The sequence below is a fragment of the Chaetura pelagica genome, unplaced genomic scaffold, assembly GCF_000747805.2.
Source record: "Chaetura pelagica isolate M959 unplaced genomic scaffold, ChaPel_1.0 scaffold100, whole genome shotgun sequence".
Taxonomy (NCBI): domain Eukaryota; kingdom Metazoa; phylum Chordata; class Aves; order Apodiformes; family Apodidae; genus Chaetura; species Chaetura pelagica.
Genome location: NW_009951789.1, coordinates 265,551 through 337,639, shown reverse-complemented (window position 1 = coordinate 337,639; position 72,089 = coordinate 265,551). Strand labels below are relative to the sequence as shown.

The 72,089-nt window shown below is 40.4% G+C and overlaps 1 protein-coding gene across 1 annotated transcript; it reads left to right on the top strand.

The window, feature by feature from the left end:
* The first annotated feature begins 25,972 nt into the window (after window positions 1–25,972).
* Window positions 25,973–65,191, top strand: CEP295 (centrosomal protein 295kDa). The gene is made up of 28 exons (XM_010000083.1): window positions 25,973–26,080; window positions 26,215–26,415; window positions 27,578–27,702; window positions 28,347–28,440; window positions 33,540–33,650; window positions 35,887–36,027; window positions 37,128–37,311; window positions 37,894–38,085; window positions 38,787–39,011; window positions 40,030–40,136; window positions 41,657–41,866; window positions 44,190–44,293; window positions 44,419–45,502; window positions 46,385–46,556; window positions 46,722–46,874; window positions 48,747–48,971; window positions 51,573–51,679; window positions 53,411–53,549; window positions 55,036–55,269; window positions 56,570–56,724; window positions 56,975–57,137; window positions 59,929–60,572; window positions 61,298–61,471; window positions 62,087–62,204; window positions 62,931–63,131; window positions 63,654–63,762; window positions 64,279–64,378; window positions 65,144–65,191. The coding sequence occupies exons 1-28, from the start codon at window positions 25,973–25,975 to the stop codon at window positions 65,189–65,191; spliced, it is 5,628 nt and encodes a 1,875-aa protein (XP_009998385.1).
* The last annotated feature ends 6,898 nt before the right edge of the window (window positions 65,192–72,089 follow it).

Sequence of the window (72,089 nt, the reverse complement as noted above, 5' to 3'; positions counted from 1 at the left end):
TCTGTTGCTGTTGATGTTATCTTCAGTGTTAGAGGAAAAATGTTTTAAAGAAGCTTAAGTGTAAAAAGCTTTTACTTTTAAAAACTAATGTGCAGTTCCATGACTTCCAGCAGGTAGATTGCCTCCTTTGTGTATATAAACATACTATTTCTGTGAGCTCTTTTATATTTTTCCTCAGCCCCAGCAGCCAGATAGCCAAATGGTTGATTCAGATGATGACTTTTTCTCTAAGCAATCAGCCTAATTTCAGGACAGAGCTGTTGACTGCTCAATGATCTGTTGAAAGATCTAGTAGCGTTTGGCACACAGGTATTGTTTACAGCATGTCCTTTATTCTTTCTGGCACAAAACGGAGCCTTCTGCTTCCTCCTGCTTCTCTCTTTCACCTTATAGTGCCTGGGGAAGTAGACTAAGATAATTAAGGGGAGTGTAGGTATCCCCAGAGAACAAGAGAAAAATCAAATAGCAGTATTACCCAGCTTTCTGCTTTGTGTGTTTAGCAGAAAGATGGGTCCTGTGCTTTTTTGACATAGATGTCACTGTAATTCTTGGTGATTGGACTTCACATTCGAAGACACTGCAAATGACAAAAGCTTTAAGTCAGAATGGGATAGGTTCAACCTTGAAATAAGGCAATCTGTGAGAATAATTAAACAGTAGGGTGTTTTAACAAGGAAGTGGTAGATCATTATATCTTTATTTTTTAAAATTAGGAGTTGATAGCTTTTTTACAAAATATGCATTATTCCTCTAGAAGAAATTTTCAGCCCGTGTGTTGAGGTTGTGGCCTGGAGACGTTGCAGTTCCTTTTGGTCTCAGGATCTGTAAGTCTGTGGAGCATCTGCCTTCTTCATGGGTCATGACATAGTGAACAGAATTGTGTCCATAGTTTTTGCTTTGCTCATAGAACTTTCTGAAGTTCATAGCTCATTCTGTTATTGGGCCAGTGTCTGTAATTAACATCCCATCTCTCAGAACTTCAAGTGATTTCCTAAAGTGATTAGGAAGTTTTCTTTTCCTTGCTCCCTCACTTGCCTGGGCAGAACTGGACAGAAGTACTTTTATTAATCTTTTCCTTCATCAAAACCATCAGAATTGACATGCTGGATTGTATGGACTGGTGGCTGGAGAGGGTGAACATTTCAGACTGACTGCCTGGATGTTTGTTCACAAACCAGCATTGGTCCTAGGAAGAGAGATCAGTCATGCTTGGACTGCAAGGTGGATGTGTGTTTATGTCAGAAGGGAGGGTTTGGGGATCATGTTTACACAATGGGTGGAGGAGTGGAATAGAAGAGATTCTGGTTGTAGATTGGCTTGTTCCAGTGGTATCACTACTGATGTCACTATAAGACATTTTCATATATAACATGATAAAAAGACAATGTTTGGTTCCCACTTACCTCCTACTGAAAATAAGTTTGTGACTTGTCTGTAAAGAACTTCCAAACTACTACATTTCTCAAAAGCTTGGGCTGAATCTGAGGGTTATATTGTCATGCAAAGTGAACTACACAGTAAAGACCTATCCCTCATAAAACTATGCAAGTTTAATTCCAGCCTGAAAACCTTATTATTTATTAATATCAGACTTTGTGATTTTAAGAGAAGCATAAGGAACTCAATCTTATATCAGCAGTTCTTTCTGGGCTCAGTTCCAAAGTCTTTCTCCACCTTGTATCCATGGATATAATATCTAATATTGTATCTATGGATGTTCATATCAATTCAGTCCTGTGGATCCCAGAGGCCAAGTTAATAATCCTTTTTTTTCCCTTTTCTTTTCTTTTTTTCCCAGCGTTGGTTTTTTTTTTTTGTTTTGTTTTGTTTTAATATAATGCAAAGATATATTTTGCACTTTTTTTTTGCAGTACTGTGAGAAGTGAAGAGGGGAGATGCTCTTCAGTCTAACAACTTGCATGAGCAGGTGCTACTCAGCTTGAGCAGGGACTGCAGGAGCAATCTCACAGAGGTGAGGTGGGCACGAAACACTTTTTTTGAAACTAGACCCACATGGAAGCTCAGAGTGGGGGTATTTGAAACAGTATGTTTCTAGTGGCTTCAGGTTTGCAGTACTCATTTTGGATCTTTTTCCACTGGACATTCATGCACCTTAGCAGTTCGAATAACCTCTAGTTACATTTGGATTTACTGCTATGTAGGTTTCATAATTCCTCTCCTGTAAAAGATTAGTGATTAGCTCTCTTTACCTCCATCTATGTAGTTATGTTTGGGGTTTTTTTCTATAAAATTCAGTAACAAGAAAAAAAAAAATCTAATGCATTTATACTCCCAGAAAACCAGCCATGCAAAGTATTCATTTATGAAAGAGAGATGGTTACACTGAGTCAATACTAATACAATTACTTACTTGAACAAGCTCAGCTACAATATGCATTATCTAACCTTTTCCTCTAAGGTTCTTTTTCTTTATTCCCTTATTCTTGTGTTTTCAAGAACCACCATTAGCTAGAAATATGGAAGTATACACTGTTGTCATGGAAAACCTGACTTATCTATACAGATATTTCACCATCATTGACAACAAAAAACAAATGCAAGATCTGTAAATTGTATTTACAGTTCTAAGGCACAGAAGATTATCTGGTAGAGTTGGCTGGGAATTTTTTCTGAAGTCTGTGAAGCTCTCGAAATCAGCTCTTCTTACTCCCAACAGAAGTTTTGCTTATTCCATGTGGATCAAAAGTTTTTTGTTGGTTTTTTTTTTTTGTGGTTTTTTTTTTTTTTTTGAGAGGCAGGGGGATGAGTGGGATAAGAACTGCCTCTGTAAAATTGTTACATAAAAATACATTAATTTTAGATGAGTTCTGGTATTCTACCTTAATCTTTTTCAAATATTTTGTTTCCATTTAAACTCTCTTTATGTGAGCTTTGTCACTAAATGACAGAGTATTGAATTTTAAAATCAAGATTTCTCATTTGGAGAATACTGAAAGAGGATGATTTTCACTATTTCCTGATAGAAACTGTTTTGAAATGGGTAGTTTCACATAAGCCCCTTCCCAGTTCTCTAGAAATGGCACTTCCCAAAGAGAATTGTTTAGATTAAGAAGTCCAACTGGTCTAGTTTACCACTGATTCTCAAAGGTGAAGACTGATGTAACTGCCTGATTCTTCTCCTTCAGTTGTAGTTGAAGTTACTCCACTGCACAATGCCTGTGTGGCTGCATCTGATACTACAAAAACGTGGAATACTCTGGAGTGTCACACTGATCACAGTTCGAAGTCACTTCAGAAGGCACCAGAATCCAGCTGTAATCAACATTGGAGGAGCAAGTGCTAAAAATGCTCCTTTACCAAGCAATTTGTCTCTGAGTAGTGTTACGACCAAATTCAAGGCAATTCAAGGCAAATTCATGCATTGCCTGCCTAGCATTCATCTTAAACTTTCAATCACATATTTAGTAAATTAAACCTCACATACTCACTGGAGAACAGATGAGAAATCCCATCCCCTCTCCAGATGCCTACTTTGCTCACCAAATTACAAGCCATACGCTCTCTGCTCCCTGTGAAAATGAATTATTCTAAGCAGAGTGGAACAGCTTCAGCAAAGGTGGCCAAGAGAGACATTCAGAGTGCTCTACAACTTGGACATTATGGCACTTCTATGGGAAAATAAGCTCAAACCTTTTAGGCAAAAGAAGCAACTGGGGCATTTGTGTCCTGGGCTGCATTCAAACTCAGATCCCTATCAGCAAGCTGTCAGGTGAACACTTATCAGAAGCATCCAGCAGGCACAGCAGGGCTTAGCCTGGAACCTAATCTAAGCAGCCTCCCAGCTGTACACTAGTCACAAGAGTACTGCTGCTATTCATATGCTTCCCTTTGGTGTTAATCATTATTTAGGAATAATCACTGCAGTTTTGGGGTTTCTCATACAGAAAGAATGAGGGTAGAGTGTCCCTGGTGCTTGCTGTGTCATGAGGGGCATGTGAAGCAGTAGCTTTTTAGGAGAGCATACTGCTGGAAATGTGCATCGGCCCAATCACTCTGCAGCTCACAACTGTGAAATGGCCTGTTTTGTTGAGCTTGTCAGCAATGTGCATCATTCAGTTGACAACTCAGAAAGCTGGGGTTGGCTCATGCACAGCAATTTCCAGTTGTTGAGCTGGTACAATCAATACTTTCACTTTGGAAAATAAAATAAGAATATTCTCAGTTTGAGCAAGGCTCCATTGCATTAATATCTTCCTCATCAGAGAGATGATGACTGCCTACAAGAGAAGACATGATTAGCAAGGGGGAGAAGAAACAGAAGCAATATGTCTTTTGGAGGTAATGGTTTCATTCATTTCCCCTTGACCTTTCTGAACAACACTTTGTTTCATTTATTGGTCAGACATATCCCATATGAAGTCCATGAGAATGTACAGTTCTGCCCTTTCCTCTTTTCCCACACACTGCACAGCTATGGGTGCAACTTAATGGTTGTGCACAGACTGTATCTCTTCTCCAAAGAAGAGAGTTTACTTTGTAAATATAGAGTTAAAGACTCAGGAATGAATGATTTTGATAGTCTGGTGCAGCTGGACACAGGAGGAGACTGATCCTTGTAAGGTTACAGGTTACTGAGGGCAAATGTCTCTAAAAGAGCTGCAAAAGAACGGGAGCTACAGACCAGGTACCTAGCAGTAAGCTTCACTCCATTGCTTGGATTCTGGTGCCTTCCGGAGCAAAGCAGGTTGGTTTTTCAAAGTTGTGTGATACAGCACAGGTAAGAGCAGTCCATGGTTCAGCTCCGCTCTTGTAGGCAGTACTTCATCATCTTCTGGAGCAGAGAAAGAAGGAGCTCTTGGCTTTAAAAAAAAATAACCAAAAAAACAGTCATGCACAGGAAGAATTCCTCATGTTTTATGTAATCAGCTGCAGCTATGTTTTTTCTGCCCCTGGCATTCAGTCTTCCTCATTATTGCTACATTTACCACAGGTCTAAGCACATCATAATGATGCAGTTCATGTTAGCAAAAAGATCAGAGTGGCTTCTATTTAACTTGCTGCTGTGGCTGCTGCAAGAACCATTTTCTATTCCTGCTTCTGCTTGAAGGAGAATCTTTCCTGAAAGCCTTTAAATAAATCAAATATTTCCAGTGTGCACTATTTAGTGTCAAATTTTCCTATTTTAAGATTATTTTTCTCCTTCTACTTTGTACGGAGTGTGTGTCATTGGCAGCCTCACAACCCTGCAGTGTTAATCAAACCATGCAAACAATGGGCTGATTTTGTTTCTAGTGTAGATACTGATCCTTAATTACCCCAGTTTTGTTTCAACTACCTTAGCACATCCTTATTTTGCTGCACTTCATTTCATATTACACATTTCCAGTTGGAGACTTGACAGGAGGCAGAAGCAATCAAACCATATTGTCTGGCATAACAGTGGGGAAACTGCCATGTCTCTCATGCAAAAGATTAATAATAGGCTGTGTGCTGCCTTTGTAAAACAAAAACATCTCTCGCTTAAATGGCTTAAAAGTTACCTCCCGTGTGACGCTGTCAGTGTGGGGGCCCAATGTCAGGCATCTAAAGCAGTTTTAATCTTTGAAGAAGAGGTTTTTTGTGGTTTTTTTTTCCTTGTAAATCATGCTGTAAGTTCGTACTGCTGAACTCAGGGCAAGATGCTTACGTCGGACTGTTGCTGCAGATAGGAAAGGACAAACTGTTGCTGGGCAGAAGATGAGTGTGCAAAGCCACAAGTACCTCAGGAGGAGAGGGAACAGCCTGTTACTGCCAGGCGAGGGAGCTGCTCAGGTGCAAGATTGAATCTTAGAGCCAGGCTGTATCTCTGGAATACAAGGTGCCTGATAGCATTACTGCTTCCATAAAATGCCTGTGAGATCCAGGCGCTTAATTGCCAGGTTTGACAACAGCTTGAAGAAAAATACAGAAGTGCTCTCTCCCTTTTTGCTGTGTTTGGTCTGAGGAGGCAGGGTTATGTCCAAAAAATTAACTGGAAAATACAGGAGTAGCAAAATTCAGGAACTGGTAGCAAAAGTTTATTGGGGAGACTTATTTGTAAAAAAGGCTTCAGAAATACATGAAGTCACTCTAAGGACTGATTTTTAATCCAGGAGTAGCTCCTCCCTATTGCATATTCTGAGATCCATCTTGTCCTACAGATCTGAATTAAAGATAATGCAGCACAGAAACACTGGATTCTATTAATCTCACTGGAGTACAGAGAAATGGCTAAACACAACAAAATTTTCAGGTGGTGGGGAGAAGGTGAATAGAAAGTCCTGGTGAAGGGCTTGCAGGGAGTGTATAATCTTCATTAGAAAATTCCAAGCCTGCTCTGCTTGGCACAGATCCTAGCTGGAGAGCCGTCCGTTTAGTGATGACGGAAAGCTCACTCTACATTAATTCCTAATGGATTATTGCAAAATGTTCTGTAATGATGACATGCTTGAGCTGTTAATTGATTATGAAATGACTTCAGAGCTTTATGAAAAGCATAAGATACAATTATTATTGGATCATGCCTCTTATTAACTTTGAAGAAAATAAATGGGCTGTATTTCCAACTGGCCTGTAAATCTTTTTTTGTTTGGAAATAGAGTCATGTCACCCTCCTTTTCTCTGGTAATATCAATGTCTGCTGCTTGTTCAAATGAAAATACATTCAGGGAGATTAAGGGCCTGAACCAATGTGACTGAACTCAACTGAAGTTGTTCCCAAGGACTACAGAAGGAGTTGGAGCAGTCCTTGTTCGGTTTGTTCCAACTCCCAGAAAAAAGGTCCATGACAGAGACAAAGCAACCACAACACTCTGAAGAGAGGGGACACATGAACATTTTTGTTTCTGAATTGTGAGCGTTACTTTATCCTAGGAGCATGTCAGACTTCTAACCATTTTTTGTTGTCAACATACATTTTGCATAACTGGTGAGGTACAGGAGGCCAGGACCACATTTGCAGTGAGAAAGCTGTGCATGCTCGTTTGGCCACGGCTGCAGCAGTTGTGCATACAACTGTCGTACAGCACTTCATGTTGTGTTTTGATAGGAACTCCTAAGGTATAACCTGTAAAGTCCCCTTAGCAGCATGCATTTTGCTCTGTTCCTGCTCCATGCTTTGGAAAACCACAGGGACAACTAAGAGAGTGCAATTCTGAAGGCACCAAAAGCTTGTTCTCTTGGTTAAGCACTGGTCTCATCCTGTCACATCTCAGGTTGACTTGTTGGTTTGTATTATGACAAAGCTGTCCTAGGAAGCAAGCTTAACCAGAGGCTGAGAGGCTCTGTGACCACTGTGGGGGAGAAGGCAGAGAAGGGACAGAGTGGGATGGGAACACATCCCTCCCACATAAGAAAAATATGTAAATAATACATTTTCCTTGGAGAGTGTGTATCTCATTGTCTGTACCTTAGCTTTTAGCAACTAAGCCCTATTGTGTTTTGCTGGTGCAATAATTAAATACAAGGGTGAATAAGCCTTACTTTAAATAAGCAAACATCAGCCAATGAAACAGAATTCACCTTGATGGCTATTTGTTAATACAATTCAAGAACCAGGCAATCCATAGGCTTTCTAATTTATGTGCAGGGAGGTTGTTATTACTCTTTACAAAGGAAAAGTTTTCCACACAAAATCTATTACTTGCCAGCATCTCTCATGCATTCAAGTGCTGCCATGTGAGACAGATAAAAATCCCACCTGATGATAAGCTGTATTAGCACAGAGCCATCTCTGACAGAGAAAGAAAAGCAGCACTCACAGATAATGGAAATAATGAAAGAGTGATAAGTATTTTCTAAACTCTCTTTGCAAACTGAGGGTTTGAAAATTAATTATTAGTGAATATTTTGGCATCTTAACTGTGAGGGTTACTTACACACAACTATAATCAATCCATCCATCCATCCATCCATCCATCCATCCATCCATTACACACAACTATAATCAATCCATCCATCCATCCATCCATCCATCCATCCATCCATCCATCCATCCATCCATCCATCCATCCATCCATCCATCCATCCATCCATCCATCCATCCATCCATCCATCCATCCATCCATCCATCCATCCATCCATCCATCCTTTTTAAAATGCTTCCTTTGATTTTTGAGATTATCAGGGTTTTCTCAGCTTCTGATTTTTATCTCTGCAAACTTTTGGACTACAATGTCTAGAGCTTTGCTAAAATCTGAATGGGTTTCATTTTCTGGCTCAAAGTTGGTCTTGCAAACACTTATATAATTGGTGTTCTTATATGCTTACATTTGGAAGGAGTTTCACATGAAAAACAATTTTGGAATAAATGCTTTATTTCCTTTGTAGACTTTAAGTTTTAAACTATTTCAATGTTTTACATTTTCAGAATACAGTTTCAGAATTCCCCATTGGAATATCAGCAGACCAAATTCCATATGAATTTGCACCTGTATAAAGGGTCAGTGATATCACTGAACTGGTTCCTGAAGTTTGGCCTCCCTGTTGGTTTCTGACCCAGCAAGCAGTTTTTCTATCTGCAGATCTGATATTATTTCATCTGGAATACTCAGGACTTAGTTGCAGTTACCTTCTAACCTGATTTCAAGAAGAAATCTGAATTCTCAGGGTACCACTCAGCCATGGTAAGGGATTACTGGCCAGTGTGGTCAGTGCCCATTCAACCCACAAGGGGCATTCAGAGCAAGGAGATTAATGAAGGGACTTTAAACTTGTTTTGACGAGGATTCCACAGGAAGCTTGGTAATGATCCTCTGTGTAAGGCTGAATTACAGCTCTAGTTCTCAGACTTTCAGTAAGAGTATCACAACTGACATCTAAGTGTTTTTTTTAATGGATGCAATAGAAATAATTTAACAAGAAGCCATGATAGTTGTATTCATGTTTTCAAGTCATATTGCTTCAGAAATAATGCTGTTGCCACCACTTACTTGGGAATAAACACATATTTTGTAAAAATTTTATATTTTTGCAGGAATATTCTAGACACCTAATAGCAACCTGGTCTAGTAGGAGGTGTCCCTGCCCATGGCAGGAGGGTTAGAATCATAGAATATGCTGAGTTGGAAGGGACCCATCAGGATCATAGAGTCCAACTCCTGTCCCTGTGTAGGGCACCCCAAGAATCACACCATGTGTCTGAGAGCATCATCCAAACCCTTCTTGAACTCAGGCAAACTTGGTGCTCTGACCACTTCTCTGGGGAGCTTGTTCCAGTGCTTAATCACCCTCTGGGTGAAAATCCTTTTCCTGATATCCAACCTAAACCTCCCGATTCAGATTCCTGTCATTTCCCTGAGTCCTGGGACTGGTCACAATGGTTGGAACTCGATGATCTTTAAGGACTCTTCCAACTCAAACTATTCTTTAATTCTATGAATTTCTGCAGTGCTCTGTCTAGAGAAGTTCACAAAATATAATGTATTTGTGTTCATTTATTTCCATAGGATGTGGACCTTTCTGGATACAAGGCAATTATTTCTAGACACAAGTGGGAGAACAACGTAAGATTATATGGTGGTGTGGGTTTTTTTTTATTATTATCCAAGATAAAGGTTTATAGATGCTACGTCAGTAGAAAGTCTTGTAGCAGCAAAGGAAACACGGATGTCTTCAATTTCTAATCCTAAGTGTACAGCTTTGTGACTAGATAACCATGAGCAAATGGCTTATTCTTTTGAGGACTAACATTAGTCTTGTTTGTCTGGGTGTAAATGTGGAATAACTCCCCAGAAGTCAATGGAGTTACAATGCTAATCCGATGTTGTTTCCTCATCTGTAAAAAAGGTTAATGACATTCTCCTCTCTCAGGGGATATGACAAGGGTATTTAGCTAATGTTGACTCTTCACTGTTAAAAATGCTAATACATTGTCTTTGTTAGTGCAAAACTTGTGCTGTACAGGTGAAAGAAACAGTTAACACACAAGGTACTCATGCTTATACTCACTCTGCTAAAGACAGTTCATAATATATTTGCTTCATTATAGCACCTCAAGCCGTTTTCCCATTACTACTTTCATTAGGGAAGGAAGACTGGTCTGTTCCATTAGGAAAGCGACCAGATGCATGTAAATAAATTAACACAAAAAAATTACTGACTGTAAAATGTGCATATGTCCTCCACTCTGCTGCTTGTTTGTGTACAGGTCATCAGAGAGCACTGTAGGTTTAAAATAAGCAGCTTTGACTCTGTTACGTATTTTGTTTTTATATATACACTGAGAGACAATAAAATATACACAAACAAAATGGTAGACAGATAAATAATTGTTGCCAGAAGTGATCTGCAGCTTCCAGGAAATCCTTTTAACATTTTTCTGGCTTGTTATTTCTGTATATAAACGAGAAACATCATTGTAAGAAGTCACAGGGACACCAGCCATGAAAGCCTTAGTATATGTCTATTAAATGCAAGCAGGACCTTAACTGTTTAATTCTTAATAACTTAGAACTAGCAATCCATGAAGCCATCATGGTCTGAGGCACTATCACAAAGCAAGTAGGGGCAAGTAAAACTGCAATAACAATAATTTCTTCTCCTGTTCTGAGGTTCATGCTGGTAGTCCTCAATACACTTTTTTCAAAAATAAGTGTTTTATTCCCATTTTGCAGCTTTGGAAAGTGTCCCACTAGGACAAGTGTCTTGCTGAAACGGAAAAGCTAGTGAAAAAGGTGGGAGGAAGCCATGCAGCCAAGTGCAGAGAAGAGGCACAGGAGGGACTGGGGCTGCCACTTCCAGCAGTAGCCATCCCACAGAGCTGTTCCCATCCCACAGAGCTTCTCCCATCCCTGCTCTTGCAACAGGAAAGAGAACCTCAGCCTACCAGCTCCCATCATCTACACACTGACATTAGATGAAAGACAGAAGATAGAAGATTACACATAAAATACCATCAGCTTGTTAGAGAACCCTTCCTTGTGCATTACTCTTCAGTGTTTGGATCTCCTTTTTTTTCCCAAATACCACTCTTGTGTTAACACTGACATTTTGCATTGCATCTTCAACTCTCAATATACCAGTCTCCTTTGTTACCCTCTGTGCTAGTGCTGCAGTGACAAGGAGGCCACATCAAGTGCTTCCTCTGTGTTGTTTTCCATGCTCTAATCTTTCCAGGGGTTCAACTACAATCTCAGGAATTAGTTCTGTAGTCTACAGCTTTCCGGTGTGGACCAGCTCATGTTTGTGTAGCTTGCAGGGTCTGGGGAATTCAGACAGGAATGGCTGAAGCTTTCTTCTCTCCTAGCCAACATGATTGTGTCCAGTAAGATACTTTTTTCCAGAAAAACCCCACACATTGTTAAACCAAGAGTATTTTTACACTGAACTCTTGAGCTGGCAGTGAAGCTAGAGTCAGCTGCCAAATATTCATACAGGACTTCAAGCTGGCTTGTTCAGTTCATACTATGACAGCTACATTGCTACTGGTTCCTCAGTCATCATGGTACTTAGCTGTGTTTTATTAATGTGATATAAGAATATGCTACTTACATTTGTTGCAAAAACATGTGCAAGAAAAAAACAGATATTGCAACAATAATTGAGAAGTACACACTGGAAAAGCATTTTATTTCCAAAATTAGGCTTTTGTAAATTCATGTGTTAAAAGGAAAAGAAATAATATATTTTCTAGAATGTTTTAATTTAGGAAATAAATTAATCAAGTAACTTTTTCTGTAGCCTGTATATATTAACAATAGCACTGGTTTGGCCAACTTGTCCTGAAAATGATCCCATTAAATCTAATTAGACACAATGTATAGAAAAGAATCATATGATTAAACTACTAATTTTATGTCCAATTAGAAGAATATTCTGTGCTGTTCACCACTGGTTCCAGTGGTGGATGTCTGCCAAGATTCATTTACCTAAAGTGTATATGTGGTTAGATTAATACATTTTGAGATAGAATTAGCCCTAACAACAGAGAATTCATCTATTAGAGGCAATAACTCAAAGTTCGTATTAAAACTGCTTGTTAAAAGAAATCATAAACTCAGAAAAATATAAATGTGTATAAAAATTTAAATTCTCAGAGTTAAATAGATGGCTTAGTAGAAGAGATGGGATTTTTCTTAAGATGTTATAACTTGGCCATAGTGAATCAAAAGGAATGAACACATGCCTTGCAAGCAGAAAATATGGCTCATATCCTCCCCTACAGTAAAAAACAAAAGGAAAAGACACAACTAAATGATGTGAGGATAAGATCCAGAGAGTCAATTTGTGCAATTTTACGTGGCATCACAAAGTCTGGTCTTAGTAGCGTGAATCAAGGAACTGAAATTAAGTGTGTACGGTTCATATACTCAAGGAAAGTAATTAGACACTTCCCAGGGTAGCCCAGAATGCTACACAAGGGCTTGGTGGCTGGCCAGTATAAAATCTTGAGGATAATGCATGTCTGGGCAGTTCTCTTTTCCTGGGCTTTGTAGCTTCTGCCCCCTCAGGATACACAGCACAGACCCCTTCCCTCACTGTAGTAGCCAGAGTGTGGCTCATTCCTTCTAGAGGAATGCTAAATAAACAGAAGTCTCATTTGAAGCATTGAGAGAACTTCCAAGTCAAGTAGGAGCATGTCATCTTCAAGAGTAGGTTTGTTCAGTATCACAAGATTTTAAAGCTTATTTTCTTAAATTCTTCCCAGCTTCTGGCCTTTAGGCACTGAGCTCCTCCTGACTGCAAAGGCATGGGATATCCTAGCAGCCCAGATTTAATTTTGCACAGAAGCTCAAGAGTGTTGGATAAAAAGAAACAGTGTCTCATGAGATCTTGGCACAGGGCAACACTCACATGGTCCTCAAACAGGACAGCTGGTTGTGGTTGAGATGGAAATGGGAGTTGCCATTGCAAGGGGTCCTTGCAAAGGCTTCTTAACTGGATCATGTGATCCAGCTTCTTAAACCACTGTTTTAATAATCTAGCTGGCCTATGGAGCTACATAACCACTCCATCAGGTATATGATCCGTCTCTACAGACTATCTTAAACTCCATGCAAAACATTTCCTAAGTGCCCTATGTACAAAGGTTCCATGTGACTGGTTTAAAGTTTCTACTGCCTATTTACAAGTATCTATGTAAAGTTTGGTCAATGTTGCAGCAATAACCATGTAAGGGAACATCTTGACCAGATTCTACACATAGAACATTAATTAACACACTAAAGCATATAAATTAACATTGGGACAGCAGAAGCTGTCTGGGGAAATCTCTAGAACTGTCAAAAATTCCTACCTGAAGAGCTTCTGTAAAAGTAAAATTTGTAATTGTGAGGGTGGCTGGAAGTCCAGTAATTGAACTTGTTTCAAGTCAGTCCATTGTTTCAAATCAGTCTAAATCATTGATGTAGGTGACCAGCTGGGGACCTCCTAGACTGCCCAGGGAACTCATAACTTCAGGGCTCTGGGGATGCATACAGGCATAACTCTCAAACCCAGCTATAGCAGGTTGCCACTAAAGGACAAACTTGAATTTCACCTCCCATCACTACAGTATCTGGATGAGTTATTGCCTTTAGATATAATTAGTATTAAACTAATGTTATATTTGAGTAACTGAGGCTCAGGTCTTTTGAGTCCCAGCCCATGGTCTTCCATTAGTCAGACATTCTCTTCTTACTTGACTTTTTCACTAATGTTGATGTTACAGATAAGAAAAGAGAAGTGAAAAAGAACAATCAGAACATAAAGGTTGTCTAATTCTCCTTCATTCTGAAACCATTTTTCATTTACATGGAATGAAATTTAGCTTTTATCAGAATACTGAGTGCACTGGCAAGCACTAATTGGCCTCGTGTGCATAGAATTTAACCTTGGTCCATCTTTTTTCATCTGAACAACATCACTGCCTGGCACTGATTCGTGCCGAGCTGTTCCTTGCCACCTGCAGTGGAATGAGATGCCTGACCAGCCAACCCAGTCTGTGTGAGAGGAAGCTGACACATCAAGTGCAATAGAGCTTTATTTTTTTCCCAGTATGTGTTTACTCTGCATCACAGAAAATCCATTTGTCAAATATTAATTGAATTCTCCACCATTTGGCATATTTGCATAACTATTATGAAATGGAGTATTATCTCCCTCGGCATTATAACCATTTCCCTTAGATGGTGTCTCTTTGATCCATTAATCATGTTTCCTGTATCCTCCCACAGAAGCTTAATTGCTCCCATCCAGCAGAACCTGCTCACAAAGAAAGAAATTAGCTCTATGTAAATCTAAGGTTATCACCTTGCCTCTATAAATGTAAAACAATCACATTATCCTCTAAAAAGGACAGTGATAAAATTCCAGATGAGCACTGATCACCCAAGGAAGCAGATTGAGGCAATTTTATTGGGCCAGTGGGAAAAAAACCCACACAAGTGTTTTGCTTTACCAAGGGCGTTACTGGGGCAAATGATAGTGCTGTCCATGTCTTTCTCCCCTACCACTGCTGTCCCCTTTACTGACTTCAATATTATTTTAATAGCTGAAACAAAGGGCCAGATTCAACTGACAACTCCAATTTTAGGGCTAATGTAGGCTCCTACAGCTAGGCATTGCTAGAACCTTGAGGTATGATCTGAGGATATGAGCACACCAATAGAGAACCACTTAAAATCAAAGGTGCAGCCATCTAGCTCTAGCTTATAGGAAAAACTAAGAAAAGGAATATATCCTAAATTCCACCTCTCAGACCCATAGGGATATATTTTTCAGAAAATACATCTTGAGCCTCAAGCCTCTACTACGTATAGGAACCCACATTTTCAAAAAAAAGCTGGGCAAAGCTTCTTTATTTTCCCCCCAACAGGAGAAGTGGTAGGGACTGCATTGACTTAGCAGCAGTTTGGTGGTCACAACATTTGTGGAGGAAGTGGGAAAGATTCAATGTTTTTTCATACAAGTGAGAGCCAACTCCCACAGAGATGTTCTAGACACCAGGCACAGCTCTTTCTAGGAAGATGGGATCATCTGACTGTTCCTGTGAAGCCATGTCATTGTGCAAAATGTAATTCAGTATATTTTTGGCCATAGAGAGTGAGGAGATGATTCTGATCAGGCTTTTCAGTCAAAACTACGAAAAACAGAAGGCCTGGTCTCCAGTTACCTCTTCTCTCCAATCACAAAGGAAACTAGTTTTGTGCAGAACCCTGTGTAGTTGTTGTGCTGTGTGTATTTTGAGTATGATATGTGTTGATTCATATATATATATGTAAAAGTAATTCCTGAATCTTGCTCAGGTTTAGATTCTGAGCCATTCACTCCTCTCAGCATTAGAACAGCTTGAGCATGGAAAGGCCAGCAAATCTAGAAGCTCAGGGATCTTTAGGATTAAAAAATGCTAACTTCTGCTAGACTGTAGTAGCTTAGCAAGGCTTTTCAGGATCAGCATTCTGGGACTTAGTTTCATCTATCAGCTCAGTCACTAAGAGACTAAGCCAAGATCACACACACTAAAATCTATAGCCTTGCAGAAAACTGAAATTCAGACACCAGTTACCAAAGTAGCATCTAAGTCATTAATCAGCTTCTCTTCCACATTGTCTTCTCTCAGCCTTGACTCTAAATGTACCTCTTTCCAATCACTAAAGACCCTTTGTTCTTTCATCACTCATTTTCTATGATATTATGACACAAAATGTCTCCTTGTCTGCAGAGAGATTGGTTTCTCTTAAAAAGAGTAAAATGCCAGCAATAAGAACCAGTGTATCACAGCTCTGTGTTCACTGCTTTCTTCTCAACACAGGTTTGTTCACTCTGAAGCTTTTTCTAAGTTCCTCCTCTCTGTGCAAATTCATTCTCGCTCCCCGTAGATTTTTCTTCACCATCCATTCCTTTTGTAAGGTTCTCTTTGCAATATATTTCTTCCATAAAGCCTTTTAATGACTATCTATATAATCAATTTCTTTCTACTAAAGAAAAGATCATAGATAATTTGCGGTAGAAGTGTAACCTGGTATATCACAGGTCAGTCTGACCATATAGTCTGTTTGATTTAGACTGTGAAGGTTTTGATTAAACCAGGATCCACTCTTACACTGTGAATATTTTGCTGGTATCACATAGACAACAATAAGATATAATAACAGATATCCAAGGATAATGACGTGCTTCCTGAGAGGAGATCTGCAGTTTATCTTATCCTGCATGTCACCCACTGTAGAAGTTGTCAGAGATGGCAGAAACCAACAGTAAGGAAAGGGAGTATCTAGCACACATTTAGTTGTGGTACATATAAATAATTATTAAGATATAAAAAGAGATTCTGACTCAATCAGTCATTAAGGTGGCAGGATCTGACCATTTACTTGCCCTTTATGATTTTGTTCAGAACCTTTAACCTCTTCTTTGGCAATATGTAGGCTTAAAGCTCTAAGCTATTCTTCAAGATGTTCTTCCATTAATTTTATTGCTTACAGCACAACATCTAGATGCACATCTGAGGGAAACAAACTCATGAAGACTGCAACACCAACGGTATACAATGTAATAAAAAACAGCAAAACGAGGAGGCAAACAATACAAAACAAGGGAATTTAGGTTAGAGAAAAAGTAACAATTTTAAAATTAGAAAAAAAAAAATTCTCCCAGTTTCATCTGTACTACATGCTGAAAATATCATGCTTACTGCTAATGAAGGACTAAACTAAAAAAACATTTTTAATGACACAATGAAGTCTTTTTCTACATGGTAAAATGTTAAGCCATTTAAGAGATCTTGGTGGAGTAGAATCCATTATTTAAAGGAAATAACAGAAAATTCAGCACCATTCAATTTTCTGTTTGAAACTACCTGCAATAATGTTCAGTACAGTTTCTGAAATTGAATAAAAGTAGGCATTTCAAGATGAAACAAAGGAAGGTTAGCCAAACAAGAGATGGCACAGGAGCTGAGAAAAGCTAGCAAAGACCAGTCATTGAACTGAGCATAATTGGCCTATTTGTGCATATATTTATTATGCATATTATAACAATTAGAGGAAATCCTATGGGTGGCTCAAATACATTTTAAAAAGCTGAACAAAGATGACAAGAATTTTAGTAAATGGATGTGCACACACCAAGTCTGTGTTGTAGAATTCTGCATACACTGGCATCACTGAGCAGCTGGGGAGACCAGTTCTGAAGACACACAGCAGTGGAGTAGCTACACAAGGCTCCTTTTTGCCTGTGAAGACCTGAATCCAGCTCAGTTCCATTGGCTTTGAGCTTTGGAAGAGTCCATATGTTTGAGAGCCCACTTTAAAATAACTTTACGGAGCACCACATTTCATCTATGAATAATAAGTTCTTAAGTACTTGGTGCTGCTCTCACAGTCCCAAGGCTGGTAGTTTTCCAGAGACCTCAACCATAATGCTGGGCTAAGAATGCTGGGTGGGGTTGCAGGGACAGTCATGACAGACAAAGGGCATTGCTCAAGGCTGCTGTTGGCTCCCTAATAAGAGCTGCTGGACCATAAGACACCATTTACATCCAAAACCAGAATCCACAGGCATTTCTTTGTCTTTATGTGACAATAATTTTAGGATGTACATTATATTTAATGTAATTACATGTCATTATCCTTTTACCAGCTACTTAGCTTTTTATTTTACCACTTTTTTTTTTAACTGTAGCATCTTTTTTATTAATAGAATCAGCATGTTGAGAATTTATACAGGCACAGCTCTGGATACAGCTGCTTTAGTACTGGAAAGCACAGTTTTGAAGTCTTCTATTACATGACATGAAGTATAATAAAAAAAGCTCCCCTTCAATATCCATCAAGAAAATTTATCTCCAAATCAGTCTCAGGCAGAGACTATTAGAGGCTCTGCTTGCATGGGCTGACCACAGTAGATTAGTCAGTCTCAAAAATAAAGATTAGCCCTTTTTCCTTGTCAGGAAACTCCATCTATCTTTGCTAAGCTTACACATAATTACCACACTTAATGCAAACTATTCAACAAAAGCACTTTGCAGTTCTGTGACTGGATGAAGTGGAGGATTACAAACCTTTGTAAAAAGCCACATCCTCGTAGTTCCTGATGGTCGTGATAATCGGGTGTCCAGTGTCAGGTGCTAAAAGAGAGAAAACAGCATGGGAGAAGCAATCACAGATCAAAACAAAATGAACCATAGGGAAACATTTAAGACCATATGATAATGTTGTATGTGACACTGAGGAAAACTGGATGCAGAGCACAGCCAAGTCAGACTGACAGAAATTCTTCTTTCATTCAGATACTTCAGTAATCAGCAAGAAGGAGACAAAAAAACAGAAAATTGCATTACTGTCTAATGAGGTGTTGGATGACTCAGGATGGAGGGTTTGGTGCCTGAATATGACACTTTCTTTAAAGCTCTTCTTTCAGAGGTTCTCAGGGAGAATACTTAATTTTCTCAGGGTGCCAACTCCTGCACAAGGGTGAGCTGTCAGGTGGTTGTACTTTTCCATTACTAGATCTCAGAAAACCTATAAAATCAGTGCTTCCCTGCTGAAGATGTAGAAAAACCTGTGAGGTCATCCTTCTCCTGTGAGAGCAAGAGAAAGAAGTGGCCAGTTAAGAATTTCTAACACAGAACAGAGCAAGTACTCCTGCATGGCGCTAAGAGGTATATGTTGTGTATGCTGCTCTACTTGACCTAAAAGACAAGGAACCTGTTCTCTCAGGGAACACAAAAGCAACTCCAGTCTCACTAATTTTATATCCAGACTTAACAGAGCACACCAGGGCAACGTGCCTGTGCCAAGATCTCTTGCAGCAACTCATCCACTGATGGAATAAACATCTGCTGTCACAGGCAAGTATGGACTGTCCCACTCTCAGAAGCCATTTTCTGGGAAAGCAGAAGGTCTATACTGTGATTTGAGCTCCTGACCATGTGCGGCAGGACACCTCAGCAGCAGATCTCTCAGTCATGCAACCCCTCTTCAAACACATGAAACAAAAATCATGCATTTCAAGTCTGTGTTCTCACGTAGATTCACACCGCAAGACTTTTTTAATGTATGGAAAGCATTCTGTTCCTGAAGATAAACTCAGGTTTTCCCTCACCTATCCTGGGATTTTGTAGGTAACTCCTCCAAGTTATCATTCTTTCCACCCAGGAGAAATGTGACCAGTACTTGAAGAACAGAGTGGCTATTTTTTCCAGCTTTATAGATTCCTGGCTAGATACACTGATACTCCTACATCACTATTCACCTTCTCTAAAGGAACACTGTCTGCATTGTAAGAGGAAAGAATTAATGCCAATCTGTAATGCTGTGTTTCTAACAGGTGTAGTAAAAAGTAGAACACATTGCAATATTAAACTTAGTTTGCTAATCCTTGTTTTTCAGCATATGTATGCAAACTAACGGGTAGCAAAAAGAATGTTGCAATACGTTGTCTAGAAAACATCCTTGAAATGAGTTCTTACCCAGCACACATAGGGTTCATAATATCCCTTTCTTCCAGTAGTATAATTGAGGAGCATACATTTGACCTCTTTCACATTTTATAAGTAGAAGACTCTGAAATCTATAATCTCAATTACTCTCTTAATAGACTGTCTTGAATTTTATTTCTTTTCTTACCTGTTGACCTGCAGGATAAAGCTCTTTAGAAGAGATGTTCTTGTGGAGAGCACTGCTATAATGAAAATGCTGAAGAACAAAAAAATCCAATAAAAAGACTGAAAAACACATTTGGAAGTACACTGCTCACATTTAATTTATTCAATATGCATACTCTGAAACATCTGGGTGTCTTTAATGCACAATCAGGTATTAACTTGGTACCAGCTATGACAGTCAGCAGTTTACAGTAAGTTGCAAACACTTAACAGAAAGCAAATTATCTCCCTAACTGATCTCATAACACAGAAGTCTGAGAATATGAATACAGTTCAGCAATAAAATGCAGAAGGCAGGGAAGAAAGCACATTTGTCTGCTATCTTACCTTCTTCCTATACAGATGTATTCTGTTTCGCATTTTTTTTGGTGTGTATGTCCTGTGCGATCACGCATCAGCATGCCCTGAATGGCTAACTTTTACTAAGCAGTATCAGCCCTCCTGTTTGCAATCCTCTAGGGCACAATGGTGGGTTACTAAGACAGTTAGCTCCTAGCAAAAAACTGCTTTTTTCCTTTTTCTAGAAGAAATTCCCATAGCAAATAACTATATTTTACATTCATGTTTCAGTTCAAGACATTCAATTACCTCCTTTGTACCTGGTTGGCTGATTGTAAATCACAAGCATTTCTTCCATTTTGGCAGCAGCGAGGCAGAGCCTGGGAACAGGCAGAGCCTGGGAACAGGCAGAGCCTGGGAACAGGCAGAGCCTGGGAACAGGCAGAGCCTGGGAACAGGCAGAGCCTGGGAACAGGCAGAGCCTGGGAACAGGCAGAGCCTGGGAACAGGCAGAGCCTGGGAACAGGCAGAGCCTGGGAACAGGCAGAGCCTGGGAACAGGCAGAGCCTGGGAACAGGCAGAGCCTGGGAACAGGCAGAGCCTGGGAACAGGCAGAGCCTGGGAACAGGCAGAGCCTGGGAACAGGCAGAGCCTGGGAACAGGCAGAGCCTGGGAACAGGCAGAGCCTGGGAACAGGCAGAGCCTGGGAACAGGCAGAGCCTGGGAACAGGCAGAGCCTGGGAACAGGCAGAGCCTGGGAACAGGCAGAGCCTGGGAACAGGCAGAGCCTGGGAACAGGCAGAGCCTGGGAACAGGCAGAGCCTGGGAACAGGCAGAGCCTGGGAACAGGCAGAGCCTGGGAACAGGCAGAGCCTGGGAACAGGCAGAGCCTGGGAACAGGCAGAGCCTGGGAACAGGCAGAGCCTGGGAACAGGCAGAGCCTGGGAACAGGCAGAGCCTGGGAACAGGCAGAGCCTGGGAACAGGCAGAGCCTGGGAACAGGCAGAGCCTGGGAACAGGCAGAGCCTGGGAACAGGCAGAGCCTGGGAACAGGCAGAGCCTGGGAACAGGCAGAGCCTGGGAACAGGCAGAGCCTGGGAACAGGCAGAGCCTGGGAACAGGCAGAGCCTGGGAACAGGCAGAGCCTGGGAACAGGCAGAGCCTGGGAACAGGCAGAGCCTGGGAACAGGCAGAGCCTGGGAACAGGCAGAGCCTGGGAACAGGCAGAGCCTGGGAACAGGCAGAGCCTGGGAACAGGCAGAGCCTGGGAACAGGCAGAGCCTGGGAACAGGCAGAGCCTGGGAACAGGCAGAGCCTGGGAACAGGCAGAGCCTGGGAACAGGCAGAGCCTGGGAACAGGCAGAGCCTGGGAACAGGCAGAGCCTGGGAACAGGCAGAGCCTGGGAACAGGCAGAGCCTGGGAACAGGCAGAGCCTGGGAACAGGCAGAGCCTGGGAACAGGCAGAGCCTGGGAACAGGCAGAGCCTGGGAACAGGCAGAGCCTGGGAACAGGCAGAGCCTGGGAACAGGCAGAGCCTGGGAACAGGCAGAGCCTGGGAACAGGCAGAGCCTGGGAACAGGCAGAGCCTGGGAACAGGCAGAGCCTGGGAACAGGCAGAGCCTGGGAACAGGCAGAGCCTGGGAACAGGCAGAGCCTGGGAACAGGCAGAGCCTGGGAACAGGCAGAGCCTGGGAACAGGCAGAGCCTGGGAACAGGCAGAGCCTGGGAACAGGCAGAGCCTGGGAACAGGCAGAGCCTGGGAACAGGCAGAGCCTGGGAACAGGCAGAGCCTGGGAACAGGCAGAGCCTGGGAACAGGCAGAGCCTGGGAACAGGCAGAGCCTGGGAACAGGCAGAGCCTGGGAACAGGCAGAGCCTGGGAACAGGCAGAGCCTGGGAACAGGCAGAGCCTGGGAACAGGCAGAGCCTGGGAACAGGCAGAGCCTGGGAACAGGCAGAGCCTGGGAACAGGCAGAGCCTGGGAACAGGCAGAGCCTGGGAACAGGCAGAGCCTGGGAACAGGCAGAGCCTGGGAACAGGCAGAGCCTGGGAACAGGCAGAGCCTGGGAACAGGCAGAGCCTGGGAACAGGCAGAGCCTGGGAACAGGCAGAGCCTGGGAACAGGCAGAGCCTGGGAACAGGCAGAGCCTGGGAACAGGCAGAGCCTGGGAACAGGCAGAGCCTGGGAACAGGCAGAGCCTGGGAACAGGCAGAGCCTGGGAACAGGCAGAGCCTGGGAACAGGCAGAGCCTGGGAACAGGCAGAGCCTGGGAACAGGCAGAGCCTGGGAACAGGCAGAGCCTGGGAACAGGCAGAGCCTGGGAACAGGCAGAGCCTGGGAACAGGCAGAGCCTGGGAACAGGCAGAGCCTGGGAACAGGCAGAGCCTGGGAACAGGCAGAGCCTGGGAACAGGCAGAGCCTGGGAACAGGCAGAGCCTGGGAACAGGCAGAGCCTGGGAACAGGCAGAGCCTGGGAACAGGCAGAGCCTGGGAACAGGCAGAGCCTGGGAACAGGCAGAGCCTGGGAACAGGCAGAGCCTGGGAACAGGCAGAGCCTGGGAACAGGCAGAGCCTGGGAACAGGCAGAGCCTGGGAACAGGCAGAGCCTGGGAACAGGCAGAGCCTGGGAACAGGCAGAGCCTGGGAACAGGCAGAGCCTGGGAACAGGCAGAGCCTGGGAACAGGCAGAGCCTGGGAACAGGCAGAGCCTGGGAACAGGCAGAGCCTGGGAACAGGCAGAGCCTGGGAACAGGCAGAGCCTGGGAACAGGCAGAGCCTGGGAACAGGCAGAGCCTGGGAACAGGCAGAGCCTGGGAACAGGCAGAGCCTGGGAACAGGCAGAGCCTGGGAACAGGCAGAGCCTGGGAACAGGCAGAGCCTGGGAACAGGCAGAGCCTGGGAACAGGCAGAGCCTGGGAACAGGCAGAGCCTGGGAACAGGCAGAGCCTGGGAACAGGCAGAGCCTGGGAACAGGCAGAGCCTGGGAACAGGCAGAGCCTGGGAACAGGCAGAGCCTGGGAACAGGCAGAGCCTGGGAACAGGCAGAGCCTGGGAACAGGCAGAGCCTGGGAACAGGCAGAGCCTGGGAACAGGCAGAGCCTGGGAACAGGCAGAGCCTGGGAACAGGCAGAGCCTGGGAACAGGCAGAGCCTGGGAACAGGCAGAGCCTGGGAACAGGCAGAGCCTGGGAACAGGCAGAGCCTGGGAACAGGCAGAGCCTGGGAACAGGCAGAGCCTGGGAACAGGCAGAGCCTGGGAACAGGCAGAGCCTGGGAACAGGCAGAGCCTGGGAACAGGCAGAGCCTGGGAACAGGCAGAGCCTGGGAACAGGCAGAGCCTGGGAACAGGCAGAGCCTGGGAACAGGCAGAGCCTGGGAACAGGCAGAGCCTGGGAACAGGCAGAGCCTGGGAACAGGCAGAGCCTGGGAACAGGCAGAGCCTGGGAACAGGCAGAGCCTGGGAACAGGCAGAGCCTGGGAACAGGCAGAGCCTGGGAACAGGCAGAGCCTGGGAACAGGCAGAGCCTGGGAACAGGCAGATCTTTGCTTCAACTGTACTTGCAGCAGATTTGTTTCTCTCAGTGGGAATAAGGTTTTGCTCAGTTTCACGTTACTCATAAATCACGGATATCAGATGACTCTACTTTCAAATCCCAACTGCTTTGAGTCTCACACATATGACAAACATTCCGTTTTATAAAGTAATCTCTATCAGGTTCGACGCAAAGGATTCAAGAAGTGCTGCATCCGGCGTCAGTTAAAGACATTTGTGAAAGAGAGATTCAGAGCAGTTACGAGGTTGGGGCAGCAGGGCAGATCCACTCCTTGCAGCAGCACCTTTTACCGTCTAAAACACGTACCTACCTAGAAAGGCTGGCCCAGATGATCCCTGCGGGCACCTTTCCAGCCCGGCACTCTCTGGAGGCCCGTTCCACTGCGGCTCTGAGCACGAGGCACAACAGCAGCGCGGAGCTTCCCTGGGGCCTCCCCCCCCCACGGGCTGCGGCCCCCGGACACCCTGCAGTGCCGCGAGAAAACCTGGGTGACAAACCGCTCCACATACCGACCGAGACCGCCCGAGTGAGCGCGCACGACACGAGCCCTATTTAAAAGACACATTAACTCTCAGGCAGGGACATCACAACGTCTCACCTCCCTGCCCCTCAGCGGCCCATTTATAGCGGCGGGCTCGCCCTCACCTGCCCGTCACGGCGTTCCGCTGTTCTCATTGGTCAGCAGCAGCGGGGGGCGGGGCTCAGGCGGACAGAGGCAGGACACTAAGGCAAGTGAAGAACTGGCTGAGGTGGCTGAGCTTGGAGCACCACCCTGCTGGGCAGTGAGGTTGTCCCTTGGGTGGGTGTCTCCATCCCTGGAGATGTTCAGAACCTGCCTGTTCCTGTGGGGTCTGCTCTTGGGGATCCTGCTCTAGCAGGGGTTGGGACTAGATGATCTCCAGAGATCCCTTCCAGCCCCCACCACACTGATTCTGTGGCTGAGCTCACACTAAAGCAGAAGGTGCTGTTTGATCACTGCGCCGAGCCAAGTCCCACCGCGCGCGCGGGGAGCGTTGGGGTGAGGCGGTTGGGGCGGCGGGTCCTTACGGGGTCTCTTTGGGTCCCTCTCTCCGGATCCTGGTGCCGGACGAGGACGCACCGTTCTTCCCTCCGCACCGTCCGTCCCTGCTGGGCTCGGGCTGGCGCAGCTGCAGCGGCCGCAGCCCCGGTGACTGAGCGGGCCCAGGGCCTCCTGGCCGCGCTCCTGCCCGCCCCGGGGCGCTGCCCCCCGCGCTGCCTCCCAGCGACCCTCTCACCGCTGCTGCTCCTTCCTCCTCTGCAGAGGCGCAGAGCAGCAGGAGGGGGAACGTCGCCACGGGACGGTAAGCGAGGAGGGCTGGCTCCTGTGTGACCGTGTGTTTTCTGGTTGCCGGGCACTGCTGCTGGGTCGGTGCCGATGCTGCTGCGGCGTTTGTGGGACCTGCTTTTCCTCCCGGCCTGAACTTAGGTCTAGGCATTGTCTTGTTCATCTCTCTGATTTTTTTCATTTCTTCAGGGGGAGAGGAGGGAATGTGGCATTTGCTCTTTAGTTATGTGTATTGATTAGCTTCTGTTTTGTTCCTCACCAGCTGAAAAAGGGAAGGCTAGCAAGAACCATGGCATCCTATCCCTGATGATCCCGTCATGAACTTGGGATTCATTGGTTTAATAGCATTGTACCAAAAATTTCCTATATATAATTATTTCCGGTTTACTTCTCCCCTCATTTCTTCAGAATATTGGGCTGTTGGTGGGTTTTTTTAATCTATGACACTGAAAAGAAATCTTTCAAGGTGTAACATGTAGGTTAAATGTTAGTGCTGCATGGATTTTTCATTATTAATAAGCTTTTGATCTTTAAGACTAGACAATGGCCTGCGACAACTAATTATTGGTTTGTTTTGTGGGAGTCTTAGGCAGCATATCAGACTGAAAATGTTTTTTTTGCTATGCAGATGAAAATTTTAATTGTGAGGAAGACAGGAAGCATTCTGTAGAATCATCAGATCCTGGTTGCACAGTAAAACCTGCAGGGATTTGAAATGGTTGGTTGAGAGAACAAAAAAATTAAAATTGTCAGTGAGCAATTTTAGCATTCCAGTGAAATGCTTGGCATGCAGAGTTTTGCAGCTTTTGAAGCAGGAGACCTTGGACTTCAGTCAAAAATGTCAACAAACTCGATATCTGAAGCATTATGAGAATGTGTTAGTGGAAAGCACCTAAGTGAACAGCCTGCTTTACTGTGTGGTTTTCAGTAGGCTGGGGTTTTTTTCATCTTCCCAGGAGTAGTGTTCACTGTTTGCTTTGCAGCTGTGCTTGTCTGGCCCACAGTGTGGGGTTTGAATGTAATACTGTTGCAGAGTTTGCTACATAGCATCATAGTTCAAAAGTGGTTCCTTTTGTGACTGGTAAAGACAGTGCCAGTGTTGTTGAGTACAGTGTGAACAGCTGTAGCTCACGCTCCTAGATACCATGACACGTTTGTAAGGTTATGGCAATATATGTTTGTGATAACTGCTTTAATCTGTATGATTTATGCACAGTTTCTGGTTTTCAGGTTGTTCTCACAGAAACTGATTATTCAGCCTTTCCAAAGATGAAGAGGAAAGTTGCAAAAGTTGGGAAATTAAGGCTTAGTCCTAATGAAGAATCCATGCTGCTGAAAGAAGAGTATGACAGAAGGAGAAAGCTGAGGCTACAGCAAGTACGCCTGTATTTTTGCACATTGGGTGTTTTCACAGATAAAAAGCTGAAGTAGAGTGTGTTGTGGAGAGACAGGCAGCAAAAAATATTGTGCTTTTTAAAGTTGTTGACAAAACATAAATGCTGTTTCCACAGGTTAGAGAGCAACAGAAGTGTATCGCCTTGCAGATAAGGCAGAAGGTCAAGCAGAGGAGAGAAGAGCAACTACATCAGTTAGAGGAAGCCCTGAGAGCTGAATGGCAGAGAGCACAGGATCAGAAGGCAAAAGTCTTAGAAGAATTGTATTTATCAAGCTTAAGAGCAATTGGTGAGGGTCACCGACAAGCCAAGGAGCATGTAAGTGGAACAGGTTCTTGAAGTTCTAGAAACACCAAGATTACTGTTAGGTTTTTTTTTTAATATATATTCTTAATCTTGCATTCCTAATACCCAAACAGTTTTTTTTAAGAGTAGAAACTTAGAAATGTTTATGTACTTTTTTTACAGATACCTTTCCACAAGACCAGTATTAAATGGTGTAGCAGACCCATCTGTTAAGGCTTTGCAAACACTTACTTTGTTTGTTACATTTGTATATGTGCATGTATATACACATATATGATAGTCTATATTTGTTCTTCACTCAATTGCACGTGGTGAATCATTGTCTCAAGCAGCCAGTAATATAGTAACTTTTTTCTCTGTCATGTAACAGTATCTTTTCTATGATTAAGAAAACACACTTTATTTTTCTTCAGTTCTCTAGTGGCATGAAAGGTCTTGGTTAAGGATCCAAAGTCCTTTACATAGACTGCAAACTTCTTAATTCTGCACCTTTAAGCTATTTTCACTTTCTTTAAAATCCTATAACTTGTGTCTTCTCTCTTTGAGGTTGACAGTAGAACTTCTGAACCACGTTTATGGAAATCAGTGGTGCCACAGATTTCTTCCATGAATTTTGCAGACTAGCTTACTTCCTGAATTAGTCAAGGTTTTTAACCCAAGTAAAATAGCATTATACTTTTTCATATCTCAGTGTCTCTAAATCAAAGTCTTTGTAAAGTCCTTTCCAGTGCTGGGATGGATGAGTTTGTGGAAAAGTCTGGTACCAATTCCATAGGAAGAGAGAACTAATCATAACTGTTTCTATTGATATGCAATTTTTGTAATTAAGGACTGAAAGGTAGTAACATGTTTTATCTACAATTTATTCAGCATTTGCTAGAATGTGTGAGTATATTTATATTACTCTTACTGAAGAGATACAAAGGGAAGGTAAGGTTTCCACATCAATATTTGGTTATATTTGCTATATTGCTTCTGTTGATGGTGGAGAAGAGAATAAAGAAGATAGCAAACAAGGAAAAGTGATTATTTAGAGTGTTTTTCCTCGATTGAGTAGAAAGTAATTTTGAGCTTGTGATACTTACCAGAAGTACTCACTTCAGAATGTCACACTGATAGTATGAAAAGTGAGTAAAATTCTGTATTAAAGTGCTCGCAATATTTCATTCATAAGGAACCTGACTTAGAAGCTCTGGCAAAGCAAGCAGAGGAGAGGAAACAAAGAGCAGAGAAGAGACATAAGAAAGCCCTGAAAGAGCAGAAGTATCAAAAAGAAAAATTACTTCGTGAGCAAGCCCGGTATGCTATAGTTACCTAGTTTTATTGAGCACAGAGTGTATTTTACAAAGTCACCAGGTGAAAGGCAAAAATCTTGATGCATCTTGCTCTGAGCTTTTTTAAATCTTGAAGTTTTATGGGCTAGAGAATTAATGTTGTTATTTCTTTTTTTCTGTTTTTTGTTGTTTGTTTTTTTTTAAGCAAAGGAGATTGAACCAAACATGAGCTGGCCTGAAATATGAGCTGTGTGTTCTTGGGGATAGTTGTGCTTGAATAGAGCTGACACCTATTGATCAAATACTTAGTTTTGTCCAGACTTGAGTAATTAAAATATATTGAAATGATGCAGTGCTTTCTAGAAATGTAAGTGAAAAGCAGGGATTTTGCTTTGTTCGTTAGGAGCTTGTGTGTATTAACATTTTTGCATTACTTCAAGAAAGAATTTTCCAGTACTGCCTTCCAGCGTAAGTTCTTTTGATTTTTCAGTATGCTTGTCCATCCCTATCTCCCAAGCATTCATTTAGTTATATCTGAATCTGCTTATTTTTAGGTTTGCCTTTTATTTTGCACGTTGCTGTCATTGTTGCTTGACTAATTTTCTCTCTTTTGTGGATTTTATCTGTGTGTGTGTGGACTGCCTGAATGTTTTTGTTTTTCCCCCCAAGACGAACAAATGCACGTAAACATGCTCTGGAAGTGGAAAGAAAAAGAGCAGCCAAAGTTGCAAGCCTGCCACCTCCTCCACCACATCCTTTTGAGGTACAGATCCATGATGCAACAGTGAGCACAAGCTCAGGGTACCATGTCATATAATTAATTATTTATTGATCTGACTCTTCAAAACAGGATATCAGAAATCGCTCTTTGCATGCTGTGAGGAGAGTAGTTCAGCAAAAATTAAGAAAATTATTTAATTGTGTATTAGTAGACTTCTTGCTCCTGAAGTTTGATATTTGTTCTTTTTTTATGTGTTTATTGTCATGAGGTCTTATTTTTGTGGTTAATGTCTTTTAAACCTTATAATGAATAGTCACAGTGGTATTAAACTATCGCTATCTCAATATGTACACAACACCTCAGCCTGCTGTCATAATGATGTAGTAGTGGCATTTTTTCAGTTCTGCAACATACTTGTGTCTTTTTAGCTGTGAGAAGGTTTTTTTTTGTTTGTTGTTTTTTTTGTTGTTATTTTTTCCTCTGCAGTCTTTATTTCATGTAGGAAATCTGTTAAATTGTGATAAGAAACTGGTGGCTAAGGCTGTTGAGGAGGAATATAGATAAAAACCAAATTTTTTATTCTATGCTGCACGTTTTCTGAGGGGGTGGCTTTGTACCTTAGATTTCAGAGAGATTCTACATAGGTACAGAAGTTACTGCAGGTCTGAACTGCAGGAGGAGCATTATATGCAGTTTTGCTTTGAAGTTAAATTCTAGTAAATTTAATTTAATGGAATGTAATTTTAACTTCCCTTATGTGGTGTTGTAACCTTTCAGACTGTCAAGGTCAGGGATATTCAGACCACTGACAAGAAAAGAAAGGATTAAGGTGTGCCTGTCCCTCTTGGAGCCACTACATCCAGCACATTATGTTTTAGGTTATTGTGTTGGATGATAGGATTTGGTACTGGTATATCTGGAAAAACTGAGTAGGATGTGACCCTCACCATTTTCAGGATATTTGGAAGAGAGAATGCCTATATAGTTTCATTTGTATCCCTTACTAAGAACTTCTCTGTAGGTCACATCACTGGCTGCCCAAGGGTTTTCTTATTGTGGAAGCTGAACATGAGTGCAGATTAAAGCAAGTGTTGTAAGGGAAAGGTAAAGTTTGGGTTTATTTCCAGTGAAGTATATGCAGTATTGGAATTTAAAACAGATGGAATAAGATCCCTGTGTGGTACAGTTCAGGTAAAGGCAAATATTCCTTTATGCTGCTATTCTCTACATTGTTCCACATGACATGTTCCTGGTGTCTGCTGTAGAGCAGATGAAGGCTCTATCAATTAAAACCTTCACTCTTCATTTCCTGGTTTTCAGATGCTTGTGTTACTCATTTTGGCATTGTTGGAAAAGCATGAGATGCTGCAACACTGCCTTCTAGTAACATTTAGCAACTTAGGATGTGTTTTATGTTGCTTTCTATAAGGAAAAACAGACATAACAAAAAACCAACAAAACAAAAAAAAAACCCTACCAAAAAAACAAAACCACTTTTTTAACTGATAACCTAATGTCAGCTGCAGTTAACATGCTTATTTGTAGATGATAAAACAGCTGAAAAAACACAGTACTAAATAACTGTATCAAACAACCTCAGTAGGCATTTCTTTGCAACTTGCAGTGCAGAATTTCCTTCATATTCCTTAGTCTTTTTTCACCAGGGCAAACTTTTTTTTAAACTGCTTTTAGAGCAGGATCACCCAGAGCACATTACTCAAGACTGCATCCAGACAGGTCTCGAACATCTCCAGAGAAGAGGACTCCACAACATCCCTGGGCAGCCTGTCCCAGTTCTCTGTCACCCTTACCATAAAGAATAATAACTTCGTTTCCTGAAATTCTACAGTTCAGTGTATTTCCACCCATGAACAATGTCCTTCACCCACCCTTTTTCAGCAAGCGTGATTTTAGCTGTTTTTAGCAATGTTTGCAAACATCTGGATTTTCTGCAATGCAAACAGAAGTGGTTTTTTTTTCTTTTAAGTTCATGCTCTGATAGCAGCAGATTGAATCAACAATTCTGCAGACATGGTTTTCTATTGAGGAAATAAATTGCTCTGCATTGTTTAAATAGAGCACACCGGGTCAGTTTGATCCATGTAAACACTAACTGACCTTGAGCCTTTTTCCTGATTTTCCTATCTGTATGGATTTTGTTATAAGCCTGGTGCTGGGAGCACAGAGGGTGAAGAATACAGTTATTTTCTTGGACAGTAACTAGGTGCCATGTCCTGCATGGGGTAAATGCTAAGTAATTGAAAGAACAGAGATGATTAGAGCTGTGGCTTATTCTTAGTCCTGGACAGAGGAAGAAAACAAAAGATGTTAACTGTCAGGTTTTTGTGGGGAAATGTGGGGTTTTTGTCTTGCAAATACATGACTGGAAAGGCATTGGATTTTAATGGCTTAAATTTACTCTAAATCATGAGAATTACTGAAAATTGCAAGCCTATCTGCACAAGCATGCTTATTTTCTTGAATCAATTTACATAAATAGCTTATTAAACATAACTATAATCCTAATCTGCTGCTCTGTGGTAATAACAATTGAATGAAATGTCATAAAATGGAAATAGGGCATCTTTGTTCATTGCAGGATTACTTTGAATATATGAAACACTTTCTGAAGATACTCCTATTATTGTTACTTTATGCAATTACAGAAGTGCTTTTACTCTAAATGTATCTATCATAATCAAGCTTAATTCTCAGAAGGATGGCTTTTAGGAGTTAAGTCCTTATTTAGTTAGACCAGCTGTTCAGCTACTTAATTGGAGTTAAACTGTAAACACCATTTTATCGACAAGCTTCCAAGAGATTCTTGTGAACTGAATTTTTAAATATTACCTTCAAGATTTTTATGGAATGGAAATGCAACCTAAAAACGTTGCTAGAACATTCTTGATTATTCATAATATTTGTAGAGTTGGGTTAGGTTTTCTATTTCAAGCTACATTACTGCTGCAGTTTTGCCAGATTTTATATAGAATTATTTACTACTTTTTTTAAATTTTTGTTTTTAAAAAAAGGGAGTTATAAACCTTCTAATGGGAGTATGGATGGATTCCTAACAGCAGTGGTTCTACCATGAGGTGTAACAATGGTATAAGTATTTTTTTTAACTCAATTGCTTTTGACATTACCTGGAAAATTGCAGCCTCCAACATAACTCTCATATCTTCACAGCTTTTTAATTAAATTCTGGAGATGTGATTGATTAAAAGTAATTCTTAATTTGTTAATTTTATTTTAAAAAATGATTAGGAAGACTGAGGTTTAATTATACATTCTGAAAGTAAGACACTATGGGTCAAGCAGTAAACATAATGAGGTTTAGGCCTGGGATTTGTCTGTTTTCAGAGCTGTAATCAGTATCTACAGGCATTTTGGCTAGTGTTGGTCTGTTGCAATTACTATGGTTTATTGATTAAGAAAATTAGCAATTTTTAAACAGCATTATGTACAAATCAAAATGAAACTCTTAATGGCATGCTCTTTTGTGCATATTTTTATTCCTTCCTACTAGAATAACAAGCATTTGCTTAAAAGCTATAAAATAAGTTACAGAAGTTCTTTCAGTAAGGCTTAAAGTGGTTGCATATTACAGGATTTTAATTTAAAGACTTCACTTTCTACAGTCCTTATAAAATAGCGAGAGATAATCCATACTGACATTTTTTTCTATCACCAAATTGGGTGAGAGTCTTGATCTGCTTGATGGTAGAAAGGCTCTACAGAGAGACCTGGACAGGCTGGATCAATGGGCCAAGGCCAACTGTATGATGTTCAATAAGGCCAAGTGCTGGGTGCTGCACTTTGGCCAAAACAACCCCCAGCAGTACTACAGGCTTGGGGAGGAGTGGCTGGAGAGCTGCCCAGCAGAGAGGGACCCGGGAGTGCTGGTTGACAGCCGGATGAACATGAGCCAGCAGTGTGCCCAGGTGGCCAAGAAGTCCAACAGCATCCTGGCCTGTATCAGGAACAGTGTGGCCAGCAGTAGGGACGTGATCCTGCCCCTCTACTCAGCCTTGGTGAGGCTGCACCTCGAGCACTCTGTGCAGTTCTGGGCCCCTCACTGTAGGAATGACATTGAGGTCCTGGAGCATGTCCAAGAGCAGAGTTACCAAGCTGGTGAAGGGTCTGGAGAACAAATAATACAAGGAGCGGCTGAGGGAACTAGGGGTGTTTAGTCTGGGGAAAAGGAGCATGAAGGGAGACCTCATCACTCTGTACACAGGTATAAGTTTTAAGATATTCCTGAGACTTATGCTGCTGTTTGTGTACATGTATTTGTTTACATTTATTTTAAACAGCTTAGGCTATGAAACTTGATGTTTTAGTTACTGTGGATAAGAATCCATTTTCAGGAGAATGTCTAGTGAAGAGGAAACTGAGAGAAAATTAATGAAGGAGATGTTAGAAGTATGAAGGCAGGTCCTACAGAATACTGAGTTACCCAACCTGGCTACCTCACTACTGAAAACATCAAGCTGAGCCAAAGAAGAGGGAGAGTCTGGTTGCTCAGTGTTCAAATTCTTTTGAACAGGAGTTGAACTGTAGCAGTGTACCCAAAACTTTTTGAAAGAATAAATACTTTGTATTATAGGAATGGACACATTTCATTGAAGTTATGGAGAATGCTCTTTTCTCTGGTCAACTAATATATTTGACATAATGGTTCCAAGTTTTGTAAAGGAAATCTATACTTGAGAAATGCTGTTTTGCTGTTGGATATGGTGATACTGTGGATCTTTGGTTGCCCTGCTTTGAGATGAGTGTGACAGCTGTTGTAAGTGGAATTTGTATCAGTATATTAAACTCAGGTGCTTATAAATGAAGGTAATGTGTTTGAAACATGAAGGCAGACCTCTCTGATGGATGTTAATTGGTGTGGAGGAGTTTGCCTTAGGCTGTTAAATGCTCTCAGTTGTTAAGCCCTCTAGGTTTACCTTGTGCTGATGTGATTTATTAATTAATTGTATGTAATGCTTTAAACAACAATATTTTCAGGAGATAATTTGGAGGGGGTGGCTGTCTATTAATACTAATTTAATTGTACAGATAACTTATGTTCTGTTTAGTTGCTTTGCTAGAGATACTGTTCTCTGATACAACTCTACTTGTACTTTTCTTCCTAGAACTTGGATGTGAAAAAGGCTACAGTGAAACCCTATAGTGCTGACAACTTTTCTGTTACACGTTATCATACTTCTGAACCTTATGTGGACAGAGAAATGGATGGAGAGCAGGTGATTAACTCCAAGTGTTTGTGATATATGCTTGCTTAAATCTTTATTTGTATTGTGTGCAGTGTCTGGATATCAGCAGTTCATGTGCAAAAATCAGAGTGGTTTGGGTTGGAAGGGACCTTAAACATCATCTAGTTCCAACCTCCCTGCATAGGCAGGGATACCTCCCACCAGACTTGGTTGTTCTGAGCCCTATCCAACCTGCCCTTGCACACTTCCAGGGAGGGGCCTCCACAACCTCCCTGGGCAACCTGTGGCAGTGTCTCATCACCCTCATGGTAAAGAATTTCTTCCTAATGTCTAACCTAAATCTTGCCTCTTCCAGTTTTTAAAACCATGACCCCTTGTCCTCTCATAAAAAGTCCTTCCCCAGCTTTCCTTCAGGTACTGGAAGGTGCTCTAAGGATCTCCCTGGAGCCTTCTCTTCTTTGGGCTGAGCAGCCCCAAATCTCTCAGCCTGTATTCATAGCAGAGGTGCTCCAGCCCTCTGATCATCTTTGTCATCCTCCTCTGGACTTTTTCCAGCAGGTCCTGTGTTGGCTCCAGAGCTGAACACAGTACTCCTGGTGGGGTCTCACAAGAGTGGAGTAGAGGGGGGGAATCCTCTCCCTTGACTTTCTTTTCATGCAACCCAGGACACAGTTGGCTTTCTGGGCTGCAAGCTCACATTGCAGGCTCATGTTTCGCTTCTCATCAACCAACACCCCTGTCATGCCCCACGAGGTGGGTGCGATTAGAGTTCCCCAGAAGTGGGGACACCGATTAAATGTCACATCCCACAAGGTAGGCACGGATATAGAATTGCCCAGAGGTGGGGGTCAGCCCAGGGAGATTTGGACTGGACCCCCATGCTTTATCAACTCCTCATTGAGGAGCCTGGGTGTGGCTGGATCCAATCCTACTCTCTGAACTAATCTCTTTTAACAACCCATTCAGCCAGCTTAACCTCTGGAATTTTCTGCATGGTACTCTTAGGAGTAAGACCATTACCAAGGAGGCTTATGCAAAATATTAATTAAAATTGAGTAAGATTATAAATCTTGTCAAAAAACACACAATATCACTCTCAAAGTAAAGGATTACAACTAGCAGAACTTAGCAAAGTTGTCCTCTCAAAATACAACTGGAAAAACTTAGCAAAATTAGCATTGTTACCCTTATGTGCTGAGAATAAAGTTAGAAATTGAGAGAGAGAGAGAGAGATATAAAGAAAGAGTGGGTAGGAAAGATCACCACCTGTGGATCCAACAATGATCTCAGCATGACATTGTGGTCCTTGCATGGTGGGCACGTGTACCAAGCATTCCAAGTCTGCCTCTTTTATGGCACCTGGCCCTGCCTCTCCTGGTGACGTTTGGCCTAATTTGTGCAGACTCAGTGTTGGGTTCAGGAAGGTTCTGGAAATGAGTCACTGCGGCACGGAGGTCCAGGTAGTCACTTGGCCACCCCCATCCAGGCTGACCAAGCAGTGACCTTTATTTTCACACATGTGCACTGTCCTTAAACAGGACAGGGGTCTTTTGAAAGATGGCACTGTGCCTCCATGGGGCTCCCCTTGCCAGCCACTGCTCCTTACCAAGTAAGGACAGTGTCCCATTTTTCAGGGCTCCCATTCAGAGGTCTAGACCTAAACAATAAGAGAAGGTATTGTAGTTTGCTCAGTTTTGTTATGGAAAATTCCCAAATGTAATCTTGGTAGCCTTGCTAATGCGCAATGATTATTTTTTTGTTACTTAAGTATTTTTTCATTTTTATCTGTTAGTATTATTTTCTTATTTAAAAAATGTGGATTGCTTCTAGTTTCCCAAATAAAAATTAAAATACATCTGAATTTTTTTTTCCCTTGTTTAGAACAAAACCTTGAGGACAGAAGTAGTCGATCTGTAATATCGAGCCTGTTACTCATTTTACCTTGTATTGTAGGAAAAACAATCACTTTGTTGTAACAAATAAGTTATACAAATTAATCTCCCTAGTACAGCTTGAAACTAGAACACTTTGATACCTGAACTTATGGAGTATGTAAACATCCATTAATTTATTTTTTTCAAAGGTGAAACCTAGTTTGATCCTGCATGCAACCAGGGATTAAAAACCTTCGTGGGTGTTCGTATGGCATTGTATGTCTTTTTTTTTTTAAGTGCTTCTGCTGCAGAATTATTTGTCTATTTATTGTTACATATGCTTTAAACTACTACGTATAACTCCATGGACTAAACTATTGATTGACTGCCAGCCAGATGCTCGGTTAGCTGCTGAGGAAGAAGGGAAACGTTTGGAGGAACTGTACAGGGAGGCAGAGAGGGAGAGAAGAGAGCAGCTTGAAAAGGCACATCTCAGAGGAAGTCATGCCTTGAAGAAGGTCCATTTGGCTCAGGTAGGCAAAGTAGTTGTGCCTGGTTTTAATTTCAAAGTGATCAGTGTTAAGTAAGGTCTGGGTAGGTGATTAGTAAAGGAATTCCAGTTACAGGAGGAAAATTGATGGACTAAATGGAGTTTTCAGAATGTGTTTAAAAAACATCAAACTGTTTGCTTATTTTGGCTACCTAGGAGGGAGAATGAATGAACATCCTTTAGTTTTTCTTATCGTAATGTATAACCATCAGTCAATCAATTGGTAATAAGCTGAACTTTTTTAAAAGGTCATGAGGTCTACTTATCCACATCAGCTTTATTTGGAATGAATTTTTTTGTTTCTTGGGGGAAAAAATAGGTTTTTATTAAGTTTATTTTTATTTTTGGAAAACTTTTCAAGTTTTTATCTCTTAGTGTTTAAGTCTGGAAATACTGAAATTATTTCCTCTAAGAAGTAAAACCTGAACTATTGAGGAAGGCCTTTGTACCTAGAAGTGTGCTCTGAAATTTGTTTTGTTGTCTGCTACCTTCACAAGTATTTTTGGAGCCCAGAAATGGCAAAGCTTCCTGTTTTTCAGCTCAGGTATTACTGGCCCTGAATGAGTTACCCAACTAAAATGGGGACCTGTGGAAATGTTACTGGTGCTCCTTAAGGTAACAGGAATAAAAACCCAAACAAACTTGAAATAAAGCTTTTTTTCAATAGGTTTCATATCTCTGTAGTGTGCCAAGAGTATTTAGGCACATCTTAAACTGTAGCAATTGCTGCAGTTTACACTAACAAAAGTAACTTGCCAAAGGAGGTACACATTTAGCTTATTAAAGAATTGTCAGAGTTCGAGGGGACCTCTAAGATTTAATTTTGTGGAGGAAACTTGGCCTACAGGTTTATAGGCTGATCCTTTATTTAACGTTGGATTTTCTAGGTAGTACTAATGACTCCTGTGTTTAAAGGTCAGCTACTGCCTTCTGTCAGGCACCTCCTCCCTAGAATAAAATGAATTTGAAACAGTAAGGATTAGTCACATCATGATAACCAAATGAAAGTATTTTATCAGTCCTGACATAAGGCTTTTTAAATGTGAGCACTAAATGTTTGTGATCCCTTCTTTGTGCCTGAAGGACAGGGAAAGACTGCTGAAAGAACTCGAGCAAATGCAGAACATGGATCGGATGCGCAGGAAACAGATTGTAGCACAGTTGCCACCTCAGCTTTTTGTGCCTGCATATAAACGCCTGGAAAAGAAGGAAGAATGGCAGAGAGAATTGGAGTTTGCTTTTGAAGATATGTACAGTGAAGACAGGAGTAAGTCACTTGTTGGAGGTTGCTGCCCAGCAGAGGAGAGGCTGCTTCAGCTGCCTGTTCCAGGTCCAGCCAGAAGCAAGGGTGTGTGTGTATCCACAGTGAGCACACACATGAACAGGCTTGAGTGCACAGACACACAGCTGGCCACACACACAGCACTCGTGTTAAACACAAACAGCACAAATGGCCCCATCCTGTTAGCTGCTCTGGCTGATCAGGATGAGGGCCTGTTAGTGGGATATACATCTATATATACAGCATGGATTCCTCCAGCAGTTGGTCTTATTTTGCCTAGTCCCCTGCATCCTGGGTCCCCACCCATCATGCTGTGGATCCCCCCAGTAACAGTTCTTAAACACTCAGTCTATCCAGTAATTCATCCTGGACCCTGTAGCATTCTGGTTACCTGACATGTCCACATATGCATTAGTATGCTCAAATAAGTGCTGTGTATCACTCAGTAAGTGCCTTTAGGCACACACTTCACCTAGCAGCAGGATCTCTATGGTAAGTGTAGTATTGCAATGCTTTTTGCTTTTTATTCCAATTGGTAGTTCTAACTTCCTGTGTTCTTTTAATTAGAAATGGAAGGAGACCTGATTTTGCAGTTTGAGCCACAACCTTTGCCAAGCCCTTCTGACAGATCTCAAGATAATGATCTTGATATCTCTTTGGAGCAAGAATCTGCTTGTGACACTCAACCAGAATCTACTTCTGACGCTAGACAAGATTTGGCACAGATGATAGAAGAGGAGGTCCCCAATGAATCAGAAAGTAAAACTTTTACACCTTATATTTAACTTAAGCTTTTTTGTTTTATAATATAAGAGATTTAGTTTACTGTATCAAATAAATTAGTAATAACTAAAATGTCTTAAGTAGTAAAATTAATGCCTGTGAAGTATTTCAGTATCAAGTAGTTTATCATGGGTGATCATACTCTAATGACCATGAATTTAAAAATTAAAATTTTGCTTCTTTTTCTAGTATACTTCATTAGTATACTGATAATAATTTGTAATGGTTGTAAGAACTGCAGTGTTACATGATGTGAACAAGATGTGTGTTAGTGAACTCTGCTGCTTGGCCAAGTGTTTCTGCCACATCCCTTTGCTGGCACCAGCTGTTTTTCAGTCTGTCATGCATTATTGTGTTACCAGTGCTAATACAAAGGAAAGGGCAAGAACATACAGGCAGGATGTTGCTTATTTCTGCAACAGTACAGTCTAGGAGTAGTCTGACTGAAACACTGCAGCTAGTTTAGCTCTCTTTTTATAGCATGCAGAGACAAATGACTGCTTCTGTCTTGCAGGTAAGAGAAAATATCATTAAGCTTTTAAAACTTGGTTATATACCTAAGCTATTTGTCCAGCTGTGTACACACAAAAAAAAACCCCAAACAAAAAGATGTGTTTTTCTGATATGAAAAAAAAACCACATTACTCAAAAACCTTAACAGTGTATATTCTTTATAGATCATGAAGAAGCAGAAATTCACCAACCTCGGCCAAAACTTTCCTTGAAGAAATTGCTGAAGAAGATTAGAAGCCAGAAAGAGGAGTGTACATCAAAAAGTGAGAGAGAGATTCCAAGTGAAATTGAGACTGTTGAATCGGGCACAATTGCTAGTGAAGAGAGATCCTTAAGTGATTTAGAGCTTAACTGTGAGCAACAGAAAAGTAGACCATGTGAAGCCAAAGGTACATGATACATTCTTGCATCAACATTTGTGGAGGAGGCATGAGCTGATGTGTCTGAAATTGGGGGAGAGGAGTTTCTACCTCCAGGCACCATTCTGAAAACCTTTTTGTAAAACTGGAATTTATAGCAAATGGAGGTTCCATTTTGTTTGATAGCCAAATAATTTTGGAGTTACTTCCCATTTCTTTCCTTTGTGCTTGTGGTGATGCTGTTGCTGAAGTTGGTGAAATTGTATGCCATGTGGGATTTCTAAAGTGCTATTGGTGTGGTGGGTTTTCTTCTCATTATTTTGCTTTCACAGGGTGCTTAGTTTTTTTGAATGAGATTTAAGTGACTTAGTTTGTGGACATGGATATACCAGCGTAATCTAGAATTGTAGAATGGTTGAGCTGGAAGGGACCTTAAAGATCATCTAGTTCCTATTCCTCTGCATGGACAGGAACACATCCCACTTGTTCAGTTTGCTCAGAGCAGACCTGCCTTTGAACCTTTTCAGGGAGGGGCATCTAAAACCTCCCTGGGCCTCCTGTTCCCAGGCTATAATGCCTGGGGATTGGAGAGTGCAACACGGGTGGAAACATGTCTCTGGGGAAAATCTGTTGCTATTTGAAGCTGTTAGTAAAGGATGGAGACTTGCTTTTTGTGCAATAGCCAATTGTTAGCTCATTTGCCCAGGGAGTGCCGCTCTTGTTCTGAGAGGTTCATGTGTGACTTTTTATTCCTCAGGATGATGTTGCTATTAGGCTGCCAAGTAATCTGGTTAGAAGCAAACTTCAGTCCCATTTGAGTTGGGCCATTAATGTACAGTCACGAAAGAGGCATGACAAGGGGCCATTAAAGGCTTAAATAAGAAAAAACCCTGATTTTCCATCTTACAGAGAGAGGCAGAGTAGTGGGATGTATGGAGATAGTCTTTTCAAGAGTAATTTATGTCTTGGGAAACTGTAAAGCAAGATGTAAAGAAAATCCAAGGCTTTTTCTGACTGCAATTACAGTTAAATAACGTGTGTGTTTTAGACCCTGTGAAAATGTTGGAAAATACAGTTGCAGCTGAAAATTCAGTTCTAATCCATCCTCAAGAACAAGCAGCTAAAGCTAGAATGGAAAAGGAGAGACAAAAGTGGGTAAGTGGGTGTGTACTTGTTCCTAGGTTTTAAAAAAAAAAATACTTAGGGAATACTTCACAGTGCTTCAGGTTATACAGCAGATATAGACCCTTATAACACGCATGTAACAGATCAATAAATTTTTATTCTAGCATTTTCTGTACTTAGTCTCTGTGTATTAACTCCTGAAAATTACTAAACGCTAGCTGGAATTTAGAATAAGTGGAAAAACCCAGTTTCTTAAAACCTAACAAATGCTGTAGGCAAGGGATGCCACCGTATGATTAAATGAGAATCACAGTTGTAGATTAACACCTTTTGCTTAAGGGAGGATGCAGTTAACAAGATACAACTCTGAAAACCTTACTAACCCATTGTAGTAACATAAGAGCCTCGGTGGGCATGTGTTTGGAGTGACAGGAAAAGCTTAGAAACCTTGAGTATTATGTTTGGTGGTTTGCTTTTTTAAAATTCACTAGGAGACTAATGCAGGAGGTCTTTTGTGTCTATGGGAATGCTACTTTTATTATATTTAGAAAATAATAACTTTGTGTTATTTCATTACAGGTATTGTGTATATGTTTCATTACATTTTCTTTTTTGATGTATTCTTAGAGACCTACTAGCTCTTATGTGGTGGTTTATTAATTAAAAAAAATTGAAATTCAGATCTTAGTGCAGCCTTAAATTGTAGAGTTAAAATAGAGAAATTCAGGGGAAAAAAATTTACAAAATAGTATTGGTTTATGGAAAATAACCCAAAACCAAACAATACCAGCATATTCTCAGTGAAACAGAGTTGTTACTTTCTTAAACATTAACTTTTTCCACTTTGCACCTGCCCAGGTGTATATATTACTAAGTCCACATTAACTGTTCTCTGGTCTAGCTTTCCTGACATCCCATTCAGGCTGTTGCATTAAAGGCTGTTGTCCCCTTCATCTCTGCCAGTACTTGAAAATTTTTCTTCTATTCCAAAAGTATATATGCAGTTGCTACCTGTGATCTAGGTGCTTTGTAGCCCATAGGTGCATGTAAAGAGAATATAAACAAACAAACCGCTTCAGAGATGTATGGAGTGTTCTTAAAGTGGTTAACCATTAACTATTGTAAAAGTTTTGTAAGGCTTGAAATAACATTTAAAGGTGTTGAACTCTTGATGACAAGCTCCTTAAAATGCAAAGTAGATTTCTGAATTCAGTTTAATAAAAGGACTTTTGCAGTCTCTGGAAAATAATAGTGTATTCTGAATGGTTAGATTCTGATTTTATCTATTCTGTTAATTTGAGAAGAGATAATCATGCAACAGTAAAAGGATTCAGGGACTGTTTGAAGTATCTAGCTAGTAAAACAATTATTCTTGTGAGCTTTGGAACCCTTTCTAAAGGCCTCCTGTGATTTGGATGTCTCTCTCGCAAGCAATAACATTTCTGCTGTAAGCTGGAACAAAGTTTTATGTGTGGTGATGGTGTGTGAGGGGGCTTTGATTTCTTTGTCATTCAGTTCCAGTGATTCACGCTCATTTTTCTTCTCAACAGAACAAGCAGATAGAGCAACAGAAACAAGAACAGCTGGCCTTGCTTAAACAACTTGAAGAAGAGAGAGAGTGTTTGAAAGCTGATTTTCTGAAGCTCCAAATGCAAACCTGTTTGGAGGAGGCAAAGAAGAAAAAAGAGGAAGAGCAAGTTCAGCTGGTACAACGCCAGAGCATCCCTTCTGCAGATCAGCAGAACAAAGTGGAACATGAGGTGAAGAATTATAGAAAATTATGTGTAGTTTTTTAATTATCTTTATTCTAAAAATGAAGAGCACCATTTTTCAATTTTAAATTAAATCAATCAAGAAAATACATTTCTTAGGCTATTAATCATATAAGAAGCTTTATTCTCATTAATGTAGAAGCTTTTATTTCACATTTTATCACCGGATTTTGAATATTGTCTTTGCAAAGTTCCAGGGACAGCATATCTGTTTAAAATACCCGTTCGGAATCTGATTAAGTCATATAATGATTAGGCATTTACACATACCCTTTTTCAAGAGGGGAAAAAAAAATGTTAGGGAAGAAAAAAAGACAAAAAATCCTATCTACATTTTTGTCTTTCTGAATCTCAAACTGCTACTTAAATGGGAGGAATTGATTGAGCATGAAAAGGAAAGTAATCTTTTTTAAAAAATCTTGAATCATTTGCACAACCTGTACTTTTCTGAGAATCTGATTGCCTTGCAAGTACAGCTCTGTTGAATCATTGCTCACAGAATCACAGAATTTTTTGAGTTGGAAGGGACCTTAAAGATCATCGAGTTCCAACTCCCCTGCATGGGCAGGGACACCTCCCACTAGAACAGGCTGCTCAGAGCCCCATCCAACCTGGCCTTGAACACCTCCAGGGATGGAGCCCCCACAACCTCTCTGGGCAGCCTGTTCCAGTGTCTCTCCACCCTTACACTGAAGAATTTACACCTGATCTCTAACCGAAATCTCTCTTCTTTCAGCTTAAAACCATTACCCCTCATCCTCTCACTGCAAGCCCCTGTAAAAAGCCCCTCCCTAGCTTTCCTGTAGGCCCCCTTCAGGTACTGGAAGGCCACTAGGAGGTCCCCCTGGAGCCTTCTCTTTTTCAGATTGAACAATCCCAACTCCCTCAGCCTGTCCTCATAAGAGAGGTGCTCCAGCCCTTGGCTCATTTTCATGGCCCTCCTCTGGACACGTTCCAACAGTTCCACATCTTTCTTATGCTGGGGGCACCAGAGCTGGATGCAGTATTCTAGGTGAGGTCTCACCAGGGCAGAGTAGAGGGGCAGAATCACCTCTCTTGATCTGCTGGCCACACTTCTTGTGGTACAGCCCAGGATGTGCTTGGCCTTCTGGGCTACAACTGCACATTGGTGTCTCATGTCCAGCTTTTGATCCACTAGAACCCCCAGGTCCTTTTCCACAGGGCTGCTCTCCAGCATGTCTTTGCCCAGCCTGTATTCATATCTTGGGTTACCTCAGCCCGGGTGCAGGACCTTGCACTTGACCTTGAACCTCCTGAAGTTCACCTGGGCCCACTTCTCCAGCTTGTCCAGGTCCCTTTGGATGGCATCCCATCCCTCTTGGCATATCAACTGCACCACCTAGCTGCGTGTCATCAGCAAACTTGCTAAAGGTGCTCTCAATGCCACTGTCAATATCATTAATGAAGATATTAACACTGGTCCCAGCACTGACCCCTGAGGGACACCACTTGTCACTGTTTTCCATCTGGACATAAAGCCATTGACCACTACCCTCTGGACATGACCATCTAGCCAGTTCCTTACCCACTGAACACTCCACCCATCAAACCCATATTTCTCCAATTTAGAGAGAAGGATGTTGTGGGGGACCCTGTCAAAGGCCTTGCAGAAGTCCAGATAGATGACATCCACTGCTTTTCCCTGGTTGACTGATGTAGTCACTTCATTATAGAAAGCCACTAGGTTGGTCAGGCAGGATTTGTCCCTGGTAAAGCTGTGCTGGCTGTCCTGGATCACCTCCTTGTCCTCCGTGTGCCTTAGCATGTCTTCTAGGAGGATCTGTTCCATGATCTTCCCAGGCACAGAGGTGAGGCTGATAAGCCGGTAATTCCCAGGGTCCTCCTTTCTACCCTTTTTAAATATGGGCGTAACACGTCCCTTCTTCCAGTCACCAGAGACTTCACCTGACTGCCATGACTTTTCAAATATCATGGACAGTGATTTGGCAGCTACATCCCCCAGTTCCTTCAGGACTCTGGGATGTATCTCATCAGGTCCCCAAGTTTGTTGCTGGGTCTGTTTACCTGTTTGAGCTAAGCTGCTGTAAGCACCATTGACTCTGACCATTTGTGCTCCGCTTGCCAAGAGAGACTGCAGCTGCAGGCTGTCTGTTCCAAAAGTTGCTTTAGCTTTATTGTGTCAGGCTGAAATCTCACAGACTTCAAATGGTGATACTTCAGTGGCTGCTGTAAACTTAGCAGCAAAAGAACGCACAGCTTAAAGTTGTTTTAATAGTTTTATGTGAGTTATTTGTTATATGTGCACTTAAAATGATTTTATTCTAATTAGACTGGAAATAAAACTGTATCAGAAACCAGGACCAGGAGTCCTAGAGAAGACAACTGTTTACAGATGATTCATGATTATCAACAACACCTTCTGCAGCAAAACAGGTAAATTCCTTTATGGAATGAAGTCTGATTTGCCTGTTTCGAAATCATTTGAATTATTTTGGTTATTGAAATTCATGTGAATCCTTGCACCACTCTGGAAAGATTCACATTTTCTTTGTGTTCAGGCTGCACAAACAGACCATTGAAGAAGCTAGGAAATGTCTACAGGAGTATCAGAATAAATTGAAGGAAAAATACTTAGCTACTTCTGCAACACCTTCAAGCTCTGTGGAAGCAAAGTCAATTACATTAAAGTCTGTCTCAGAACCACTTCTGCAGAGGCAAGGAGTGCAACCAACACAATACCAGTCACCTGAACAAGTTCGTGCACAAGAGTGTGCACAGTCGCTACCTGTGTGTTCAGGAACATTGCATGTGTTGCAAAAAACATCTTCATGGAAACAAGACGATCAAATGCACAACGTTTGTCCTTGCAGACATGTGCAGTTTTTAGAAGAATCTAAGCAGAAGCATGCAGAATTTCACTTGTCATGTGGATCTCCTTCTCAGGAACAACTGGCAATGTTTGAAACATCCAGTAATCATGTTGGAGAGCCATCTCGCTTCCAGTTACCGTCAGGGTTAGTCATGAAAGATGTCACTGCAGTAAGAACACAACCGGAAGAACATGTACAACACGTTAGGTTTGTTTTGCCTGCAGAAGATTCCTCTGAGCCTTTAGAAACAGTGCACTTCAAAAAGTTGTCTCAAAAGATGTCTAACCATCAAACAGAGGCAGAAGTTGAAGAAGAGTCTCCACTTAAGATACCCTTTGTGCCAGCAACAACAGGATCTCATATAGTTCAGGCAACCTCAGCTGATTCTTTGTCAAATCAGCAGGGATCTGCAGAGAGCACCATCAAAACAAGCCTGGAACACCCCCTCAGTCTTTCTGAACCTGTGACTTTATCTCGTGAAGAATCTAAAGCCCAGAGTGTTGAGGAATTCTTGATACCAAAAACTGGAGATGCGTCTTTGTTAAATTATTCTGGTATACAAAATTTAAGAAACAGAATGTTGGCCTCATCAGAAAGCATCCAAGCTCAGCAGAGGTATTTGAAAGAATTGCAGGAGCAGCTAGATGCACAAAGAGAAGCTCTTATTTCTAGACAGAAAACACAAGAACAGCTACTTCTACAAAAGCAAGATAAATTGAAGGAGCAGATGCAGAGACAGCAAGAGGTGTTGAAAGAATTTCTGAACAAGCAGGTAAGCTTTATAAATGCTTTGCATGGCATATCATGTTGTAAGTGATTAAGAGTGAATACTACTAATTAGTGAAGTATCCCATGCTGTGTCAATAGTTCTAGGTGATTTACGAAAATGAAGATTTGAATTAGAACTTGGGATTTGTAATCAGTACTTCTTTGCTGTAAGCCCCAAGAGCGCTATTGTGTTCAGTCTGTTGTGCTTGGTCTCTGAACATAATGCCTGTTGAAATAGTTACATTATCTTAAATACCTGGAGGTGTAGTTTTCTTCAGCTCTAGAATTGCAGCTGTATGTACCTCAAAGGATATTGTAAGCATTTTGAATAGATTATTTTTTAAAGTTTGTATTTTTGTGTGTACCTGGTAATTTATTGCGTTGGCGTGTGTACTTTTGACTTCTATTTTTGCTTGTTTTCTGGGTAACAGAAGAAAAATCCAAATTTATTTTTGAGTTTCTAAAGAAGTTTGCTTTTGTGTTGTTTTGTTTGGTTTTTTTTTTAAACAAAAGCTATCCTAGAAAGATACCTGTTGCCTGGAGTCTCTATCTTGCTTTTGCAGTTTCCAAGCAGCTAAAATTCCTGAATTTTGGAGCTGAAAAAATAAAGCAGACTTTTCAGGAATTGTTCTGTTAAAACTGCTGTGTATTCTGATCTGATCTAAAAAAAAGCCTTGAAAGTGTAAATAATTAAGTTTTAGCACATTAGTTTTGTAGAGCTAAAGTACCTATATGTCCAAATGTGTTTGTAAGCTAAACAAGTCTGTCCAGTATCTCGCATACTTGAGCTTCTTTCTCAAAGTGCTCCATATTAGTGTTTTAATAAGTAAGTATAAACATAATCTTACATATATAATTGCTTCACTCCCTGCCTCTCCCTTCTAAGGTGAGACATATCTGCACAAACGAAGAAATGACAGAGGCACAAAAGCCTGACTGGATTAATAGGACCGATGATTTCCAAGTCTCAGAAAATTACCAGCAAGACAATTGTGGCAGGAGTAAATTTCACAGAAATGCAATTATTCCACAGGGCATCAGTCAAGCTAAGCAAACTGGTAACACTTCATAGTATTTTTCATTATATTTTTTCCTAATTTTGCAGCTGAGGTGGAATTATCTTCCATCTCTGTACATCTTTTTTATTTATTTATTACATATATGTATGTATTCATATATATACACACACATATAATTGCAACATGCAAAACTTGGTTTTACAGAACAGTCTGAGAAAATTCTGTGTAGAGAACAGAAGTGGAGACCTTCCAGACCACCAGTGACAAAAGTCAAGTTAGGGCTTAATTTGGAGCAACATGAACTTAGCATCATACCAGAAGTAGACACACCGAAGAGTGGCAACATATCTTTTGCAGGTAAAAAAATATATATATATAAAAATATATATATATACACACACACACATACACACACACACACAGACACGAGGCCTACAAGAAAACTGGGGAGGGCCTTTTTACAAGGCCATGTAGCAATAGGTTGAGGGACAATGGTTTTAAACTGGAAGAGGGTGGATTTAGGTTAGACATTAGGAAGAAATTCTTTAGTGTGAGAGTGATGAGACACTGGAAAAGGTTGCCCAGGGAAGTTGTGGATGCCTCTTCCCTGGAAGTGTTCAAGGCCAGGTTGACGGGGCTTGGAGCAACCCAGTCTTAGTGGGAGGTGTCCCTGTCTATGCCGGGGGTTTGGAACTAGGTGATCTTTAAGGTCCCTTCCAACCCAAGCTATTCTATGATTCTGTAGTTATAAAATATATAATAAATTCTGCTTTTCCTGAGAAATACAGATGGAGGAAATTTTCTGAAGAGTCTTTGAGATTTTTCAGCTGACACTGTTGCCTTGTTTTTTTAAGGTATAATTTATATACTAGCAAAGTGAGTTACAGTTTAGAAAAGCTTATCCTGTCAGTGTCTGTCTACAAAAACATAATCAGAACAAAATTTTACCAATAAAAGAAAATTCACCATAAATCCATGGCTTAAGTTCCCTGTTGAGTTTTCTGCTTGGTAGAGTCTGTGTTAATAGACAATTGTGCAGCAATTGTAAGGAGAACCATGAGAGCTGATGGACAGTGTTTAAAGGTTTAGCTTTTGAGCATACCAAGAAAGTTAGTGTGAAGTAAGGGGATAGGATCAAGTTTCTACTGAAATGTTTAGACCCTTTTATTTTTAATTACAAAACACTCTTTGTAAAAGTTCTGGAGAGCAACAATACAAAGCAGTTATCGCTTTCCAAGTAAGTTGTTACAGTCTGCATACAATGCTTTGTAATTCTCTGTATGAAACATTGAGAGCCACACAAAATCATGTGTTCTAAATGTAAACCTGTTTTGAAAAGTCTCTTCATAGCTAAAATGTAATACATATTTTACAGAAGTTTTAATATTTTGTCAGTATTTTTAAAAGGACTAATCAGAACAATTGGAGTAATTGTAGGCCTGTCAGGCTGGCTTTCATCTCAAGCAAAATACTGAAACAGCTGATATGGGACATTTTTTAATTAAAGGTAATTAATGCTAGTCAGCATCAGTTTGTGCAGAATAATTCTTGTTAGACCAATTTAGTATCTTGATTAGACAGCAAGTTTTGCTGGTGAAGGTTTTGATTTAAGAATATATATTGTCAAAAGCGCTTACTTGGCTTTAATTAACACGTTACACATGTTACTTTAAAAAAAAGAAGTTTTCTGAAATACAATCCAATGAAATTCTAGAGTATGGAATACTTGATTGCTGCGTAACCCCAGTATGATCCACAGGTGAGTTATTCCTGTATTGTTTAACCATTGGTATTGGTAGGTAGTAAGGAGTTGAACTTGAGATTTTTATTGGATTGGGAGGCCAAAAAGGTTTCCTCTGTGGGGTGGATTGTGAAGAAAATAAACCTTTAAACTAGAGCAGTTATATTGCTCTGGGTTTGGAAAAATTACTGAAAGTTTTTGGTGGATTTGCTATATGGAAAAATTGGTTTGAATTTTTTTTTAATAAATACTTTGGTTGAGAATTATTTTTTGAGAAGTCTGTGACCTGTATAATCTTTCAACCTATATAATCCATAGACTGGCTAATGCAAAGGTTTTTACTGACACTGTATTGCTCACTTTGTTGAAATGGAGCATCGTATAAAATCAGCTGGTTCCTTTTGTAGAACAGATTATGCATCCTTGTGTTTTTTCTGAAGAGCAAAACATTTCTATGCCTAAACTGCTTACAAATGTTTTGAATTCAGATAAAACAGGTTCTGTTGGTGGAGAATCTTCTCCCATTTCCACCACTGGGGCGTTTGCATGTTTGAAATACTACAGTCATGCTCTTAATGAAGAAGGCAGGTTACCTTCCAGCCTAACAAACTGTGAGCAACAAATCTCTAATGGAAGTTCAAGACAAACTAAACAGTCAAGTAGATTATTACAGGAGATGCTGAGGATGACTGCTGAAAACTCGTGTGATTCAGGTGAGCAAATCTTCCTTCAAGGAGTTACGAGTGTAGCATATGACCTGACTTAAAGAACAGGCAGTGCTATTATAACACTGTTTATATTTCAGTGTAAAAAAAGAGTGTTTCAATAAGCATATGGCTCAGAATGGCTGAGTTTTTATGGGTTTGGAGGTTTGTGATCCTTACTATTCTAGTAACAAAAGTCCACGTCACAGTAAACTTCATTGCTGGTCAACAGTTTCTTACCCATGGCAAGTGCTTTGGATCTGTAAGTTGTAAAACTGTCAGTAAATAAACTTCTTAGTATTGCAGAATTCCACATATGCATAGGGAGGGAGAAAACTGTTGTAGAACACTGCAGGGGCATATTTCTCCTGAAGGAGGAGTCTTCTATCCAGATTTCAATGTGTCCAGGTTTGCAGCTTCACCAGGTGGCAGCCTGGCTTGAGTGTACTAGTGATGTGCCTGATGCAGTACCCAGGGATTCCTTGTATGGACACAGAGGAAATTAATGTTTAAAAAGAGCTCTGGAGAGTTAACATGCTAATGTAGAGAGGTCACTGAAAGATGAGTGTCACTATCTGACAGTGTTAGTAACAGACTGTGGGGGCCAGGTTAGTCTTATGTGGGGGGAGAGAAGATGGACCATTCCCCACAATGAGTGTATGTAAGAAACTGCTTAAAAATACAGTTGAGCCAAAAAGAAATAGAAGGTTGAGTGTTACCCTTAGCTCAAAGAAACACCTGTGAAAGAATCAGCTCTTAGTTATGACAAAAGTAAAAAGTGCAAAGATTGATTTATTCCCGGTCTTTTATGTTCAGCTGTGAAGAGCCTTTATGTAAACCTTTACAGCTTCAAGTACAGACTGTGTCCATATGTGACAAAGTTAGTCCAAATCCATAAATTTTGAGCCAAGTTGTTTTCAGTATTAAAAAAAAAAAAAAAAAAGTTATTTTTGCATTGAAGTGTTTTGTGAATGTTCAAAATAATTTTTGTTACAAGGTTGTTGAAACTACTAAGTGTGTTGTGGGTAGCTTTGCCTGGCTAATAAAAGGATGCAGAAGACTAGTTTTAGGTAAAAAAAGACAGCAATTTACTAAGAAGTTTTTCAAGAAATTGGACTAATGAGTGGATGTCAATGTTTTTAAGTCCTACTGTTTTTCCCTGCCTATACAAATTTATTTTGTCTCTCCAGTCTTGGAATAATACTGACTCAAAGGCTTCAGTACTTTCAGTTACACTTGCTGGGAACTTTATACAAAGTTTACAAAACATGGACTAAAAGAATTTGAAGCTTTCTACAAGGTGAAAGCATCTCATCCACTAAAACTTTCAGTATCCATCTAAAATAACTATATTACTGGAGCTGCAAAGGAGTTTTCAGCAATTTTGCTACCTTATATGTACATCTTTCCTAGCACTACAGTTGTGTAGCATTCACCTCATGTTTTTGCTAGAAATTTCACTGCTGCCCCAAATCTTAAGATAACTTTTCATTTACTTTTGTTGAGTTATCCTTTTCTATTCAATCAGGATTTTCTAGGAATTGAAGTTGGTTTGAAAAAGTGCATATAAGCTTATTTTCTTACAACTACTTCCTTTGGTTCTCAAAATACTTTTAAAAATATATCTACTTAAACTTCTCACAAATAATCTTGTAGTTTTCAACAATATTTGAAGAAAAGGTTTGTATTTTTCAGAGTAAGTTGTAGAAGCATTGCTACATCAGCCATTACCAAATTAATATGAAATATCTTAGTGTAGTATCTTTATACATTAGTGGGTATTTCATATGCACAGTTTATGTAAGAGGATTAGAAAACTTTGTGTTAACATCTCTATTAAAAAAAAACCAAACAGCAAAACAAAGCTTTCTGTGATTATGATATGTAAGAGGATTGTCCTCTTGAGCAGTTCAGCTACCAAAACTACAGGATCTTTGTAATTTAAAGCACTCTGTGGCACTTTTTAGTAACTACTGCAGTATCTTTAGCAAGACAATGCACAGTCTTCGTTTCTGAAGGGGAAACTTAAGATGCACTTTAAGTTGTTACTTATGATAGTAGCCTTGATTAAGGTTTTAATTTATTTGGGCTTTTAAGAAAAATGTTTGCTACTTTATTTTAATCAGAAAATGTCTAAGTTCTGTGGTAGCAGTCATGCTGTAGTTAAGTCATCCAGTGATTCTGATTTGTCTGATCTAAGTAGAATGTCTCCTCTTTGTAATCATTGTAATGGTAAAGACAAAATTCCACCTGCTGCAATTAAATGATTACATAACACTTGCAAAGCCAGGTCCCATCATGAGAAGTCAAAGCATGAATTTCTAGCTCTTTCTGCACGCTCTGCAGAGAGCAATCATGCTAGTTTGGAAGTTTAGGAAAGCTGTTTAAGGAGATCCAGGGGTTGCCAATTAAATTGGAGGTACAGTGGAGCAGAAAATCTGTTGTCGGGTATGAAGGAAGAGGTAAGAATACAGAGTCAGTGCCCCAACAGCGAGGACGGCAGCAGTGGAGTATTGCTGCCATCTGGTGTTCGAAAAAGAAATAAATTGCTAACTGGGAACTCCAAAGTTGCTTGCTTTTCCTTATCACTTCTGTTACATTTGTGTTAAGCCCAGTCCCAGGATTCTCAAGTGGCTCAAGACTCAGCAGTTCTTGATGCTGAAGTTGGAGAGAGAGTTGCAACACATTCTGGACCATCATTCAGACATGATAATACGGTTAGTCATATAAAAATAACCATGTAACTTTATATTTTGTGGTGAAATCTGTCTACCTTATATTGGAGGTCTAAAACTGGGTGCAGTATTCTAGATGCAGCAGTTTAACAAGCACAGGTTGGACAGCGAAGTCAAAAAAGTGATGGTAAAGGGAGTTAAATCCAGCTGGTCAATTGGTGTTCCCCAGGGCTCGGTTTTGGGGCCAGTTCTCTTTAATGTAATTACCAATGACCTGGATGTGGGGATTGAGAGGACAAGATCATCCAGCTGCTGTATGAGCAGGAGTATGGCCAGTAGATCCACTGTAGTTATTATCTCTCTTTATAGAGTCATAGAATCATTAGGGTTGGAAAGGACCTCTAGAATACTGCACCCAGTCTTAGACCTCCCCTGGCAGGCTCCAGCTTGGACAGATGCATGATGTTCTTTCTGAACTTTGCACTTGCTGAGTTCAGTAACATTCATGTAGAGCCAGCCTCACAAGGTCCTTCTAGGTGTCAGTCCTGCCATTCAGTGTATCAGATGGACCTCCCAACTTAGTGTTAATCTGCAAACTTGGTAGAAGTGTCGTGTTGCCTCCTCTGGATTATTGCTAAAGCTGTTAAAGAGGACAGATCCTAGGACAGAGCCCTGTGGTGTTCCACTTCTCACCTTCAGGTAGGGTGTAATCCTTTAAATGCTGTCCTCTGAGTGATTATCCAACCAGTTTTTTAATCCATCTTGTCAGCCATCAATCCAGGTTGTGATGGCCAAACAGGGATACAAGAATGTGGTGAGAGGCAGTGTCAAAAGCCTTGTCAAAATCAACAACAATGGTATCCCTTGCTTTTACCTCACTTGAAGATCCCAGTGTTTTGTTTTGTCAGGAGATAAAAACAATATTTTAAAAATGCTATGTGTAATGTGTGTATATAAAATTATCTTTAAATGTATGTGTATTTCATGTATATCTTAAATATATTTGTATAAGGTAGTATATAATGAAAAATGTAGGAAGGGTTTCTTAGATTTTTGCCTTTTTATCTTAGTGCACCTCTTAATTCAGGGTTTGAGAATAAATATTCATCTTGAATTTCTCAGAATTTGGAAGTATAAGGACCCTCATTCTGTTTTGTGACTTTGTAGGGTTTACCACAAAATCATGTTTTGTTTTGTGACTTTGTAGGGTTTACCTCAAAATTAGGGATGCTAGCATTTTAGGATATTTTACATTATTTTAGTTTAATTTCATGTAATTAAATTTTAAGTCAGTCTCCAGTATGCAAATGAGTCAGTGTTGCAAGAATATGTAAAGTTCCTGAGTTTTTATGTGTTGCATGTGTATTCCTCTGAGACCTACAATTCTACTGAAGTGGGTCTGTGATGAGAAATAGCCAAATCTGACCACCAGAAGATAAAATAGTCTTCCAGGTGTCATGATTTATATACAGTTCTGAGAGGCTTTATGATACTCTGTGTGTGTGTGTGTGTGTGTGTGTGTGTGTGTGTGTGTGTGTGTGTGTGTGTGTGTGTGTGTGTGTGTGTTGAGGGGAGGGGGCTGTTGGGGGGGGATGTGTCTGGGCCACTGGGTGTGAATGTTTGATACTGAGCAATGATGAATCTCTTACTTGCCTGACTGTGCAAAACATGAAGGCTTCTACACTTGAACTGAGCTCAGATAAAGTGTGTGGATTTAAAGGTTTAATTATAAACATCTGAATAAATGGTAATTGTTATGTTACTTCATCCTAGGAAGTGCTTTCTAAGGTAATAGCCACAAAGTTAGGATCAGAGGCTTTCACACAAGGGATACCCTGTGAATTATCTCCAACAGTTTCCACTGGAAGTTTTTTAACTAGTGAAAGGTTGGATGTAAGCCCCGTTGACACTGGTAAGTTTTTGGGTTTTGTTCTTGTAAAAGAAAAATTATATTCTCTTTATTTTATAAAATAATTGGCCTAACTTACTAGACATAACATTCTTCTGAAATAGGCTAATGACTAACTTCACCTAAGAATGATTAATGAGTGTAACTACACTGTTTCATTGTGTTAATTTTTCTTTTAATTTTTGGGATAATTTAACTTTATAACAGCTTTGGGAAAGGATATTTTGAGTTTTATTAAGCAACTCTAACAGTTTTCAAGTGGAAAATTTTTTTTTAAATTGATCCCTAAGTGGCACACTGATAAAAGCTTTTTAATCAATATATGTCATAGATTGTTACAGAGCTACAGTTGTCTTGTTGTTAAGAGAACTGTCTTAACTGTATCTGCTTGTCACCATGGTAATTCTTCACAACTTTTTTGTGAAAATGTCACTTGAATGCCATATTGACTTTTAATAGTTTTCTGGGAAATGTGTTCATATCCTTTTTTTGCTTGCAGTCTGCCTCTTGATTTTAAGTTAGCTTTTTTTAATATGTAGTTGCTCCTCTGTATGCTGACGTTATGACTTGTGAACATGGGAAGTGAGTTTGAAAGTTACTAGAAAGTGACCTGTAGATTTATTTATTTTAAGGCTTAATATCGTGTTACTCTGACACATGCCTGAGTTATTCCATATTTATAAATCAGTTTTTGAAGACTGCAGGTTTTTGAGCCACTGAAATCATAGGCTGTATTTTAACCCTAATGTGCTAATCTGGTTAGTGTTATTCTGAGTAATGAAGTTTATAACTTATGACAAATTGTATTTTATGGATGTAAGAAAGCTAGAGCAAATTCTAAGATAATTTTTTTGATAGCTTTTCTATTGTTTTTTAGTTGTGAAAGAAAAGCACCAAAGGCTTTGGTTACTCAGCTACATGAATAAATTTTTCATGTCTAGCTGTGTCTACACTTTACACTCAGTGCTTCAGTACCTTTTCTGATAGCTTTCTGCAGATCTTCTGTAAGCATTGAGACAAAGAGGGGCTGGTGCACTAAGAACATGATTTTGGTTTCAAATTCCTCATATTTCTTGTGTTGTTATTGGGCAATTTCTGTTTAAATATGCATGAAACTACTGCCTGATGTCATAAAGGTATCCAGGATCATGTTAAAGGATTGACAAATTTGTATGCGATGGGAGGTAAAAATATATTGGCTAGGATAAAATAACAGTATTGATTATTTCCTGATGTTACTGTTTCAGCATTTCCTAAGTCTACATAACTCTAAAAGTGCTAAGCTGTATGACTGCTGCCTAATTAGATATTATCAGCTTGAATGTGTGGAAATTTGTGGTAAGGTTTGCAGGAGCATTGACAGGAGACAATTAAAGAAGCAAAACCTCAGAGCTCTTATGAATATATCAGGATATTAAACAGGGTCTTTTTAGATTGCTTCATGTGAGTGGTTTATATGCAAAACTGAACATTCAGCTGCCTATTTCAGGATTGTCTTCTGAGAGTACAGAAGATGGAATTTTGAGAGAAACAGCAAGACGCCCTTGGAGCTCCTCGCTGCCTTCTACCTTGCAGCAGAGGCAAGAGGATTTCCCTGGAGCACCTGGAAGTCAGTTGCCTGAAGGAGAGATGTACCTCTATAAAGGAAGTCAGATCCAGCAGATCCTGGGGAAATGTGCTGGAGACTTGAACTCCCACTCAGAGGACAATACATGTTTCCAAGGTATTTGCTATTTTAAAGCATTTTTATGCTGTTCTCTCATCATACAGAATGAGGAGTTTACTCACTGTTATGTGTTAGTTTGTATTGTTTATATTCAGCTTGCCTTTTTGAAGTCAGTAGGGATTCTACACGTGAGAAATTTGCAGAAGAAAAAAAATTAGTCTGATCAGGTATCTGTTCATAGTCTAGTTCTGCTCAGCTTCCTGCTACCATGGCTAGGTTATTTACCTGTGCCAGTTTTATTGCTTGTTTATGCACAACTTCTGCTTCAGAAAGGCTGAGACAATAATAGATATAATCCTTTTTATTCATGTAGGGTGACATAGTTGATGAAACACCAATTAAGAGACTGGTGGGAGTTCTGTACTCTCTAGAAAAAAGAAAATTAAGATTATCTTGATTAGCTGTTCTTATGGTAATACAAGTATTTTAATTTCAACTGCTTCCTCCTGGAATGTTTGAAAACCTACAATCATAGAATTACAGATTAATCCAGAATTAAGAAGGACTTGCAGTTAGGTGGTCCAAATCCTCCTTCCTGCTCACAGCAGAGCTAACATAGACTGGGTTGCTTAAGGCTTTATCTAGGCAAGTTCTAAGTATCTCCAAGGTCAGAGATTCCACACCACCTGGGCAACTTCTAAAAAACTTTCATCTTTTCCTCTCTCTTTTTTTTTTTTCTTTTTTTTTTTTTTTTAAATTTTGTTTAAAGTGTATCCAACGAGGATTCCCTGTGTTCTGTCTTGTGTCCATTATCTCTTTTTCTTACACTGAGCATGTTTAAGAATACTGACTGCATCTTCCTTCTGCTGTCTCTTAGGATGTAGTAAGCAGCAGAGATTTTTGTGCTCCTTCTCCCACACTCTCAAGCTTTTTCTTAAGATTGAACAAACTCTGGTTTTTAACGTCTCTTTGAACATGGTGTGCTTCATCCTTTCTTTAATCATCCTTGTGGCTCTCTGGTTTGCTGTGTTGCTCTGGTTTGCACTGGGAAGCCCACACTACTTTTGATGCAGTCTCACCAGTGCTGAGCAGAGGGTTCATGGACCTTCAGCTTTTCATTTAAAAAAAAAAAAAGGAAGTGTCAGTGAAGCAGTTTCTTGCTGCTTTTTGTACTTGCATTATATCAGAGTTAAAGAATTAGGTGCTGTAAAGATTTTTTGTTTTTAATTACAATCTAATCTTTGTATACTTGTAGAATTCTATGGATTTTATTTACTGCATTTAGTATGATATGTCCATTGGTTTTCTTGAGGGGAAATGGTTTTGTTTGTTTTTAAAATAACGTTTTTTCTTACAGCTCTAGCAGCTGAACTTGATTTTCCTGAAATAGAAAAACCTTTTCTGAACTTCCATCACCAGCTCTTTCAGCCTTTGGAACCAAGTCATCACTCTGATACTTCATCATCCTGTTCTCAGTGCAGGATTTCACAAGACAGTAGAGAATTTAGCAAGGTACTACAGAAAAACTCTGATGGAGGAAATACTTTGGCTTAAGATTTCTCTAGGACTTAAATGTAAAATCCCTGAGCTGTCTTGTGTTAAGAAGAAGCACAATAAATTTTGCTATACGTAGAACTGAAAAGGGTTTTGCTAGGCTGTAGCAGAGATGTGATCCAAAAATCAAATATTACCTTTAAATTTTTATCCTTCATATTTATGAGAAAATATTTAAATTAAAAATAATTTATTTTTCTGCCACTAGACTTCAAAATTTTCAACAAAAAATCAAGACATATCTATGTTTCTAGAAGTGGGAAACTCCAATTTGAATATGCAAAGAAGCAGTCTGCCTTCTGGCCTTGAAACAAACAGGCCAACCAATATGACATCAGAAGAAGAGTCTGTTGAAGAAAATGATACCCCAGGTATGTACAGTATAGCCAGACCAGTGCTTCCAAAATCACCCTATTGCCAGTATGTAAATACCAACTCTTAGGGTGGATTTGCTGTCTTGCAGCTGGGAAGGATCTCCACCTCTCTCAGCTCTACTTTGGAAAGTCATAACTCTGCTGCTGCTCTCTCACACACTGTCACCTCCACCACCTCTCATGGGTTAGCTCCTGAATTTTGTGAAGTTGTTTCCTCAGCAGTTAGGACTTGAATTGAAGAGCAGTCCTGCTTATACAAGTCACTGTAATGGATATAATGTTACTTGTTGCTTGTACAGTAATTACAATGTTAGGGAAGAAATATGAATGCTGGCTGAAACTATCAGCTACCTACAAATACCTTTTCCAGGAATTTTTTTATTCATGCATATCCATAATTTCCTAAGTTTGAGGGAATTAAGGAAGTTCCAAAAATGGATTACAGTTTTTTGAGGTACATGTTTTAGAATTTCTGATCTTGCTCATTTGTCTTTTATACATTGTGTCCGTCAAGAAGTTATTGACTTTTCTTTTTCCACTGCTAAGTCACACCAGTAGTCATGCTGTACTACATGCTGTGATAGGAACAGGACACGGAGCTGCTTGAAAAGAGTCCAAGGCAGAGCCACAAAGATGCTGAAGGGAGTGGAACATCTCCCTGATGAGGAAAGGCTGAGGGAGCTGGGTCTCTTTAGCTTGGAGGAGACTGAGGGGTGACCTCATCAATGTTTACTAATATGTTAAGGGTGAGTGTCTGGAGGATGGAGCCAGGCTTTTTTCAGTGATGTCCAGTGATAGGACAAGGGGCAGTGGGTGCAAACTGGAACATAGGAGGTTCCACATAAACATTAGAAAAGACTTCTTTCCTGTGAGAGTGACAGAGCCCTGGAACAGGCTGCCCAGAGAGGCTGTGGAGTCTCCTTTGCTGGAGACATTCAAAACCCGTCTGGACACGTTCCTGTGTGATGTGCTCTGGGTGATCCTGCTCTGGCAGGGGGGTTGGACTGGATGATCTTTTGAGGTCCCTTCCAACTCCTAGGATTCTGTGATTCTGTGATTTGGTCTGATTAGACAATTGTTTTATCTACAAAATAAAGGGGGTGGGGAACAAGAAGAAGGAATGAACTTTTAGTTTACAATGTAGTAATTAACAGATTGAAAATTTGTTTCTACAGCAGCATTACATTAACTGCAGCTCATATCAGGAAAAGATTTTTAATGTTTTGCAGTGGGATTAAAATTAACTTGATAATTCATGTGTTCTAAAGGAAAGGACCAATCTGAAGCAGTAACAGGAAACACAGCACAGTATTTAAGTTCTAGATCTATTTATAACACAAATGTTCTTGGTCAATTATCTTTGTTATTTGCATATAGATGCATTCATTTTTTGGAAACACGCTATCAATATTTAAAGCTGCAAGCAACTCATTTGTGTCTGTTAGACTTCTTTTCTCTTTAGGTGGCAGGGCTGGTACAAAAATAGAAAAAAAGGAATAAAAAAGGATACAAGCAGCTTATACTCTGAGAATACCTGTGGCCATAGAAAATAGGATTTAGGAAGTAACCTTCTAACTTCAAAACATACTATTTCTAAATGGCTTATGGAAGCAATTTTTGTGCTTTAAATGTAACTGCAATATGTCCCCATCTCTGAAGTGGGTTTTTAATAATTTTTCTGCTTGAAAAGGCAGGGACTGGGGAGGAATAACATAAGGAACAGGCTAAGCAAGTAAAACCTATTTTGGATTGTCAGTTCAAGGTAGGTTAATATGCAAATCCATCATCTGGAGAATTTTCTATTGATGACCAATATTGCAGCAGTTCCTCACTCCCCATTAACAGCTGTTGATCAGGAGACTTCTTTACGTGTCTAAAGCTAGATAGTTTGTAGGTGTCAAAAATGCAAAAAAATCTTTAAAGGAAACCATTAAAGAATTATTTAGTATGTTCCTGTGTGTATAAAAAACCTGTTGATAGCATGGTGATCTAGTCTGTGTAGCCAATTCCATCATCTTTAGGTCAGAGGCACATTTAAAAATAAAAAAATGTAAAATAAGCCTGGTGTTTGCTTGGCATGTGCTGTCCTGCTGTAATGCCTCTTCAGTAATTAAAATGTTGATATCCAATCTTTCTCCTTTCCCAGGCTTTTCTGGAAAACACCTGCTGAAATGCTTCTTCAGTAATTAAAATGTTGATATCCAATCTTTCTCCTTTCCCAGGCTTTTCTGGAAAACAAATAATATCTTAATTTGTATGTATAGATCCTAAGAGAAATATAATTTAGGGTGCAATATTGTTACTTGCAGAAACAGCAATGACTGTTCTAGTTCGAATGTTTTCTTCTACTTTAAAGGGTTTCTGCCCAAGTTAGGGTGTTTTGGATTGTTTTCTTCCTGTTTTAGAGATGTGTTGGAGGACCAAAAGGGACTCAAAGGTCTTCTGTTTACAGAATATAAATACACTGACTTTCAATGTAAAATACATTGACTTTCACTGTCATTATATCAGCACCATAAAAAAATCTGTCCCTAAACATATTCTAAGAAGCAACAAAGTGGTGTTTCTTGAAGCTGTTTTATGTACAGTGAAGGAATAATTTCATGTAACGTTAATGGTATTATGGTTGAAGGAACCTGAGCATACTTTTTCCTAAAGAAAATGTTTATTTCTATTTACTAGACTTCTTTTTATACATTACTGAAAAATCTCATTGTGGAGGGACTTTTTATAGTTGAATTTCTGTTGTGTTAGCTAGAATTTTGACTCTTCCTAATTTTTGAAACAGGATCTGATGAAGAATCTTTTCATCCACTGGAATTAGACACTACTCTGAGTGATCACTGTCAGAATGCTAATCAGCCAGTGCACCTTAACAATGTGTCACAGAGATCTTCAGAACAAACCCTTGGAATTAAAAAATGGGGCAATGAGAACTGCATTTCATCTGCCAGAGAGTACAAAGAACTGGCAAGAAATATAGCATGTATTAATCTGCAGTGTTCAAAGGAAGATCTGCAAAATGAAAGTCTAAATCCACTGGGAGAACAAAAAGCATTTTATCAGCTAAATACCACACCAGTTACAGTGGATGAAACTTTCCCTCAACAATTAGTAAAAGAGACTGTGTCTTCTGAAAAATTATCTGTGGAGGCATTTGATAAGAAGTATGTGAAGGCTCCTGAAAAATCAGTTTATGTATGTGAAACAAATAAAGCTGTGGAAGTGGATTCTCAGTGCAATACAAATATTAAGGAGCCAGATCAAGGTTTTCCAGAAGTAAAAAAATCTTCAAGGGATCCCAGAGAAACCAACTTGGAAGACTCAGATGTCCATTTACAGACTGTCATGCAAGAGAATGGGTCTTTCCTGGAAAAACATGAAAAACATTCTAATTCCTTGCCCAGAAGTTCATGTCGCATTCCAGTCTGGGTGGGTAAAACAGATTTCCAAAAGCAGTTATTTGTGCAGGCTTTCCTGTTGGGTTTCTTTGTTGTTGCACCAAGTTGTTTTAGACCTTTAATATCTGAAAGCTTGGCAAGTGTTGATTTTACAATTCTAGTTTGAAATCTGCATTTTTCCTGGACTTCTGCCCTACTGCTTCTTTCAGATCAAAGCACTGAAATAATTGGCAGTAGCTAAAATGAGCTGGACTTCCTGTAATTGTTGGAGAAGCTATGGTGGCTCTATTGCATCTCCCTACACTTAGCCTTAGTTGGTGTAGCATATGCATCTGTATTACATGGCACAGTAGCTTAACTACACAGCCCCTCTCCTTTAGAAGCCTGAAGGAGATAAATAGTTTAATAAAAGCATGAGTACACTTAAAGAAATAGCTTTGATGCAGCTGGAAAAAAAAGTTTGCCCTAGAACTAAGGGTTCTTAAGTTTAAACTTGAGGTGAGTGGAGGAGAGGTGGAGTTTGTTATTTGGTTGCTGTGGGTTGTTTGTTTGGCTTTTTTAACACTGGTGTATAAAATATTTTGCATTGGACTGGAATTCCAGAGTTTGCACACGTCAAAACCTCATGCAGAGTGCTCCTTCTGTATTTCATTTATTGCTTGGGGCAGATTTTCTTTCTTGTGCATATTGAATGAGCCTTCTCTTTCTGTCAAGTAATGTATGTATATATATATATATATGTATAATATTTTCTAGGAGACTGAGTCAGGGCATGGTATAATGGAAGAACCTGAACTCACTCTGATAAGCTCAAATGACATCAGTGTTGCAGAATCAGACGTTGAATGTATAAATCAAGAGAAAATTAAGGAGGATAAAATCAGTAACCCAGCGTGTGTGGATCAGTCTGAATGTAATGTTTTTCCTGAGGTGAGTCTTTTGTTATCTAATGTGATTCTGATTTCAGCTTAGTCTTAACCATAAAGAGAGGCCCCACTGTAGAAGTTAATCCACTGTTGTAAACAAAAGAAAGTTAGGATTGTCTGAGTTTAGTCATTACTTGGATCATCTTAATTTGATGTTATGTTTTCCAGACTGATCTAACAGATCTTTAATTTGGGCTACTCCTTAAAATCATCTTGTTATTCCAATGTAATTAGAGTTTGGGAAGACTTTTGCTGAGAAACAGAACCATCTTGCTTGGTGTTTGGCAAGACTAAATTGTATTCCATTATTTGGAGACTTCAGTGAGAGGGTGGGACAAAACCAACATGAAAAAAGGGAAAAAATCCCCTAACCTAGTGGAGGGAGCAGATACAGCAGTTTGAGATTTATGGAGAAAATAAGATCAGCTGGTCATGCTGTGGTGCTTTACTCGGGCAGTCCCGAGTAATGTGCTCTGGGCAGTCCTGCTTTTGCAAGGGAGTTGGAATACATGGTCTTTAGAGGTCCCTTCCAACTCCCAACAATTCCATGATACTACCACTTCACTCAAAATAGGGGTTTATTTTAAGTGTTTCCAATCACTGATTCCTTTTGAAACAGGAGAGAGAATTCTTCCCACTAGCTCCATATGCAGATTGTTCAGTGCTCATAAGGCCTGGTGGTTCTTCCAGAGCCCAGAGTCCCAGTGACAGTCACTTTCCAGAACACCAGACTGCAGGTAATTACATGATTTCAATATACTGAAGCTGAGATAGAAAAGGTCTTTATTTATAGTATTAAAATAATTAATAAAATACACCTCTCCTTTGGAAAACATGGAGTTCTTAGTCAAGTGCATCTTGCTGTTGAGGCTTGGTTTGTAATACATCTGACCCAGGATTAGTATGTATCTGACAAGGAAATATGGACTGGTCTCTTCCTGTGCCAGGCAGTCTTTCATGAAAGTCTGCAGTATCTACAATAACACTGTGTTTTTTGTGTTGTGACTACTTAATTTTGAAAGGGTCTGTGATCGTGTAGTTTATGCACCTTCACTTGCTTTTTATTTCCTGCTAGTCCCCAAGCTCTGAAGCAAAGGATGACATCTTTTTCTAGTATGATGATAGTGTGGAGCCATCAGTGAAATATCAAGAGTATTTATTTGTCCAAGACAAACAGCAGTAACCTGAAAGACAGAACTTAACTGTGTTAGGGACTTCTCAGGTCTTTGGTATGTTTTGAAGCATCAAGATGCTTTCGGTGCAGTATTTATCACAGCATTTGTTGTGGCAGATTCCATAGATCTGAATTGCTGCTTGCTTTGCAAGATCACTCATCGTTCACAGTGTCATTCTCCTGGTGTGATTTACAAAAGTAGTCAATCTCAGCATTTTAGGAGAAATATGTTGAAATGCATGACTTACTCAGTGCTAAGAGTGAGAAGTGTTTTCATTTTCTTACACAGTGATGATGCTGGAGTTTGTGGCTAACCAAGGAAGTTTGCAAGAATCTTTTTTAAAAAGAAAGAAGAACTTCATCCAGAAGTCTCTGAAAAGAGTAGAAGAAATAAAAAATAAAGAGAGAGAAAATGAAAAGCCAGAAGCCAGACAGTTCCAAAGAATGAAGTGTGAGAAGTTAAGCAGGCAAAAGATGTCTTCTATCTCTGGTAGGTTTGTCTGGGGACAAGATATTGCATGAGGAATCCTTGTAGCTGCTGTTTTAGATCAAAGAATAGATTTCACATTTGTTGCAACTTTGGTGTTGCAGACTGGGATGTTCGGACTTGTTTTCTTAGGGATGCAGGGAGCTTTTTTCCCCTGCTGTCTGGCTACCTCTGGTGTTGTAAAGGCCCTTAAGAGTTGTCTTTTTATTTTCACAATCTGCCCACGTTTGTAGTCACAGGATGTCTCTGCAAAGAGTAGTTGTTTATTAATCAACCACCATATAAGCAAAATTATGCATCTCTAATGCCTGTTAATGGGGAGTTGGAAGCTGTTGAGAAGTGTGGCTGGCTCAAAGCACAGGGTGAAACTGAAGATACATTTATCACACAAGACATCATCTTGTGTCCATTCTGCTGGCTTGTTTCCTTTTTTTGTAATGCCATTGAAAAAAAAATGAGAACCTGTCATGTCAGTTAGCTGGACTAGAGACTAAATCTAATAGATGTCTGACTTTTTTAAATTAGGAAAACAGGGGGTGGTTGCCAATCAGCTGAACAAAGTAGGAGAAGTGAAAGTGTCTTCTCCAGAGAACAGGAAGTCTGGAGAAATCGAAATGCATCAGCACACCTCAAGGTATGGCACAAACACAAGTGGGAGAAGTTTGAATTAAGAAAACAGTGGTTCAGCTGTGTCTTGTGAAAGCTACTGGTCAGTCAAGAGCAGTTTGAGATCTTCCACTTGGACGCAGTGCTGCTTAACATGAAACAGCTGGGAGAGAAGCCAAGTGTTTGCTACAGGTGCCTGTTGGGAGATTCCCCGGTGAGGCTGGCAGCAAGGAACAGGACTGGCAGGCTGCTCCCTTCACCAGGCTGAGGCAGCTGTGCCAGGTAATGCAGGAAACCAGATTAAATGTGAAGCAAAGTTCACAGCTGCACTGGGGCACTTACTATGGGTAACATGCTGCAAGTACCACTCCTGAATAGGGTGTTTGTTACATCCAAAGAGGCATTTGAAGTGATTCTGGATTACTGGGGAGGGGAGTCAGATTTTCCATTCTTAATTTCTAATAACTGAGACAGTATAAACCCTTAGGCTTGTTCACTTTGCCACTTTCTTCCTGACACTATTTTTTTACTACTGTTTTGACAGACTTTATAATCAACTTGCAGAAGTAAAAATCAGAAAGGAAGAAAAAACAAGGCAAGAAACTTATGCTAAAAACAGAGAAAAGGCTAAAGAGTTTCAAAAGGTAATATAATGCATCTGCTAAAGGGTCACCCTGCCTGGTTAGTTGTCATGATTTCCCTGAGCTTCTAATCAGACCTTCCAAACCAGTCTGGAGTTTCAGTGATGCTGTTGGTATATCTCTGTTTTTCCTTGTCAACACTATGAGCTGAAATTCTCTCCAGTATCTGCATCTGCCTCAGGCTGAATTTTTCTGGTTACTTGAAATGGAGCAAAAACATTGTAAGGGACTGCAGCTGCTGAAAAGTCTACTTGGCAAAAGAACTGCAGCGGTTTTAATGAGTCTTGACTTACTTCCAGTGTAAGGCAGTTTGAGGGGTTTTGGGGGGGTTGTTTGCTACTTTAGGTTAAGATTCTGCCCAGCTGAGCACATCTGAAGTCATAAGAATCCTGTCAGGGATTGCCTGGAGTTGCTCTGGAGCAGGGGATTGAACAAGGGGACTGGAGCTGTGAATTCTCCCTCCCATTGCTGGGCCTCAGGAAGGAAATGCTTGATAATCCTGACAGGCAGAGACTGCTGCTGGGGGCCCCAAGCCCAAATCCTACCTTTACAATTGACCACTTCAGCATTTGTGTGGTAAATTGGTCTTCTTTTAATATAGATCTGCAGATCCCATAATTGACATAAAAAAAGCACATCTTCCCTCTGCAATCTGTGGGGTTTTTTTAGCAGTAATTAATTGACTTACTGTGGAGATCTGCACCATCTGTAACTGCTGCCCAGGTTACACAACTGCAGCACTACCAGCATCTCATGGTTTATTTACAGAAAATGCTGGAAAAACTACGAGCCAAGAAGCCTTGGAAAGCACCATGACTGGCAGAAGACTTTCACCAAAGAGGAACACCGCTGTATTGGTGAAATCTCAAAGATCAGTGCCTAATGAACTCTGCATTAAAAAGCTGAGGATTTCTAGTGGCTCCACAACTGTCTATAAAACCTGTGCAGTGCCCTCATTGTACTGAGGTCACTACAGAAAATCAGCTACTAATTCACCAGTGTTTATCAGATTGAACAGACTGATACTGACAAGTCTTTTGTGATGTGTGTTCATGTTTTAAAGGGAGATATTAACTTTTGTAATATACATGTATAAAACTTTTCCAAATAAATTTTAAGACAACTTCAGTCCTCAGGCTGCAAGTCATTCATTTCTTCTATAAAGCTGAAATTGGTCTATGGCATGGAAGATTAGGAACTGTGAGTTCCTGCAGTCAAGAGGTACATCTTAAAGCACCTGAAGAAGAAGAAAAATAAAGAAGACGAAGAAAATAAAACCTTGTACTGTTAGTTCTATCCAAGTTTCTTGACCTAAGTAATTACATCATCAGGACAAATCCAAAGCTCAACTTTGACTGTGAAGTTGGAATTTAGTTGTTAGTAGGTGCAGTAGCAGGGCAATGTCATTACACCTCATCCCATGTCAAAGGCAGCAAAGTATTACCTTATTTTTGATGAGCAAGTAACAATTTAGGCTTCTTTTAACTTTTTTTTCTCCAGTCTGTGCTGCAGTTGGATGTACTGCAGTAGCTAAAGCCATTTGTTACCTCCCTCTACGTAAAGAGCATAAGCCAAACCAGCTATGGAGGTCAGCAGGTGGGAGGCTTCTTACAATGCAAAGGTTGGAGGTACAGCATCTAAAGTCTCTTATCCTCACCCCCATGGTTCTGCAAGGGCTGCTCAGGCTCTTCTGTGTAAATATTCCTGTGATCAGTAGGGAAGAGACCAAGCCTACACTTCCCTTTCAGCAAGCCACAAGTGCTTAACAGCCATTACTCAGTCCCTGCTTTGTTTGCTTAAAGAACAGCAACAGCAAACAGTCCGAGGCTGCAGCTTTCAGATATCCATTTTATTTAAATACTGTAACATCTGCACAAAATACCTCTCCAGACCTTTAGTATGGTTGAGTTTGGTGACAGAAGTGAGGGAAAACACACTGTTCTGGTTTGCTCACAACCTGATACAGGTAAGGGAGGTTAGAATGACATGTTTAAGTCTAAATTATTGTCATAAATACTCCAGATAAGGTTCTGTGTTTGAGTTGTGATTTCTTCCTTGCAGCAGACTCAACAGCAACATCACCAGGACCTGAGGGAGAAAAAGCATCTATCAGCACTTTTTACTGCAGAAAATATCTGTTTGAACGCCATCTTGCTCACACTAAAATCTTCATGCTTAGCAGAAGATGGCTTTCTCTAGGCTGACACAATGAGTCCAGGACATGGTGCTAGGATAAAAGCAGTAGCACAGGGAGCATGTGTATATGCCCCTTAGTAAAATGTTAAACAATTTCCAGTGTCAGCTCCAAGTATCATTTTCTGCTTCCTGCAACTACTGGATGTCTCAACATTTCCACCCTCCACCTGTTTATTCTAGTATTATCCACTTTAGGAACCTATAATTTTGCCAAAGCAAAGGAAGCAGCAATATGTTAAAAGGCTGCTCATGCCACAACTATCAGCCTGTTAATTTGCCACGCTGCAACTGTCAACTGCTCTTAGAATGGAGCTGAGCAACCCCTTCTCTACCTCAGCATCTCAGTAAACCTGAGTGCCATATAAACATCACTTTGCCTCCCTAGATAATGTGTATCTCCTCATAAATAGACCATAGCACACACCACGTGTCCACGGCATCCTGCAGAGGATTTCAATGTGCGGTCACCGCGTTAAGAGCTGCTGGTTTCTCAGCCACACAAGCCCTCTTTGAAGTGACCTCGAAGGTTTTTTTAGTACCAGCCCTTTTGCTCAGCATTCTTACCTTCAGACTCACTTTGGTGGCACAGAGGTGATCCTCACCCCTCTGACATGCAGCTGACTCAGTAGCAGACACTACAGGTTAAAGAGATTAACTGGTTAGTGTCAGTAGAGTTAAGACAAACTGAAGTTGTATGTAACCAACTTGGAGCAGCCTTTTGTCTCTCCCCTTTTAGCTTGTGTGCATGACAACCACTCTCTCAACAACAGCTTCTGGAGTCCAAGTTACAAATGTCTTAACTGGAACTTCCATTCTTCTGTAGCTCAAGTGCTGGAGGTGCCCAAGGACACAGCCACATATCCACACTCCAGGAGGAACCTGCTTCCATGTTAGCAGCAGAAAGGAGCCCCGTGTCTGACCTAGATTAAAGCTTTATTCCCAGCAGACTTAGTGCCACGTCATGTAGCAATCCAAGAGTCTGTTGGACTTGCTTTATGGTCATGTCCACAGCTCACCAGAAACTGCAACATCCTAGCAGCCTTGGTAATGACCAGGTAACTCTCATATCACTGCTATTGCCAGCAACTTAAATCTGGTACTGAAATCAATATTCAAGCTTCCCATTCTTTCTCATGAAAGACAAATCATGGCAATATAGAAGCCAGGCTGTGTACACTGCCAAGCTTAAAAATCTGTTAAAAGTTCTCAAGTACAGATCAATTCCTCACAGCCTAGTTTAGAAACAAGTACTACAAATAACTGCACAGCAGTGACAACCCTTTAAACCACATACACATAGAAGAGCGACTCACAGATAAGCAAGCTGCTCAGATACTGCTGAAATCTGAGGTGACTGCTGCCCAGCAACCTCTGCTACATGACAACCAGCTAGTCCAATGGAGGCTACAAGGATGATTAGAGGACATGAATACATCTCTTACGAAGAAAGGCTGACAGATCTGGGCCTGTTTGGTCTGGAGAAGACTGAGAGAGGATATTATTAACGTTTACAAATATCTAAAGGGTGGGTGTCAAGAAGCATGGGCCAGTCTCTTTTCAGAGGTGCCCTGTGTCAGGATGAGACAGACAACAGACAAAAACTGGAACACAGAAGTTCCACATTAACAAGAGGAAAAACTTCTTTACTGTGAGGGTTACAGGGCACTAGAACAGGCTGCCCAGAGAGGTTGTGAAGTCTCCCCTGGAGACTTTCCAGACCCATTGGAATGTATTTCTGTGTGACCTGCCCTGCTTTGGCAGGGGGCCTGAATCTTATCTCCAAAAGATCCCTTCCAACCCCTAACATTCTGATTCTGTGATTTCTACACTCTTCTAGAACAGCACACTGAAGTGTCAATGCTGTAGAGTTGTACCAAGGTGACACAAACGTCTGTGAAGCTGCAGGAAACATTCTTAACTGACAAGTAACTCAGAGCTTACCTGTCAAACAGGTTATCTTCCACAGCCAGTCCTTTTAAACCTTTGTTATTCTGTACCTTAAAGCACCTGTTTATAAAAGAAATAGAAGAAACTGAATGCACTAGCCAAGTTTCAAGAGACCAGCATCCAGCTTTCACACTGGAACATGAAAATAGAAAGCAAGTACACCCAAATCCCTGAAGACGACAAAAACTGTATCAGCAAAAATACCAGGTTTCACAGTCACAGGAGAATGAAAACCAACGATGCCAAACGCTGAACTCCTCTAGCACTGTTTTTTGAACATCCCACCAGGAGAATGCTGCTGGGTGCAGATACCATACAGTGCAACAGCTGCAGTTCCTTCTTTATCCACTATTGCTCCTTTTAACATTCAAGCGTTTTGCATACACCCGTCAGTGTCTACTAATAAGCTACACTGATGTAACTCTTTGTTTCACAGAAGCTTCCCTGCAACTATAAGGAAAAATAGACTCCAAGAATTTTACCTAATAGAAACAGCAGCTTCATAATTCTTTTGAGTTTTCATATATTCCTATCATGAAGGATTTACGCTTCCTCTAGAGTATTTTGTTTTACTTTAAACTCTGTATTCCACAGAACAGAAGCCATACTTAAAGATATAACCCAAATATTTCTGCTCAGTATGAAACTATCAAGTATCCACTTGACACTGAACAAAAAGGCAGCATGTTTATGAAGCCACTTCAAGTTCAGACAGACACCAGAGTGCTGTCTCTTCTTACCTATAGCCACTAAAATAAGAAATAAAGCATCACGCCATTATTTAAGGGAGGAATGGATTGTTTCAAGCCATCCAGAAAACTCAAGCCACAAGGAAGTGTTAAAAATCAGGTACCTACACAAAAAACCTGGCTGGAGGGTAATTTCAGCCCATGCAATTCAACGGTTTAGTTACACTTCAAGTTCCAGAACACACCATCTCTTGACTCTTACCAAGCTTTTCCACTTCAGTCACCTTCTCATTTGTATCAAAAGCCTAAGTCAGTACCTGAAGGAGAAGGTAATGCATTATTACAGTTCCTAGAGTGCTGCATCTACAGATATTTGTCTTGCAGTTTTATCCCACAGAGCTAACAGGTAGTTCAATGGGTAAAGCGAAACCACAAGTTTATTCTGTGAGGCATTTCCAACGACACGAACCTACAGAGGAGATCCTATCGGGATAGACCTCAGCACTTCTGCTACTGCAAATTAACACAAAAGATAAAATCAAGCAGACTGGAAAGATCTCTAACAGATCCTACACCAAGTGCCTTCACCTTCCTCCTTTCCCAAAATGTCTTGATACAAGTTAATGATGCACTAACATTTCAGGAAGATGAAGTAACTCCATGTTAGCAACAACTGTAATGTTAAAAACTAACATTACCAAAAGTTAAACAAAGGGAATTAAGTACAAAGTTGTACTCAAACAGAACTCCCCTGTATCTTCCTTGCTGTTAACTAACTTGTAGGAGAAAAACAATCAGTTTAAGCAGTTAAGGTGATCACCTCCTTTTTGACTGACAAATTTGTATGTGTTTTCTTTGGAAAAACCCATGGTAAATTAAATTATTTTCTTAACAGACAGCAAATACTACATTAAAATGTAGTAATGTAGCATTGAGAAGTCCCTGAAGTGCTCCATAAGTCAGTAAGCTTGATATGACAGACTACCAGCCACAGGAAACCAGAGCCCTCCAGTCATTAAGGAATACACAGAACCTCCCCTCAGATGTTGTACCAACCTGGAAAGGATTTCACATCTCCATGAAAAGGCATCTGCATTTCTTCTCTCGTTTTCTCTAATTACATACTACCTGAAAAAGCAGGATCATTTTAACTTCACAAACTGAGATGCACATGCATACAAACCATCAGAACTTAAAACAGTACTCAATACTTTTTCTATCCATCATAGAAATTTCTGATAGCCTCTCTCCCTGGAAACATACAAAAAGCTACTATAATCTCTGAGTATCTAACAGCTCTTAAACAAATTTGTTATATTTGAAGAAATTAAAATTACAGTTACAATCTTTGCTGACACAAGACACTCTATATTCAATACTCTAAGTGAATGCCCAGAATAAAGAGGCATAAAAAGGACACTATGTAGTAGATTTGTTCAGAAAGGCTATTTTCACTCACTCTCTTCAGAGCAGTTGAACATTTTTGCCAATCATCACAACAATTGTCTCACAGCATTCTCAAGTTTTGGGGGAAGATAAATTCTTATGTTTTCTAAAGCAACACTGCATCTTTTCCATAAGAAAAAAACAGCAACAAAACCAGCTCACCACATAAAAAGCAACCAGCTAACCTGCAACAGGCAAGGGCTGAAACACCCCCCCAGTCTGTCACACTAACTTACCAAGATTCTAGTTCAGACTGGACCACCATGTGGACTTCCTAAAAAGAAGTAAATTTTTGCATCTGAGTAACAGTTCCAAGTTCCTTCAGTACTGTAGTAATTTTTTAAGACTTGGGCACTTTTGCAGACTACAAAGCAGGCAGACTATAGTCCAGTTACACTGCCTGAATGCCAATGCCAAAACAAACCATTTCTTTTGAAACCAGAGCCAGGCCCAGCCTATCATACAACCATCAGTAAAATCTATCTGCAATTTAAGAAATTGGACGACTATGGTGCTGAAAGAACAACTAAGGGAGTTAACAAACAGCTGATACTGTGATGTAAAGAAAACACAGAACTGTTTAAGACATCTTACAAATATGGTCTAAGAACCACCAACAAGAATGCAGCACTGTGTGTATTTATTAAGCTGCTTTATTAAGCAGGATACAGAATTCAAACACATCAAAACAAGCTCATCCTGGGGATTTTGCAGTAGCTGCATTTTGAACTGTTCGCCTATTAGCCCATTAAGTAAACCTGTTACAGGCCTCATTGTCACCACTGCAATTAACTTTACAGTGAGGAAAGCATAACCTGTTACTCTTCTAGCCACGTTTTTCAATTCAGACACACAGTGAGTTGTGTCCATTTGATGAATAACGAGGCATAACAACTAACTCTTCACAACGCCTGCAGAGTAACTTCTGGTTTTGAAGCCTAACCCATTAAGTTTTAAAAATGAAACCTGTCACTAGCTGCTGGCTGGTACTTGGCTTTGTGTTTCAAAGTAAAATATTGCTCCATTGTAAAAATGCAACCACAAGCTAAGACTTGTGCTTTTATATCCTCTTCCAACTATGCCCACCAAGGAAAACCCAACTATTTCCTCAATACTTACACCTTGAAGTAGAGGCTTTCCACTGTGTTCCAGACATCACAGGAATACCCCTAAGAAGAAGTATTTTGGAATAAAGTAATTGATTAAACTATACTTTTACCCATTAACAGTTCAACAGTTGAATGTTGTATTTTACAAGCTTTCCGATGATAAGACTTTAAATCTACTTGTTTCAACAGAAATACCAAGTTTAACCAGCACATCTGCATGAAAACCAACGATGCCAGCTGCTGAAATACTTTAGCACTGCTTTTTGAACACCCCACCAGGATGAAACTGCTGGGAGCAGATACCATACAGTGCACAAATTAGTCTGA

Coding starts and splice junctions, on each gene's coding strand:
- CEP295 (XM_010000083.1), top strand. CDS start 25,973: ATGAAGAGGAAAGTTGCAAAAGTTGGGAAATTAAGGCTTAGTCCTAAT. Junction 46,557..46,721: donor CAGTCAAGCTAAGCAAACTG/GTAACACTTCAT, acceptor TTGGTTTTACAG/AACAGTCTGAGAAAATTCTG. Junction 62,205..62,930: donor TCCAGAACACCAGACTGCAG/GTAATTACATGA, acceptor TTTCTTACACAG/TGATGATGCTGGAGTTTGTG.